The sequence below is a fragment of the Zingiber officinale genome, chromosome 2B (genome assembly GCF_018446385.1).
Source record: "Zingiber officinale cultivar Zhangliang chromosome 2B, Zo_v1.1, whole genome shotgun sequence".
NCBI lineage: Eukaryota > Viridiplantae > Streptophyta > Magnoliopsida > Zingiberales > Zingiberaceae > Zingiber > Zingiber officinale.
This window is the reverse complement of record NC_055989.1, coordinates 66,861,358-66,933,446: the sequence shown is the minus strand read 5'-3', so window position 1 is coordinate 66,933,446 and position 72,089 is coordinate 66,861,358. Positions and strand designations below refer to the sequence as shown.

General features: G+C 36.0%; 4 protein-coding genes and 1 long non-coding RNA gene across 10 annotated transcripts; 3 read left to right on the top strand and 2 right to left on the bottom strand.

Moving 5' to 3' along the window:
• Window positions 1-12,402: 12,402 nt before the first annotated feature.
• LOC122045767 (pentatricopeptide repeat-containing protein At5g15280, mitochondrial-like) lies at window positions 12,403-16,903 on the top strand. Of its 6 annotated transcripts, none has more exons than XM_042606135.1 (4): window positions 12,403-15,303; window positions 15,415-16,417; window positions 16,544-16,697; window positions 16,824-16,900. In XM_042606135.1, exons 1-2 carry the CDS (start codon window positions 12,414-12,416, stop codon window positions 16,230-16,232), a joined length of 3,708 nt encoding a protein of 1,235 aa, XP_042462069.1. In that variant the 5' UTR covers window positions 12,403-12,413; the 3' UTR covers window positions 16,233-16,417; window positions 16,544-16,697; window positions 16,824-16,900. The 6 variants fall into 6 exon arrangements, with proteins under 6 accessions (XP_042462069.1, XP_042462068.1, XP_042462066.1 ...); XM_042606134.1 differs by having other exon boundaries at window positions 16,544-16,743; XM_042606132.1 differs by having other exon boundaries at window positions 15,412-16,417; window positions 16,544-16,743.
• A 25,053-nt stretch (window positions 16,904-41,956) lies between these two features.
• On the bottom strand, window positions 41,957-44,046 carry LOC122048320 (zinc finger MYM-type protein 1-like). The gene is made up of 3 exons (XM_042609905.1): window positions 43,206-44,046; window positions 42,615-43,006; window positions 41,957-42,538 (listed from the first exon to the last, which is right to left on the bottom strand). Exons 1-3 carry the CDS (start codon window positions 44,044-44,046, stop codon window positions 41,957-41,959), a joined length of 1,815 nt encoding a protein of 604 aa, XP_042465839.1.
• A 1,716-nt stretch (window positions 44,047-45,762) lies between these two features.
• LOC122045765 (pentatricopeptide repeat-containing protein At5g15300-like) lies at window positions 45,763-49,861 on the bottom strand. Its single transcript, XM_042606128.1, has 2 exons — window positions 47,890-49,861; window positions 45,763-46,607 (listed from the first exon to the last, which is right to left on the bottom strand). The coding sequence occupies exon 1, from the start codon at window positions 49,791-49,793 to the stop codon at window positions 48,177-48,179; it is 1,617 nt and encodes a 538-aa protein (XP_042462062.1). The 5' UTR covers window positions 49,794-49,861; the 3' UTR covers window positions 45,763-46,607; window positions 47,890-48,176.
• LOC122048319 (2-hydroxy-palmitic acid dioxygenase MPO1-like) lies at window positions 46,039-46,547 on the top strand. Its single transcript, XM_042609904.1, has 2 exons — window positions 46,039-46,428; window positions 46,506-46,547. The coding sequence occupies exons 1-2, from the start codon at window positions 46,039-46,041 to the stop codon at window positions 46,545-46,547; spliced, it is 432 nt and encodes a 143-aa protein (XP_042465838.1).
• On the top strand, window positions 47,196-47,642 carry LOC122045766. The gene is made up of 3 exons (XR_006130109.1): window positions 47,196-47,260; window positions 47,360-47,431; window positions 47,507-47,642. It is a non-coding gene; the product is annotated as an uncharacterized LOC122045766 (long non-coding RNA).
• Window positions 49,862-72,089: the final 22,228 nt, after the last annotated feature.

Genomic DNA, 72,089 nt, shown 5'->3' with positions numbered 1-72,089 from the left:
GCAAAACTTTGAAGCTGCTAGATATCAAAATTCTGATACTAAACCTGGAAAGTGTCCTGCTATTTCTGAAGCTGAAACTGAGTGTTTAGTTTCTGAAATTTCCAGAAACTGAATCTAAATCCAAGGAGTTCAGTAATTCTAAGGAGCTGTGTATACAAAGGAATAATGGTTGTTCTCCATTATTATGCTAGAGCAAAACTGTTTCTGCATTTGTTGGAAGCACATCATTCTCAGTTGGTGTGGAGTAGAAATTTCTCTAAGTTGTTGATTTCAGATGTTGCTGGAAATATTTGTCCTCAGCAGGTTGTAATTCAAGGGATGCTGTTTGGCCAATTTCTAAATTCTTGGAAGCTAATTGATGCTGTTGATAATGAGTAGCTAAAATCTGTGATGAACATTGAATCTTCTTTTAGGCTGCTGTTGGTGATCAGAAAAGTGGAATTCAGAGATTCTGAAATTCCTGATACTGTAAAAGCTAGATTGAGGAGTTCACTTACTTCTACATCAATTAGAAATTGTGCACAAAATAGCTTATTAAATTTGATTTCAGAATTTGATATAGTGCAGTTATGCAATGGTGCTAACCTTTCAATCCATTTTCTGATCAGGAAGAAGAATATGAAATTAAGGTTCGGAAAACAGAATTCATTAAGGGCAGATTCAGTGCAATCTCTCATAAATCTCAGTGATTCTGATTTCTGCAATTTCGAAACCACAGGAAGCTGATTTATTGAAGCTTGATTTCGTTTTGATGCATATACAGCTAATGAATTCAGAACGGTTTTGTATCAATTGCTGAAGTTAATGCTGATCAGGAAGTTGCAAATCTCTGAAGTCATAACCTTTACTACTGAATTTCTTGAATCTGGTTATTACCTTGAGAAGCTGAATTCTGATTTTGACAGTAATGAAGCCATCATTACCATTCAGTATAAAAGATCAATCCTTTTATGATTAAAGATCAATCCTTGAGAAGTTACCTAGAATTCAGCTGTAAGATACAGAGAATGGAAGGTAGCTGCTGGAATGAATTCTCTAGAGTAAGATTTGAGTAAGATTTTCTTGGAATCCCTACAGCAGGTTTTGTATTGTCCGAGATGGCCAAATTTTAAGTGTGGGGGAGGGGATTCTTATTGATTAATCGTTGTGAGATGGTTTTAGCTTTGAAGTGATAGAATTGAAGTGGGAAAACAGTAAAAATAGTGAGAAAATTTTTGTTTTGGCACATCAAGAGAGTATCAAGATTCTTTGTTTGCCATCAAATTGAAGGAGAGGTTAGCTTGATACTTTGAATTGGTAACGACAAATAGTATTCATCTTTTTACACATCAAAATGGTCAACTCATCAAGTATATATTCCTCCAATACTCTTATCTTTTCATTTTCTTCATTAAATACTTTTCTTTTGCCATTTTCATTCACTTTCATTGTTCTTTTTGCTTCCATTTCAATTCTTGTTGATAAAATCCTTTTGATTCATGTATGCTATGTTTATAGTGGTGGAGAAATAGAAAATAAGCAAGCTTATGGTAGTGAAATGTTGTGAGTGACATTGAGTGAACTCCACTAATTGTATTTTTGAGTGTGAGGGCTAGAATAGGTGAATACTTTGTGAGATTGCAACTTGCTTAATTTTTCAATTGGATTGAAACCATCATACCTACTGATTATTGTTTGGAATGTATTCATGATTGTTTGTGATCTTTAAGATGACCTTAGTTAAATTCTTTTTACTATCTTTTAGGTATTGCTAGGGAATTTTCTATGGAGATGATTTTTAGTTTTCTTTACTTTCACGGGACATTCAAGAGTAAGTGTGGGGGTATTTGATAACCATGATTTTACTATACTATTCTCATTCATATAATCATGGTTTGATGTAGTTTTCATATATAGAACCCATATTTACATTACATTTTTATACATTGTATCAATTTTGGACTAAATTACAAATTATGTTATTATGACTTAATTTGATGCTAATATTTGATCCTTATTTTGTAGGCATCAAAAGGGTCATGGACCCGATCAGATCAGGCTGCATTTGGGCTCAAATCAAGGGCTAATCAAGTCGATCAAGCCTTGGAGCATTATAGGCCGTTCATCCAAGATTGAGCAGATCTGAGCCATCCGTTGAAGATATGGACGATCCAACTTAATGGGGAGCAGATCTGAGCTATTTATGAAGATCCAGAAGTTTTGATCCAGATCTGAGTTCATCCAGCCATTGATCCAGCCGGATTAATCTGGACCGTTCATTGAAGACTGGTCGGATCTGGACCATCCAGTGATGATCTGATTGATCCGACCTACAGGAGAGTAGATCCAGACCCTAGATCAACATCAGTACCTTCATATCATATTTTGGATGACTTTTCACCGTTGATTTAGCACGGAATCATCTCAGCCGTCCGATCAGATCCAGATCTGATTTAAATCTGAGAAGCTACAGTGCAGAAGATGGGCTCGGCTTCACGATTTCTTGCTACAGTGTCGTCTTCTTCGTGCGACGGCCGGCGCTCCCATTCCCTCATTCCAGATCCGTGAGCTAGCCTTTTTCACCGGCGACGATCTATGAGCTGACGGCGATCATCGACCGAGGTCACAGAAGCGGCAGGGGCGTTCTCCAGACCGCGCAGTTGGTTTCTGTCCATTTCACAATCCGGATGCAGGGGCGTTCTCCGATCCGCGATTTCCATCATCACCGGAGCTGTATGGGCGTTCTCTGAGGTTCCGATCACACTTGCGTTCTCCATTCCATCAGCAACTCCGGAATCGGTCTGATCAATTGATTGGAGTTTGCGCATCTTCAGATTCCGGCGCTGTTTCCTTGTGCCTTGTGAATTCCACTCGGGTGTGAGCCATATGGGCGTTCTCTGAGGCTGAGATCATCCGGTGGATTAGTTGGAAGCTCGAGATCTGCTGCCGATTGCCATATGGGCATTCTCTGAGGCAATTCTGTTGACAGCAGGATGATGATTATCATCCAGCACTGCCTGCTATCCCTGTCCAGCTGCTCATGTGTCCACATCATCACTGCCTATGCTACGTCCTGTGTCTCCTGGCATCTGGTGCCCGTCACCTCCTCTTTGTCTCTCAATCTCCCGTGTGTCCGTATGTCTCCTAGGACTCCAAGCTATCTCAATCCATCTCCTCCTGTGTCATGGCCAAGACCCCATGAAGTCACTTTGAGCAAGTGACCAGCTATTAACAGATTTGACGCGCCTCTACCGCGAGCCGTTTGATGCGGGCTAGATAGGTCTTTATGGTGGACCTATGCACCCTCTTGGGTTTTTTTGGCAAAGCCCCAGCCATAAATGGATTTGATGTTGTCCTTACCGCGAGTCGTTTGCTGCGGACTAGATAGGCCTTTCTGGTGGACCTATTCACCCTCTTGGGCTTTTTGGCAAAGCCCCAGCCATAAACGGATTTGACATGTTTTTACCGCTAGTCGGACTTAGAGCTCTTTCACAAAGGTAGATCCGCTACCTTAGCGGCCCCCCTACTGAGAGCTCTTTCATTGTGCAAAAAGGCGGGTCCCGCCACCCAGCGGCCCCCTAGGCCTGGCCCCACAGGGATCCTAGGAGGAGGTAAATCAGCGGTGAATGCTGGCCCGGGTAAAGCGTGGTGTCTCCGGAATTTAACACAGCCGGCCCAGATTATTCATCCAGTGCGCGTCCGTGGACCTTCGACCCTACGACTCATTGTGCAAGGATGCCACGCCTTAACCGGTTGATCCAGCCCGCGGGGGCATACTAAGAGCTCTTTCATGATTCTATGGGTGATGGTGCATGACCTTTAACAGGTTCAGTAAATGGTGGGTTCATTTACTTTGATCATTATTAACACATAAATGATCTCATCTTGACACAATTATCAAGACGACCTCAACTTATGGGTTTGTCTCTAATTTAAGCTACATAAGCTATTTCATAAGTAACGGTCTTACCCCTATTTGTACTTAACAAACAGAGATAATTGTCCATGTGAGTGGACCAATCTCCACCTGCCAACATGCTCACCAATATCTTATATGAATGTAACAAATACAACATATATACTGAATAAATTATGGCAGATGACACAATCAAATCATAAAGTCTGATTGTTATTTCAATATTGTTACATTCTACGAAGTCCCAAAGACTTTATATGTTATTTAAATGACTCTTTAGTCATTGTCTTAGTAAAATGATCTGCAAGCATAGCATGTGTAGGGACATACTCAAGAATTACTTTTCTTTTAGCCACAATATCCCTCACAAAATTATATTTAATTTCTATATGCTTGCCTTTGCTATGATATTTGGGATCCTTGGAAAAAGCTATTGCAGCTTGACTGTCACAGTAAACAGTTACTGGACTCCCACTATCCTTAGTAATTTTCAGATGCTTTAGGAACCTTTTCAACCATACTACTTCTTGCACAACCGCTGAACATGCCACATATTCAACTTCCATAGTCGACAAAGCTACACAAGGTTGTTTTTTGTTGTTCCAGGAGATGACGCCACCATTCAGCAAAAATACATAGCCTAATGTAGATTTTCTATCATCCAGGTCCCCAACCCAATTTGCATCTGAATAACCTTTCAGACTCATATATGATCCTTGAAAACAGAGACAATAATCTGTTGGCGCCTTCAGATATCTAAATATCCTTTTTACCGCCTTCCAGTGTCTCGGTCCTGAGTTTAACTGGAAGCGACTGACCAAGCCCACAACATAGCTGATATCGGGACGTGTACACAACATAGCGTACATCAAACTACCAATATCACTACCATATGATTTTTTATCGTCTTAGCTATTTCCTCTGAAGTTTTAGGACACATATTTTTGCTCAAAACAATATCTTTCACAATAGGTGTATGTTCTACGTTGCAATTTGACATGTTGAAATGATGTAACATCTTATTTATATAAGACTCTTGTGACAGGCCCAAAAGTCTTTTAGGACGATCTCTTATAATCTTCACTCCTAAGATGTATTCAACTTCTCCCATATCTGTTGTATCAAATTGGGATGATAACCACTGCTTGACTTCATTCACATATTCTATGTCATTTCCAACTATCAGTATATCATCAATATCTAATGATAAAATGACATACTTTCCTTTTTCCCTTTTCAAGAAAACACAATGATCCTCATTGATCATCTCGAAACCATAAGATAAAACGACTTCGTTAAATCTTATGTTCCATTGTCTTGATGCTTGCTTTAGCCCATATATAGACTTTCTAAGTCTATATACTTTCTGCTCTTGACCTTCATCAATGAAACCTTCTGGCTAAACCATATAGATTTCTTCGTCAAGATCACCGTTAAGGAAAGCGGTTTTTATATCCATTTGATGTAATTCCAAGTCATAATGTGCCATAAAGGCTAAAATAACTCATATTGACACAAATTTCACTACGGGAGAAAATATCTCTTCAAAGTCAATACCCTTCATTTAGGTATATCCTTTTGCAACTAAACGAGCTTTGTATCTGTTAATCGATCCATCAGCTTTCCTCTTTATTTTGAGAATCCACTTATTCCCAATAGCCCTTCGGTCCGGAGGAAGATCGACTAAGTCCCAAACATGATTCTGAATCATGGACTCCATCTCTTCAACCATTGTAGCTTTCCATTTTTCTCTAACTCTACATCCCAATGCTTCCTCAATGGATTGAGGTTCGTCGTCGTCAATTGGAAGTGTAATCAATGCCTCATTCTCAATATCAAACCTCTTCTTAGGTTTAATCTTACGAACACTTCGCCGTAAGTTGGGCTATTGAGAAGTCAACTCATGACTCGGCATATCACTCCCACTCGGTTGACTAGACTCATGCATCCCTTTTGACACCTCTCTTGTTGATAATATCTCATCCTCTTCAAATAGAGGAACATTTTTATCAACATCACCTCTGATTGGGAATTCTGTTTCAAGAAAAGTCGCATCTCTCGAGTCTATTTCGGAGATGGTTCCATCTAGTTGCTCACCTATGAAAACATAATCTTTGGAGGTCTCATGATATCTTATAAAGATACATTTCTTACCCTTAGACCCTAGTTTTCCATACTTGTGAGAACTATCATGAACATAAACAGCTAACCCCCAGAGTCTCAGATTACTTAAATCTGGTTTTCTGCCTGTCCAACGTTTATATGGGGTAGATGAAACTGACTTTGAAGGTACTTTGTTAAGTATATAGGCTGTAGTTAATAATGCATCTCCCCAATAGGAGATTGGCAAATTAGCTTGCGCTATCATAGACCTAACCATTTTAAGAAGAGTCCTATTTCTTCTTTCAGCAACCCCATTTTGCTATGGAGTTTCAGGGATTGTCAATTGCCTAATAATCTCTCTATCATCACATATTGTCTTGAACATATCAGACAAATACTCCCCTCCACAGTCAGTGCGTAAAGTCTTAACTTTACGTTCCGTTTGATTCCCAACTTCGTTCATATAATGAATGAAGCAATTCAATGCTTCAGATTTATGAGAAATCAAATACACATGACCGAACCTAGAGAAATCATCAATAAATGTAATGAAATAGGAAGCTCCATATCTAGCCATCACATTCATTGGACAAGGAATATCCGAATGAATTAACTGCAATGCTGATTCAGATCTAATAGTCTTACCAAATGGTTTCCTAGTTGCTTTTCCAGCAAGACAATGCTCACATATAGACAATTGAATCTTAGCCCGAGTGCCCAATAGACCCTCTCTAGCCAACCGATTCATACGTTCTTGTCCTATATGTCCTAATCTAGCATGTCAAACCTCATTAGTTATATCTGCATCACTAGTTAGAGTAATGTTTGAAAAATAACCATCAATAGCATAATTGACATCTGGTTCTATATCAAAAATCATAAAATCATTTGTTAAAAAATCATATCCGATTGACACTGAGTCAATCTTAAGTTCAACACATCGACTGTAAAAATTAATACAATACCCTAAATCAAGAAGACACGTAACGAAAACAAGATTTCGTCGAATTTCAGGAGCATACAGGACATCATGTAGAAATAAAACTCTACCACCACGGAGGTTGAGTTTATAAGTGCCAACTCCTTTGACTTCAACTATTGTATTGTTTTCCACATAGATCCACATGTTGCCAGCTGGTACCTGACAGTACTCTACAAATGTAACTCGCTCTCGAGCTACATGGTTAGTTGCTCCCGAATCTATAATCCACAAAGGATAAGAATCAGCTAACAACACTGAGCTAGCAACAAAATGCTCAGAAAAAGAAGACATACTGGAATTTACCTTTTTCGGCTCAATGTACTTCTGAGCGAAGTGACCCTTCTTGTCGCAATTAAAACAAGTCAACTTGTTTTTAGGTTTCTTTCCAGTCTTCTTTACTATCTTCTTAATTGGGCCCTGTCCCACAACAACAATTTCCCTCTTCTTTTCCTTCCCTTTCTTGAATCATTTCTTTTTCTTGGATCCAGATGATCCAGCAAAACCTGTAACCACATAGGCTTATCCAGAAATCCTTGCGAATTCAACTCTCTCCGCCTCCAATTCTACATGGCGTGAGATGTCAGTGAAAGTCTTGATACTCTCACTGTGAGTTAGGGTCTGCTTCATTGTTTCCTAAGAATCTGGAAGTGAACGAATAACTGCTTGAACCTGTTGTTCATCGGTCAACTCATGACCATCAGTTTTAAGCTCCCGAATCATGTTCGATATCTCCCTGAGGTGTTGAAGTATTGATATATTCGGACGCTTCTTATAGCTGTCAAACTTGATTATCAGCTGTCGAAGCTTGTTCAGACTTACTCCACTGTATTTTTTTTCTTTAAGGGCTACCCAGACTGCATGAGCTGAAAGATACAACTCATACTCAAAAGTTATATCATCTACCATTGAACTAATCAATATGCCCTTCGCAGTGGAGTCTTTTTTCTTCCATGCCTTAAAGACATCAAGATCTCATCTGTGTTGTGTAGTGGAACTATCTACAGGTTCTTCCATAACCTGATTTACAGCCTCTAGAACTTCTTGTTCCTCAAGTACATACTGTATCCTGAGGTGTCAGATCTTATAGTTATCTCCATTAAAATTTTCACCCTTATTGAGTTCAACTATTATGTTTTTGGTTGCCATAATCTATCATAAATAAACACATTATTTAGTATTTAGTGTAATACATATGCATGCAATTTATGATTGACTCAATATTAATTTGAGTTGGTTTACAAAATCAAGTGACAACCATGTTTTTACTTATCATTCGTATGACCAATCGAATCAATATTAATCAATTCTATTACATACATCCCAACAAATGAACTAATCACTTATAATATCATGAATTTTTTAATTAAATGGACTAATTATTTAATATATCATGATTTCTTTAATTAAATGAACTAATTATTTAATATATTATAAACTAATCATGCATCATATCAAACAAACAACATAAATAAATGAACATATCATTAATATAAAATTATGTTGCATATTGTTAACATATAACCGACTGACATGAATGAGATGGACTAAAATTGTTCACACATAATGAAAAATGACAATAACAGAACTCTAGTAAACTAGATAGGCTACTACCACTCCCACTAGGACAGAGACTAGTGCAGTGGCTAATATTATCCCTTTCAGCCGGGACTCATTTGGGGTAATCTCAAGCAGGACAGCTTCAAGATTCTCTATCGGATCCTCTTCTGCATCCTCCTTAATAATTTTCGGGTCCTCTTCGAACTCTTCCGGATCCTCTTCAGTCATATGGTGAAGCAATTCCTCACATAATACTGAATATGTGATGCGTCCTTGATGACACCCCCAAATATAGTCTGTTATCATCATAGGATTTTCTGGCAATGAACGTATCAAAGCCCAGATCCTATAGCTGTCAGGACTGGAAACTCTTCTCGCTCAAGTTTCCAAAATAGATCATCAAGTCATCCAATGTGTCCGTCGACTCCATAAATAGAGTTATACTCTATCTCCTGAATATCCTCCCTGAGCTGATTTCGTCGCACTTCGCGACGAGTCAATGTGGTAATAGTCTATGCCATCTGAAAAATTAAAATTAAATAAGTCAGTACAAAATCGACTAACTAGTACAAAACCGGCTTACTTCAATTTATACAGGCATAGTACCAACATAATAAATCAAGAAAAATAAATCTTCTCAATTTTCAGGAGTTTAAGTCGACAATTAGAACTAATCTAATTGGTCAGATCCATTGGATCGGTTGATTAGGGATCCAGATCTTAAGCTCGGTCCATTGTCCTTAATTAGAACTAATCTAATTGGACAGAGATTTTTACACCTATTTTCTGTTACCGCTTAATCTTAAGTCATTTTTCTATCAATTTCAGACTTATTGATCAAACTTAGATTTATTTGATCAAGTCGGTATCCATTGATTTAAGTCTGATTAATTAGAATAAATTTAATCATTTAATCAAATTTAATCCAATAAAATAAATCTAGTCATTTAATCATATTTAGTGAAGTCCAGTTAATTAACCCAAATTTAAACTCTTTTTACTTAGAACTAGGCCAATTAACAGAAGGACAAAGTTTCCTTTCTGTTCGTACACGTGAAGCTAAATGCTCACGTTTTACTTTTTCTTTTATATATAAAAAAAAAACTTTACATGCAAAGACAAAAAAATATTATTATTATTATTTTTTATTAAACCTACTGTTTTGCAAATAATTAAATATTTACATGCATGGAACGTGGAAACTTATCCGTTCACGTTTTTTTTCCCGCCGCTCGTTTCTCCACCACGAACCCACGCCGCACACTGCCTCACAGCGACGAACGTTGATGACCGCACATCGCCTCCCCTCTGTAGCCAATCTCACAACGACGAACGCCGTGCAGAAATTGCAAGAGGTCATCTCGAGCACGTCGCCGCCCAACATAAATGTTGTCGCCGACCATGGATCATTGCCACCAGTGTCCTCTAATGACGTAAGGCCTCTGCGGGAGGCGACCATGAATATAGTCACCGGTCAAAATCGGAGACAAATTCTATGGGTGTTCCTTGAGGCCTATGGTGTCGGCAATTGAAGCAGATTGCGACATGGACATGGTCTTGCCATCGTGTTGACGGCAGGCAACAAAATAAATCAGAGTGGCAGCAAATAAGAGGGCATCGATTTTAAACAGGAGATCGTACATGCATTTAGAATTAACACAGCTCTAATACCATTGTTGATTATTCTAAATGCATGGATACAAATTAACAAGATAAAGAGTAAATGTTTACATCGATCTCCCACATATCTGCAATTGACGTTGGCAAGACTCGTTGTTGGAAGAGTGATCACAGGATCGGAAAGCCCTCCGCAATTCCACGAACCAAATCTCATCGCCTCAGATGTTCTCCTTCCTCTCTCTACGTTGCACCCCCTGATGATTCTTAGACGTACTATTTATAAAGGAAGATGACCTAGAGGTATGATAGTCTTTTCCATCAAGAGTAGTGGGGAATGTAGACATGTTCCCACGTCCCCACTTACTCCATTTCCTACACAAATATCCTTCGCAGTCCATCTTCTAGTTATGTAAAAGGAGATAAATCAAGAGATCAACTTATAATTGATTATTAAATGGCTAGGAAGTGGAAGAAGTTTTTTTCCGAGGGTATGTGTCATTCGAAAAATAATCTCTACTCCATTAGTTGACTATCAAATCATTATAGCAAAAGATGATTACTTTCACTTCAAACACTCCTTATAGTCCGTCTCTAAATTATGTGAAGGAAAATAAATTATGATATCAGCTTATCGCAGACTGCCAATTGAGTAAAGGATGAGACCATCAAATCATAATTGTAGAGTTGAGCGATTGCTTAGCTATGATTTTATGATCAACTTGAGCACTTAGTTGTAATTCCATAGTAATTATCATTATCGTTTGAACAATTAAACATTTAACCCATAATTGCAACCACTTAATTGTAAAAGCGGAACTCTACCAAGCTATATCCTCCAATCAAATGAACTATATATACAAAAAAAGTAGACGTTTGTTCTATTCCTTTCCTAACTGAATCTTGGACTTGAACCATAGATAGCACCGTGAAGTAAATTATCACACCTACTATCTAACCAATTGAGAGATAATCAATAGATTTTGAAGCAGCTCATCCTTCCTGAATGACCTTGGTTGCCTATTCGAGCCAAGTTTTTTTTTTCCCAAATGTTTTGTATTTCTTTTTATAATATAAGTGTCTAGTTCTTCTAATCCTACTAATTGTGTAGCCGACGGATCTGACTTCACATAAATTCCCTATCGGCCATCAAAGGTAAATCATGGAAGCACTATAGTAAGTCACTAGTGACTAACCCTCACAGTCTTCGTCGTCCTTGTAAGAATGTCCCAATGTCGAATCAGTACTTCGCTTGTGAAGTCAAACTCACAGGTTTTTTCCACCTAGGGGTACTTCGGCCACCTAGGAGTACTTCGGCCCATGGTCGCCTAGTCTAAACTATTACGTCATACATGTAGGGCAAATGTCTTTGCTTTTTGGAGCAAAAAATGATATCGTTGATCCTAAACGATCCAATATCATAGACTCCATTATAAGATACAACCAGATAAATTATAAAAAATATTTTATCCTAATATAACTACTTTTTTTTACAAGAAAGATAACACCTAATAAGATATACATCCATCAGAAATTAATAAGAATCTATTGGATAAGTGGGAAATACCTTTTTGCACCTTACCCGTGTGATTAATTTCATATATTTCTATCTTAAAATTTTAATATAATAAAAAAAATATTTTAATTGAAAATGATATTTTGTATTTACAATTATAATATTTTTTTAATACACATATTAAGATAAAGTTAATTGACGTTGTTTTCTCTATATTTCATGTTTTATCATACGTACATTGTAAAGCAAATTTTCCTATTGACCTTAAACTTTTCAAATTGTTGTAATTTTACCTTACATTAATTTTATTTACTAATTAAATAAGGCAATTAAGTTAACGGTCGGGGATAAAGTTGTAAGAATTAAGAAATTAGCGGGCCAATTTGAATTTTTCCCTTGTGATTAATCAAAACTTGTGATTGTTGGTCCCACTAAGTCAATCATATGCGGTTCCAAACTAACACACGAAGTGTTGCCATCATGAGATATGATATTCGAATCTCGATAAAATCGAGATAAATATCTCCCTTATATACTAGTCATTATTTCAAAGATTAGTAGTTGTCTGTGATTTATCTCCTCCATGTTAGTCCTGGAACGAATTGACAGGGACACTAGAGACGATCGTATTCATCTTTTTTGTCATCATCATCTGCGGTTCGATCACCATGCGGGCCGGACCGGTGGCCCGGGTCACTGGTTCAACGTTAAAATCTGCGAATGTTCATCACGGACCATGGAAGATGCGGGGAAAGCCCTCGCGATCTCTCCTCCGCCGTTTACTCGAGCAGTCGTCTCTTCTTCTTCTTCCTCGCTCTCCCGCGTTCTTCCATTCACATGATCGTCTCAGATCTCATGGTTGTCGGCCACCGAGGAAGTGCCACCAGGTTTGGCTCTCGTACCCCTTCTCAACTTGTTGTGCTTCAAAGCCTAGATCGATTCCATCCCCAAATGCGGCGAACAGTGTTAGGAGTGGCAGTGGTGAGGTTGAATTGGGACCGATATTGCATATCGGTATCGGGAAATCTGTTCTCTCTAGGTGTTCTTTCCTGTGGGCGAAAAAAACTGACACCTTTGTGGAGGAATCGTCTTTGCAAGACATCCTCAAGGTATATGGAGATCTGGCCCCTGAGAGAACTCGCCGTTTCTGGAGAGCTTCGGAACTGAGACCTGCAGATTTCCTTGAAATTCTTCTGGGTTTTGGAGATGGCGATTTGAGTTTGAGACAGGTTGATTTTTTGTGGAAGTTGTTCAGATGGGCTGAGAGACAGACTCCAGGTTTTAATCACCTTCCCAGGTCTTATGAAGCCATGGTTTTGGTTCTTACGGGAGCTCACAAATATGAAGATGCAGAATCCTTACTTCTAGAAGCTGAATCAAACGAGATTTGGTTTAACTCTGTCCCACTGTTTAGCATCATAATTCAAGGCTATGCTGAATATGGAAAATCAGAGAAGTCATTGGCTCTGTTCGACAAAGTCAGAGAGAGGGGTATAATACCATCGCCATCCACTTATCAAGCTCTTTTAAGCCTTTTTACAAAACATAAGAAAATTGAGTTGGCTACAAAAGTGTATTGGGATATGGTTGAGGTTGGTTTAGCATCATATTCTGAAGACTGCATCCTGAATACCATTGTTGATGGACTGACAAATAGCAACAAAATCCTTGAGGCCTTAACCTTGCTCAGGAAGCTGAGGAGTTTGGGTATCACAGCGAGCAATTTCGCTCTTTCATCAGTTGCTTTAGGATTCTGCAAAAAGAAGGATTTTGAAGATATGATAACCTTTCTAGATGAGTGGAGGCATGCTCCTGAAATTTATATTTGCAACAAAATAATTTCTTCATTGTGCTTAGGTATGGGAGCACAACAATCATGGTCCTTCGTGCAAAGAATGGAACACTTTGGCTTCAAGCCAGATTCGACTACCTTTAGTATCCTTGCTTATCATAGTTGTAGGAACAGAAAACTGAAGGATGGATTTGTTTATCTCTCAGAATGCTTGTCCAGAGGTTTAGCACCGAATACCTACATTTATAATGCCCTTATTAGTGGGATCTTTAAGAAGGGATTGCATGGACATGCTAAAGATATCTTTGAGGACATGCTAGAAAGAGGTATAATGCCAAATCATATGACATTCAGAATTTTGTTGGCTGGCTATTGTAAATTTAGAAAATTTGACAAAGTTAAAGAGGTCCTCTCCGATATGAAGAATCGCTGCTTGATTTCTCTGGATCCCCTAGATGATACACTCTCTAAGGCCTTAATGTTTCTAGGACTTGATCGCTTGGATGTAAAAGTAAAGCGAGATAATAATGTTGGAATTTCTCGATCTGAATTCTTTGACTGTCTTGGCAATGGATTATATTTAGATACTGATATAGAGGATTATGAAACTTCCTTGGAAAGGATCCTTGATGACTCTATATTTCCTGATTTTGATTATTGTTTAATGCGGAAAAATGACAATGTTGATTTACAGATCGCACTTGGAGTAAAAGATGAATTAATCCAATGGGGACAGAACCTTTCATATTCTACCTATGCTAATTTATTAAGATGCCTTGCTGCTAGCCAAGACCACCTAAAACAAGCTGTTGGTCTGCTTCGTGATATGCCAGACTTATTTGAACAGCTTGATGGTGAAACTCTTAATTTGCTCCTGCAAATGCTCAGCAAAAATGGAATGGTAGACACTGCAATGTTTATTTTAAGGAGGATGTTTAACAGAGATGTGATGGTGGAGAGTCAATCTTTTATGATGCTCATTGTTGGAGTATGCAAAGAAAGGGACATTGATGGACTCAAAGAATGCTGCAACCTTATTCTAAAATGCTTGTGGTCACCAGAATCCAAGAGCATTAAGCCTCTTTTCAACTCTTTGTGCAAGTGGGGATTGATTGAAGAAGTTCTACAGCTTTTTGATAGGTTAATTGAGAACTATCCTGAAATGGTTTCATTTTTATCTATCAGGCTTCTGAAGGAATTATGCATGACAGGCTATACAAGTGTTGGTTGTGTGTTGATGGAGGAACTTTCTCAGAGAACTATACTCATGGATGTCACAGCCTATCAATATCTAGGTATGGGTTTCTTGAAGGAGAAGCATCTTTCTGAGTCACTAGGAATGTTGGACATATTACATAGCAAGAACATGGCCTTTTCTATAAATGTTTACCAGAACTTTGTACGAGTATTACTTAAGTTTGGCAGAATTGATGAAGGATTTGCTCTTAAGCAATCTTTGCTGACCAAGAAGCCTGACAGTGCTATTGTTACTTACAGCATTCTTCTGAGTGAGTTATGCAGAACAAAAAAACTGAATGTTGCTTCATCTCAATTGCAAGAGATGCTTCTGGGTGGAATATTTCCATATGATACTGCTTTCAATGCACTTTTACGAATGTATTGCTTGTCAAATAATTTACGGGAAGCACGTGGTATACTTGGTATCATGGTAAGAGTACATTGTAACCTATCTATTTTAGGATACCGGAGTCTTGTAAGGCAGATGCTCTTGAATGGTCTGATGTCTTGTGCTATCCGACTCAAGGATCTGATCCTGCATAAAGACAGATCTCTACAACTGTGCTTGTATAACATTTTGATATTTTATCTCTTTCAAACAGGTAAGAGTTCTTTTGTTGAAACACTATTAAGCGAGATGGATGACAAAGACATTTGTCCTGATAAAAATACTTATGATTTTCTTGTGCATGGTTTTCATAAATGTGGAGAAGGTCAGCTATCAGTTGAAGCACTTAATACAATGATTTACAAGGGGTGGAAGCCCAGCAATCGGAGCATGAGAATAGTCGTGTGTTATTTATGCAAGGATGGCAAACTTGGAAAAGCATTAGAATTGAGCAAAGTGATGGAACATAATAAATGGAAGCATGGTTCAGTAGTCCAGAACGCACTTGCTGGGTCCCTTCTTAGATGTGGTAGCCTTTCTGAAGCTGAACTTCTCTTGGACAGATTAGATAAAAAGGGTCTGATTCCCATGAAAATTGATTACAATTCTTTGGTTCTGCATTTTTGCTTGCACGGTAGAATAAAGAAAGCAGTTGAACTGCTGAATGTGATGCTTAAAAAGGGCAACGTTCCAAGTGACACAAGTTATAACTCAATAATTCTCAGATTTTGCCATTGTAAAACATTTGACCAAGCACTTGATTTCTTTGTTGAAATGCTGCATAAGAACATTCTGCCTAGTGAAGAGTCTCGTTATGCTCTAGTGAATGGTCTTTGTGAGAACGGAAGGACTGATGATGCACGGAATTTACTAAGAAGTATGCTTCAATTCAGTCTTCCTCCAACTTACAACATGTACAACTGCGTTCTTAATAGTTTCCGTCTTAGTGACAACCTAGACAAAGCATCAGAGCTTCTGAATGAAATGCAATTGGCTGGACACTCTCCTAATTTTGAGACTCATTGGTCCATTATAAGAAATTTGGATATAGAAAGTGACAATGATAATGTTAAGAATATTTTAGCTGGTATACTTTCTGGGAGTCAAGTTCCTGTAAAGAATTCCAAGAGAAAAGGTTTTTGATATTCTAGACTCTCTCGTCCAATTTAGAAAGTGTAGGAATCTTCTTCCATAAAATCCACTCCATTAATCTTCCTTGGGTATTGATTTTTTGTAATATATGATGCAAGCTATGATGATGTTTCTTTTTAAGTTGGCCAACTATCCTTTTCATTCACCATCGATGCTCCTGTTGGTAACATAAAAAGGTTTGTCATGGAATTACACATGCAAAACTATTTGTTTCTGCTTGTCCTTTGCTTATTGTTTTATTTTCAGTTATCGCCACTTGGCTGGAAGTCTGAATTACTTCATGAATGATTTTTTTTTTCTAGTGAATTAGGTTGGGTTAGAGAGATGAAACTGGAGCAACTAATGATGGTTATATATGTGGACTCGCTTTTCACTCCACCCGAAGAACCAAAAGTGCAAAATCTATTTTGGAATTCACAACCATTGCCATCTTTAGGTTAAAGGAGACAATCAGAAGTGAGTTTGCCTTCTTTATACTTGATCATTTCATCCAGCTGATAAGGTTTGTTGACATTTGACAAGCATCTCTGGCTTCCATATACTAATCTGGAATGACTAATTTCATTTGTTACATTTCTTTAGGGTATCAGATTTTGCGAATGATTGATACCGGTTCCAACAGAGCATCCATGGAGTCCCTTGCTTGTGGTAGAAGAAAAGGTGATCTCCTACACCTCTACGTCTTTCACACGCCATCTAATTTCTCCTTTGATTTGATAGTGTAAAATTACATGTTAGGGAATATACAATCGAAAGAGTGCGATGGGGGGTTGAATATCATTTTTTTAAAAACACTTCTTTTCTTTTTAAAATAAAGTAACGTTGCGAAAAATAGAGACTCGTTACGGTTACTTGGTTCGAAGCCTAAGTCGATTTCTATTCCAAGGTTCGTGATCCTTGATTGTACTGTTGGACAATCCATTAAAACTCTTCTTTCTGAAAATCTCGGAGAGAAGCAGATCGTACAATGAAATGTGTAAGATAGTAACAACCTACTATCTTACTTGAAATATAGTACAAAACAAGCTAGTTAAAAGTATATCGACACTAGATATAGGATGGAACTCGGTTGGTACGTCTTGAGTTGAGCAACAACTTGTTTGGTGATGAGTAGCAAACTTGTCGTACGAATAAGAGCTTTGCACAGCAATAAACACAGAACAGATGTACAGTCTGGACCTCGAGCTTCACTTTTATAAGAATTGTCAACGTTTGGTCGATCGATCCTTGGGTTTGGTCAATCGATTCCGCTCCCTTCATTCTTCGCTGAGATCTGATGTTGATTCAATCTTCGGACATTAATTACATTTAATGGTTTGGTTGACCGATTCCTTTGCTCGATCGATCGAATAGTGAACTTTCTTGTTCGTCGAGATTCACACTTAATGCGCCTTTAATATGATGATCGTTCGATCGACCGATCCTTGTATTCGGTCGACCAATCCTTGTATTCGGTCGATCGATTAGGTTGGCTTCCCATGCCTGTTTCTGATCGAATTGATCTTTGCCACATCATCAGTGTCGGTCGACCAATTCTTTAGTTCGGTCGACTGATCAGACCTTGATCGAATATTGCTTTGCTTTGGTCTGAATTTGTCTCTGATCTAAGTTAGTCTTGTTCGGTCGATCGATCAGGCCAGACCTGCAAAACAGTGTTATACAGAATATTCATGTAAAACAGAGATTAACACAGTAATATATGATGCATGAGAAGTATTAGACAGTAGAATTGTCTTGATCTCAACTTGAAAATCTTCTCGGTTTCTTCAATTGGATCAACGATCTTAGATTGTTCCTATCAGGAACACGACCTCACTGTCGTTCCTCCTGTTGCTTAGCTCAACCTACCTGCTAAACATGGTCCTTTAGACATGTTTGAATTTTATCGCTTAGCATTGGATCAACCACAAGGACTTTCCTATCAAACATGTCGACTCACTTGGTCTTTCCGTCTGGCTTCAACGATATGCTAAGTCTTTCCTGCCTAGCTTCCAACTGAGACTTTCTCAGTTGAGAAAACAACCTGCACGCTCACTACTTGTTAGATCATAATAAGATTTAACTTGAACCTTTGACAACATCAAAATTTATGTTTGATTTTGATACACCTTGCATTAACAATCTTTTCTTTTTTGATGTTTGACAACCAAGATTTACAGTTAAGTCAATATATACAACACATATAAGTAAACAAATATTTAATTTTCACTTAACTACTCCTGAGTTTAACAATTTCTCTTGAATTTACTATCTCTCCTTTTTTGACACACATCAAAAATAAAAATAAGAGAAATAACGTCAACAAGTTCTAAGTTTTTCGCCAAAGAAATACCTTTGATGAAATGCCTTTGAAAATATTCTCAAGGTATGTATTTAGGGTGAAATGAACATGATTCAAATATAATTTGAAAAATATGTGTTCATAATTTCCAAAATTCTTTTGCAATATCATTATATTTATTAAATATTTTCAAGAACCTCTGGAAAACAATTTTCAAAAATATATCAAAATTAATTTAAGATATTTTTCAAGGAATTTTCAAAGAATTTACTAAGTAAAATTTTTTATGAATATTTTTCAAAAAGACTTAAAATAATTTTTTGCAAAATCAAGATATAGAAGTATTAATGCTTGTAAAATTTTTAAAATTATTTTTAAAAATATTTATTAAGGAATAAGAGTTTCTTAAAAATATATATTTTTTTAAAAAATTTTGCAAAGAGTTTTTTTTTTTTGTTTAAACTATGATTTTTCAAAATATTTTTAGAAAGTATGAATTTGAAAAATGTTTTTAAAAGATAATTCTTGAACTATATTTAAAAGAGAGAACATTTTGAAGTTAAAACTTTTTAATTGAAGATAAAAATAATTTTTCAAAAAAATATTTTTCAATTTAGTTTCTTTCCCTTAATTAGACATTCTTTTAGATATCCTTATTACCTACAAGTAAATATCCTTATTACCTACAAGTAAGACAATCCTATATATATTTAAGGGTCATCGCTAACTTAAAAATCTAAATACTGGTGAATAATAATTTATATATAATATACTCAATGAATCATCAATAAAAATTTTAAAAATATATTTTAAAAAATATTTATAAGTTTTCAAAAATCTTTTATAAAAATATTGTTAATTGACTTTAGTATGTTACCCATTCTAAATTATCAAATATGGTAATTCTATAGTTGTGTGAGATGATATTATTAATTTTAAGTTGTAATTTGAATTGAGTTTAAATTGAGTTTGTATTTTAGTTGAGCTTGAATTATTTTAAGTTAATTTTGGATTATATTGGATTTAGTTGATATTAATGGTAACATTATTATTATTTTGTGAATTAATTGAATTTATAATTTTTTTGTTTAGTTTAGAAATTTTAAGATTAATTGTTAAAGATAATTAATTAATTAAGGGTTAATTAAGTTAATTGGGTTAAGAATTGATTTTAATAGTTATGGTTATAGGTTGATTTTTAGATTAATGATTAATTTAAACTTAATTTAAAAGTTAGTTTCAATAGATTAATTAATATTTTGAGTTTACTTTAGTATCATTATTTTATATGCTAATTTATTTTTAATTAATTAGGGATTAAAAATTTGATTTATAATTGTTAGATTAATTAGTACTTATCTTATTATTTTATTAAAAATTTCTCCCCTATATTAACTAACTTTGGTGAAGCCTAAAATGAATTTACGTTAATATCTTTTTTTCTATTCACACTAAAAATAATTTCAAGGTTTATTAGTAATTTCACAAGTGAAACAATCAGTGATCTAGAGTTCGAGACTCAGTTGTGACATATTATTATGAATTTTTCTAATCATTAATTTCCTCTAGTTGTTTTATATAAAAAAATATAGTTTTCTTTAGTCTACATTTTAGAATTGACAACACTATAATTAAAGAAGCTTCTATAAATATTTTAGGTTGACAATGTTAAAAAATATACTTTTCTTAATTTTTTTACTAAAATAAGTATAATATTAAATTAAATTAATTTTTTTCATAGGGAAGCCGTAAAGGTGACATTAGAAAATCCAAACAATTCGGATTTTTAAAAACCCAAATAATTTAGATTTTCAAACGTCAGGTACTTTACCTTAATGACTCTATTTTAGTATTTTAATGCTAAAATGTTTTAATTAATATAATTTCATTATAAAGGATCAATGTGATTTCAATGTATTATATTACACACGCGACGCGTGTGCACAATCACTAGTTTCAATTAAGGTTGAAAAGATTTAAAAATTAGTTTTATTTTATTTTATTTAAGGTTAAAGTACTTTATTTGTTGATTAAAATTAAGATTTCAAGTTGGAATTCATTAAGAATTAATTAAGTGTATTAAGTTAAATTATAAAATTAATAATTAATTTAATTAAGTTAAATTTATTGATTTAATATTGATTAAGGTTAAATTAATTTATTTATTGATTAAAGTCATTAAAGATTAATTATGTGCATTAAGTTAAATTAGTTAATAATTAATTTAATTTTAATTTAAGGTTGATTTAGTTTGGTTTTAAATTACATTTAAGTTCATTTTAGTTTAGTTTAATTAAATTAAGTTATTATATTAAGTAAAGTTCAATTTAGTTTAATTAAATTAAGTTATTTTATTTAAGTCTAAATTAATTTGAGTTTTAATAATGTTTAATTATATTTTAATTAAGTTTTTAAATAACTTCGTCCATGACGACCAGTCATGACTGGTTCTAAGCCCGGATAAAGGAGGAGGCTTGCGTTAGGTTGCCAGCCAGCGTCAAATTATGACAAATATTCAATGAATGAATCTATTAAACTATTGCGCTAATGCTAGGTTGTTCACCGGAAGGAACGCGTTGCAGGGTCCGATTGTAACGTCTTGGCAAGGACCGCTACATCTTCCGATAGAGGTATGAAAGTACTTAGGGAAACAAGGTATTAAATGACTTACAAAATTATTTAACATGATATCGAAAACGAAAAATATGCCTGATCAATGGAGGATAAGTACTCTAGTTCCCTTATATAAAAATAAGGGACATATATAAAATTATGCAAACATAGGAGTATTAAACTAATGAGTCTTACTATGAAACTTTGGAAAAAAGTAATAGAAAAAACAATTAAGAAAGGAGATCACAGTGATAGAAAATCAATTTGGGTTCATGGCTGGAAGGTCGACAATAGAAGCTATACATCTTCTTACACAATTAATTGAAAAATATCGGGAGCAAAAACAAGATCTACACATGATATTCATTGACTTAGAAAAAATTTAAGATATATTTTCAAGAGAAATTATATAAAGAATTTTAAAAAAGAGAGGTGTTAGCGTAACATATATTGGACTAATTAAAGATGTGTATGAGGATTAACGACTAGAGTAAAGACTTCAGGCGGAGTAACTAAAGCATTTCCAATAAAGATAGGATTACATCAAGGATCAGCTCTAAGTCCCCATATTTTTACACTAATTATAGACAAACTCATTGCGTATATTCAAGGCACAGTACCGTGATGCATGTTGTTTGCGGATGATATTATTTTGGTAGATGAGATACGTGAAGGAGTAAATGCTAAACTATAATCTTGGAAGGAAATACTAGAAGGGAAAGATTTTAAACTTAGTATATTAAAGACAGAATATATGAAATTTAAGTTTAGCAATATTAGAAGTAATGAAACAATTGTTAAGATAGGAGAGGACGATTTGTCTGGAACCGAGAGATTTAAATATTTAGAATCATTTTTGTAAAATAATGGAGGGATTGAGAGAGATGCCTTACATAAAATACAAGCAGGATGAGTGAAATGAAGGGGAGCGTCGAGTGTTTTATGTGATCGTAAAGTACCTCTTAAACTTAAAGGTAAATTCTATAAAATCGTAGTTAGACCTATTATGTTATATGGAGTTGAATGTTGGGCTATGACTCGAGCACATGAGTAGAAGATGAGAGTTGCAGAGATGAGGATGTTAAGGTGGATGTGTGGACATACGAGGATGGACAAAATAAGAAATGAGAGCATTAGAGAAAAAGTCGAAGTTGCATTGAAGAAAAACTCCGAGAGACACGTTTAATATGGTACAGACATGTACTTAGACGACCAATAAATGTGCCAGTTATGCGATGTGAAACTATGGTAAACATACATATCAAACGAGGAAGAGACATGTACTTTTTCCCACTTAGTGGGAAAAAGTTTGGTTGTTGTTGTAAGTTTTAAAATAATTTTAATTAAAATTTTAAAATATTTTTAATTAAATTTTAAAAATATTTTTAATTAAGTTTTAAAAATATTTTTAATTAAGTTTTCTAAAAATATTTTTAATTAAATTGAATAAGTATTTTGAAAAAAATGTTGTTGAATCTATGTTAGATTCAAATTTAGCTTTGGGTTAATCAAACAAACTTTCTTAGGATAAATTTTCAGTTCAGTGGCGAGGTATATGACCTTGTGTATCAACGGTGAACCACTTGTTGAATACTTTTCAAAATAATTTTGCCCAATAAATTTAATACTAAGTTTTGGTTTAACTAGCCCATGTTTGAGTGAGATAGCTTCAGCCAGATCCACTAAATCTAATGCATCAGGTAAAATACACAAGATTCAACCTAGACATGCATTCGACAAAGCTTTTTTGACGTATTATCATTCCAATCCCTTTTGGTGTTATGTTATTAGGATTTAGTAAACTTTTTTAATTAACTATTCTAAGCAGTAAATCTAATTCTAAGCATGCATAGTAGATCAAGTTGGTTGAACCGTTTTTCTATTTCCTCTCTCTTAGTTATAACTTAGATATGATTTATCTAAGTAGTAAATTTGATTTTTAGGAATCAAGTAAAGATTTGGTTTAATTGGTTTGATTAAATATTTTATTGAAACCCATGTTTGGACTTGACTTCTAATATTTTGACTGATTAAAGATAGATATGGTTTGTTTGTTTTATTTGGTTTATAGTCAAGTCTTGATTTATTGTACACGATTCCTTGCAACCCAAGTACTAAGACATTTGGATCTCAGTTTAAAATTTTCCAACGTGTTTTTGAATCGCTCGACTTGTCCTTTTAAGTTGAAATTTTCTACCTCAAGTTTTGTAACTTAAGTTGAAGTTCCAACTTGAACTTGATTAGTCGAGTCACTCAAGTTAACTTGCTCCTTAAGGTGGTCTATATCCTTACGTAGTAAATTATTTTGTTTTTTAAATTTTGTAATTTTTTAAACAAACATTTAACTATTTTAAGTAATTTGATTTGGAATAAAAAGTTACCATATTAGGACATTCAGAAGTGGATGAGGATCCGTGATTTTTCTCGGACTTGATGTCGATTTCGGACTTGGTGTCGGTCTCAGACTCGTGCTCTTCTTCGGACTCGGAACCTTCGTTTCTTGTCATAAGGACAAGATGGCTTGAATGTTTCGATTCTTTTACATCGGACTCTTCGGAAGATGACTCGTCCCATATTACTTTGAGGGTCTTCTTTCTTCTTGTTGATTTTAGATTTTCCTTCTTCCGGTTTGGACATTCCTTTTTGAGATGTCTCTTCTTGTTGCATTCATAATAAATCATTTCTGATTTGTTTAGTGTCCTATTGGTGCTCCTTTTGAACTTTTTCCTCGTTAGTAGTTTTCGGATCATGTTGACCAGCTCCTCTTCATGGATTGAGTCTGAGTCAGACTCATTTTCTGGTTCAATCTTGGTTCTGGTTTTGGTTTCTTTGCTTAATCCTGCATACAAAGCTTAATCCTGCATACAAAGCTATATCTTTCTCGATTTGACCCAGATTATATTGTTCATGTAATTCTAATTCGTAAAAGAGTTCATCTAACTTAAGAATGGAAAGATCCCTTGAGACTTTGTATACATTTACTATTAATGTCCACAAAGTATTTCTCGAGAAAGCATTTAGTGCGTACCTTATTGTGTCGCAGTTTTCTGGGTTATGCCTGATTAGATGCAGGCCGTTGAGCATGTCTTTTAGTCGAGCGTGTAGTTGTGTGATCGTTTCTCCAGGTAACATTTTAATATTAAATAAATTATTTAATAATAAATCTCTTTTATTTACCTTTGATTCGTTGGTTCCTTCATGCAATTTTACCAGATGATCCCAGAGTTTTTTTACATTTTCGTAGGGCCCGACTCGATTAAGTTCTTCCATCGTTAGGCCACATTGAATGATGTTGATTGCTTTGTAGTTCAATTGCGTCTTTTTGATCATCAGAGGAGTTCAGTCTTCTGATTCTATCGGCTTTCCATCTATTATCGGAGGAGTGTAACTTTTGAGTATCGTGAACCAGAGTTCAATGTCGGATTTGAAGTAGCATTTCATTATGTTCTTCCAGTAACTGAAATTCTCTCCGTTGAACAATGGAGGGCGGACAGTGTTGTACCTTTGGTACGAGTTTGACATCTTTTCTAATAAAGAAAAAGAAAGGAAGATTTCCAAGACTCGTCTTGAGATTAGTAGTGCGGGATAAAAAATTTAAAAAAATATTACTTAGGAATTAAGAGAAAATATTTAAAAAAAAGATTTTTTTTAAAATTTCTCGAAAAATGGTTAAGTAATTTCAGAACTACCAGACTCTGACACCAATTGTAGGATTGAAAGAGTACGATAGAGAGGGGTTAATATCGCTTTTTTAAAAACACTCATTTTCTTTTGAAAACAAAGTAACGTAGCGGAAAATATAGACTCGTTACGGTTACTCGGTTTGAAGCCTAGGTCGACTTCTACTTCAAGATCCACGATTCTTTATTGCACCGTTGGACAATCCACTAAAACTTTTCTTTCTGAAAATTTTAGAGAGAAGTAGTTCGTACAATGAAATATGTAAGATGCTAGCAACTTACTATCTTACTTGAAATAGAGTACAAAACAAGCTAATTTAAAGTATACCGACACTAGATGTAGGATGTAACTCGGTTGTACGTCTTGAGTTGAGCAACAACTTGTTTGGTGATGAGTAGCAGACCTGTTGTACGAATAGGAGCTTTGCACAACAATGAACACAGAACAGATGTATAGTCTCAGACCTCGAGTCTCACTTTTATAAGAATCGTCAACGTTCGGTCGATCGATGCTTGGGTTCGATCGATCGAACCGGCTCTAGTCGTTCTTCGTTGAGATCTGATGCTGATTCAATCTTCGGACATTAATTACATTTAATGGTTTGGTTGGCCGATTCCTTTGCTCGATCGGCCGAATAGTGAATTTTCCTGTTCACCGAGATTCACACTTGATGCGCCTTTAATGTGATGATCGTTCGATCGATCGATCCTTGTATTCGGTCGATCGATCAGGTTAGCTTCCCATGTCTGCTTCTGATCGAACTGATCTTTGCCACATCATCAGTGTTCGGTCGATCGATCAGACCTTGATCAGATGTTGTTCTACTTTGGTCTGAACTTACCTCTGATTTGAGTTAGCCTTATTAGGTTGACCGATCCTCCTGTTTGGTTGATCAATCCTCTTGTTCGGTTGACCGATCAGGGCAGACCTGCAAAACAGAGTTATACAAAATATTCTTATAAAACAGAGATTAACACAGTAATATATGATGTATAAGAAGTATTAGACAGTAGAACTGTCTTGATCTCAATTTGGAAACCTTCCCGGTTTCTTCAGTTGGATCAACGACCTTAAATTGTTTCTATCAGGAATACGACCTCACTGTCGCTCCTCTAGTTGCTTACCTTAACCTATCTGCTAAACATAGTCCTCCAGACATGTTTGGATTTTATTGCTTTGCATTGGATCGACCACCCAGGATTGTCTCTCGATCTACGGTCCTCCAAACATATCGAGCTTCTCTGTCAAGTGTCGAATCCTCTCGACACACTTGATTTTTTCGCTTGGCTTTCATGATCTGTTAAGTCTTTTCCTATTTAGCCTCTAATTAGGACTTTTTCGATTAAGTAAATAGTCTGCACACTCAATCAATTTGTTAGATCATAATAAGATTTAATTTGAATCTTTGATAATATCAAAATTTAGGTTTGATTCTGGTGCATTATGTACCAATAGAGAATTGTCTTATTTCACACATTCAAATGAGTTTTTATCGAAATCTGTTATCTTTGATCTTCTGAATGATGCTTTTGGCATATGATAACAACTTCAGGAGAATCAAGACTTCAGTGCTTGTCAACACATGTAGGAGGGCGAAGCAGTGATAACAACTTGAGGTGGGGGCATTGGCAGTGGTAAGGACAACTAGAAACATGAGGGCGAAGCAAACAGAGTGAATAAGGGGGGTCATGACTAGGGGGTGGTTCTTCTGAATTCAAAATTCTGGTTCATCCTAGACCACGTATCTCATATAAAACTCTCCCTCACGTGCAAAGCGCGTGCACGCACCAATGCACAAAAAAGCCCTAGCCTCTCGATTTCCAACTCCAGCGCTGCCTCCCTCCCGCTGCCTCCCTTCTCGCCTGCGGCCTCCCTCTAGCGCCATCTCCCTCTCGCGACCTCCCTCTAGCATTGTCGATTTCTAGTGCTGCCTCCCTCCCGCTGCCTTCCTCGTCGCCTATGGCCTCCCTCCAATGCTGCCTCCCTCGTCGTCTGCGACCTCCCTCCAGTGTTGTCTCCCTCCCGTGACCTCCCTCCAGCGCCGCCTCCCTCCCACTGCCTCCCTCGTTGCCTGCGGCTTGCCTCCAGCATCATCTCCCTCCCGCAACCTCCCTCCAACATTGCCGACTTCCAACGCCCTCCCTCCAGCATCGGGGACCTCTAGCGTCCTCCCTCCAGCATTGCCGACCTCCAGCGCTCTTCTTCCATCATCGGGGACCTCCAGCGACCTCCCTTCTGCGACCTTCAGCGACCTCTAGTGACCTCGAATTCGATTCTAGCGGCCTCCGTCCTTGGCACTGTGTGTAAGAAAGTAAAAACCTTTTTGATTGTTGCTGAAAATTTTCTTATTTTTTTTTTTGTGCTGCTGATCCTTCTCAGAAAGGTAATCGTTTGAACTATAATTTATTTGGTTCAAGGTATTACAGTTCATGATATATGCCCTTTGATTTGCTATTTTTTAGAAGTTGGACATGAAGAAATTTAGTTCAGAGGATGTTTTTGTAACGTTTGGTACATACCCTTTCACATTTAGCTCGTAAAAATTCTCATGCACTATAAATTCAATGTTGATACAGATACTCAAGAAAAAAGGAATTCTCAGCAGTCATCTCATACAAATATAAACATTATTTGAGATTGGAATTGCTCAGTGATCTTGTATACTTGTTGAATTAAAAAGTTCAAAAATGAGAATTTCTTGAGGATTTTTGATAGAAATGGTTAATTATCTTGCATCAGGATTTTTCATCAGTAAAGAGAGTTTTATCAAATGGTTTGAGTGATTATGAGTTATTGAGTTTAACACTTGAACTTGAAGGTCATTGTTAGTTTTTTTTTTGTCGAAAATTACATACCCTAATTTAATTTATGTCTTTTTTTGCATATTGGTATTGTTTAGGTACAAGAAAAAAAATCATGGCATCTGACTCTTCATCAACATTATCTTTCATTTGACGATTTATGAATGATGAGCAATGTGAAGCTCTCCACATATTATGTAATTGTGGGTTACGAGTCATTCTTCAAATATCATGGACAGAATCTAATCCAGGAAGGAGATTTTTTTTTATGTTCAAAATATAAAGTAAGTTTTTGTTATATCCACACGGTATTATGAGTTTTTTAATTATTGAGTTTTGATTAAGTTGATTTGAAATTCAACAAAGGAGATGTGACTTCTTTTTATGGTATGACCGAGAACCGTCAGAGAGAAATAAGACAATTATTAATGAGTTGAAGAAGAATAACAATAAATTAAAGTTGAAGATTAGTGAATTGAAGAAATGTACTAGTTACGAGGATGAAGTTGAATACAAAGATATTCTGGATGATGGGAACAACAATCATATAATAATGCAGTTGAGTGATGAAATATGTTCATTGAATAGAAAATTTAGAGTTGTTATCGTTGTAGTTGTATGTACTTGGATTGTGATGATGAGTATGTGGTTGATGTAACTTATTTTTTTGATATAATTTGATATTGTGATATAATTCTAAATGTTGTGACGCTTGTGACATTATATTAATGGCATTGACTTCATGGAATGACCAAAGTTTATGTTATATTGACATTATAACAGTTGGCTGTGTATCCTTGTCGAGTGCATAGAATTGTTGTGCTTACTACTGAGAGAAGTGGGAAAGGAGTCAGTTGGTTATGTTATCATTTCAATCAAACTGATCACTGGTTTTTGATTTATGCACACTATGCTGACTTTTTTTAATTGTGGAATTGCTTGTGGTTTAAAAAATAATCATAATTATTCTTGGGATTTCTTGCATTTCAAAGTTCTTGTGATTTTCTTCCTTTTTTTTTCTGCTGAGATTGTGAGGTTTTATAGTTGTGCCGTTCTAGCCAATTTTTATTCTCCCTGTAGATGTGAGGTTTATCCAAATTCAAATATGCCTTGAACTGTATAACTACATAATGTCTTTTGTCATGATCAACTGAATAATGGCGTCACAAGATGTCTGTAACTACAAATAAATGCTATCATGCAAGAAAGAATAATTTGAATTTGATGTTTTCTCATTTTTATCTAGACATGACATTTCATCCCCTGGTTTAATTGGAGCAGCTGGGCTGATTAAATCAAAGGATGATAGAAAAGGTAGCCTCCCAAAGAACCATTTGTTCTAGCAACAACACTTTATTTATTTAATCAAAATTCTGCAGGTTGTTTGTCCAACCAAGCAGCTCAAAACATTTCTTAGATGACAAAATCATAGGATAAAAAACTTTCATGTTCTTCTGCTAATCAAATTTCTCTTATGCAAAACATGGGATTTGCTAGCTGAGCAAATTAAACCATTCGTTGAGATATGAAAGAATATTTCTGTAGCTTCTCAGAAGTGGACAAATACATCAACTTTGGGTGACAAAAAAGTTACAAATATTAATATAATCCTCTAATTAATGTAAATACATCACCATATAGCAAAATCAACCGAATGCCATCAATACATCAAATCTCATCCACTTATCACTATAAAATAATATCATGATCAAATGCACATTCCACATCAATACATTCACACTAAAATCCTGACAACCAAATCAAATCTTTACAAACAAATCAACATGAACTTTAGTTTAACACTAAAGAAGTAAACTCAAGCTAGCGCCACCATGATTTTGATTCTTCATCCATAAGTTTTCACAAAATCCAGCCTATAAAAAAATCTGCAGCTTTCAAATTTTATAAAAACCTACAAAATGCACAATATTTAAAATTATAGCATTACGTACACATTTTAATTACCAAACCGAAGGAAAAAAGCCATCACACCTTTTGTTGTATTATTCTAGGTAATTTGTCGGAAAATAATCAAGATGAGATGGTTGATGCACCTATGACATAATAGTAAAACATTATCAAGTGTATACTTAACTATAAACTATTTAAAAAACCAAGCTAAATTACTAAATGGTGTAATTTGTACATAAAATAAATACCAGTATTAAATTAGGCCATCTAATGAAGATTGTGAACTTGTATTAAAAATAAATACCTGAGAAAGTTGTGATGCCAATAATGACGGAAATTTGAGGGGAATGCAGCTAACTATAGCATTAATGAAAGCAATTCAGGTAGTAATCAGTGCAGCAATCGAAAAAATGGAAGTAACAGTGCTGAATATTGAGGGTGCTAATGGTATTGCAGGACAGTGTGACCCAGAAAACAGAAACGGAAGTGGAAGCGACAATGGTAGTGGCATAGACCAAAACAGGTTTGCTCAAAGAGAGGTCATCTTGAAGAAGTTTCGTCTCAAAAGAAACTTAAGGAATTTCGGGAAGAAGGTACTTAACTTTTTCATTTTTAACTTTATCAAGTAATCAATGTGAAACATCTGAATTGAATGATACTTCAAATTAAAACTATCCAGAGCACACTGATTGGAACACAAATATCTTATACTAGTCAATTCTGCTTTCTAGGTAGCAAGCAGAAACAAAATAAATACTAACAGAAAGTGAATGATATAAAGAAGGGCCAAGGAAAGTGGTATGGTAGTAGGTTGAAATGCCATCTTATAATGAATGAACCTCACTGGTAGTATGTTCGATCAGTATTAAATTAGGCCATCTAATGAAGATCGTGAATTTATATTAAAAATAAATACCTGAGAAAGTTGTGATGCCAATAATGATGGGAATTAAGTTTCAGTCATACTAACACTATCAATGGAGCTACCAATTGTTGGCACGAAATTTATAGGCTAAAACAAAAAAAATAAAATACAGTTTTAGATAGTTTAACATAAATTTTCTTAGATTAACATAAGTAAAAAAATACCAACTTGTTCATTGATTCGGTTATATTGTACGATGGTCATGCTGAAAATAGTTTGATCTACACCCTGTGTTTATAAAAAAAAAGACTGATTTAAGTTGTTCAAATGTAACAATAAATAAAAATTTGGAAGTTATGGAGTAGAAACCATTACAATCGTTGAAGCTTGATTTGTTTTACTTGATGCTTTTCTTTTCCTTGAAATCTTCTCTAACCCACATTTCAACTTTTTACCTGAGACTGTTTTCTTCTTGGTTTTAATTCCTTTCACTCCAGTAGAGTTCCCTTCATCATAATCAAATTCCCAAGATTCTTGGCTCACTTTTGATTGTTGGATATTAGATTCATTAATTTGTAACTTATCATCCGTCATTTTACACAAGCTTAATATAACATTTTTAACAACCTTGTAAGTGTCATATCTTTTTGCTGTCTTGGTAACCAACTGAATATTCAATCCATACAAATCTTTGTATCGCATGGTTTGAAGTACTTTTGGATCCAAACTAGCATTGTTGGTCATTGAATCATTAACTTAAAAATATTCAATTTTTACTTTTCTTGTCCACCTTTTCAGTACATGCTGACTTGGGATCTTCATGATATTATTCCACATAAATATTTTCAGAATATGAGAATACAAAATTCTAACAAATTAATATTTTCTGCAACTACACTCAATTTTTTCAGACTTCTTATCAAGTGTAACTATATGATGGTTTCTCTTTTTGTGAGGAGTAACTTTATATTTTGTAAATGTATCAACATCCTCACAAATTTCAAGACTAGAATCATGAGATAAGCACCACTCATGTTGAAAACACTTGTATACCTCAGGAGTATAAATTTCACTAGCATGCTTTAAAATCTCAATTGGAAACATTAAATATGGAACAGTTGTACTTGATTTGAAATCAGCTTTTAATTCCTCATATCGACGATCATCAAGAAGTCTTTGGAAGTGATTGAAGAAGTCTAAAAGCTTGTGTTTATAAGTGACATATTTTTTTACAATACTATTCATGCTCTTCTTTGGGTTGTAGTCATATCTGAATAAAATATTTGTCGTCCATATACTAAAACCCATTTTTTCTTTATATTGTACATGCATCTCAACCAATCATTGTCTTCAAGTGCATACTTGGTCAACATCATGTTCCATGCTGAAATAAAATCTTTCACTTCATCAAAATCATATACACATGAGGCAAAATGTTTAGCAAAGTCTCTAAAATGAGAAAAAATTTCACTCAAATGTATGGCGACATTTTGATAAATGTGTCAAATGCACAAACAATGATATGTTTCAGGCCATCTAGAAGCTAATGCCTTTGCTATTGCTGCATCTTGATCTGTAAAAATAGTAGTTGGTTTTTTCTCACCCATAGCTTTAATTAATATATTAAACAACCACTCAAAAGTCAAACTAGTTTCATCATATAATAAAGCAGCATAAAAAAGTATCGATTATTTATGATGATTAAAACCCACAAACAACGCAATTGGCAAACTTTTATTGTTTTTTTTTGTAGGTTGTGTCAAAGCAAACAACATATTTAAAATTAGCATAATCAACTCTCATTTTAGCATCAGACCAAAAAAATATTAGTAATCAAATCATTTTCATCAACTTGAATAACATACAAAAAATTAGGATCATCAAACTGCATTTTTTTGTAAATACTCCAATACACCTCTTGTATCCTCAACTCTCATATTTATTGTTCTTTTGGATTGTAAGTAGTTTTTGTAATCCTTAAGAATAAATCCTGAATTCTCCCTCCCACCTACTTGTCTCACTATAAGATCATGAGATGCTTTTGGGGGGATTCTCACATTACTTGCAATTTCAATCTGTTTCGCTGCAGAAAAAGATATATTTCTATAACTTTTATAGAGGTGAGTTTTGTTTTGACTTGAGAGATAATGATTATGCTCTTTAACAAATTGCACCACTAAACTTGTTTTTTTTTCCGATTACTAATCTTCATTTTAGTCTCACAATCAAACCTAGTTTCATCATGACTTGCTTTGACATAAAGATATCGTTTGTCTTTTCCTCTTTTGTCTTGGACACAATAATAAAAAATTCTATCAAGTAATTTACCCAATTTATCATTGTGAATTTTACCTCTTCTTACACGAAATTCAACTTTTTTAGCATATGCCAAATAAAATTGATATGCATCTTCTTCTGTATCAAATTCCAACCCCATTTGTGGTATATCCAAATATATTTCAATGTTTAAGCCTATAAAATCAAACAAACAAAGAAAAATGTATAAAAAGTAAAATTCGATATATTGAAACTCCATACATTCTCAATATGAATCTTATTATCTTCATCAATAACATCAAAGTCACCTTCTCGACTAGCTTCATTTTCTTCAAAATTCAAATGACGATAACTTGTAGATTCACCCTCCATGATAATTACTTTGATCTGGCTGAAAAAAATAATGAATTTTGGTCTAAAAAACAGCTACAAAAGAAACATCTAAAAATAACAAATTTATGTACAATTTTTGTATGTCTATCTTGGACTGTCAAGAAAGAAAAATATATATAACATCAAAGAAAAGGTATGGAAGCACATCTCTAAGCTTGGGAACTTGTCGACAAAGTTCAAAATCACTAGTAACTACAACAATTACACTTGTGAAAATCGAGAAGTAGCACTATTAGGCAAGCCAATTGTCAATTTTGGACAATAACTTGAAAACCCCATTCTATTAGTGGCATTAAAGACATCTTAATTTTGTTGGAAGAAAGTAAGAAATACACAAACTGTAAGTAACAATACTCAAATTGTATATACAAAATCAAATTTTAATTATAAAAAATTTAGGTAAATTAGAATTGTCGCCGCACTACTAAATAATGTTCCAAGCAAACAAAATTTGGTTTGCAACTAACTGATTGACAGACAAAGATTAAATCATCTAACATGAACTGTAATATCTTTAACTAAATCAACTATAGTTCAAAGAATATGTTTTATGAGAAAGATCATTGCCACAAAAAAAGATGAAATCATCTAATATGACTAGGAGGAAACATAAATCGAGAGGTTGAATGAAAAAGGGAATCGAAATTGCAGCAATAAACTATAGTTCAAAGGATTAGCTTTCTGAGAAGGATCAGTAGCACAAAAAAATATGAGAAGTTTTTCAACAATGATTACCTAATTACATTGGCGAAATGACAGAAGCAACAATCGAAAAGGTTCTTGCTTTGTTCCACACGATGCTAAGGATGGAGGTCGCTGGAATCCTTCTAGGTCACGGAAGCGAGGGAATTCGGGGCCGCTAGTGGCTGCTCGAGGTGGAGGACGAGGTAGGTTGCTGGAGGTCCCCGATGCTGGAGGGAGGCGGCGCTGGAGGTCGGCGATGTTGGAGGGAGGTCGCGGGAGGGAGACGGCACTGGAGGGAGGTGTTGGTGCAACATCCCTCAGGTCAAGGTTGACCTGGTTGACCAAGCTGAGTCTTGGTTTGAGTTTAGATGTTTGACAATAAGAAATTGATTGAAGAAGAGTCAAGTAGGTCAAGGTTGACCGGATACTTGACTGGGAAGTCCTAACTGGGATGTTAGGTAGAATGGAAGTCCTGGTGAGTGAAGCCAGGCAGAAGGAAAGTCCTAGTGAGTAAAGCTAGGCAGATTGAAAACCCTAGTGAGTGAAGCTAGGCAGATGGAAAACCCTAGTGAGTGAAGCTAGGTGAAAGTCCTGGTGAGTGAAGCCAGGCAGAAGGAAAGTCCTAGTGAGTGAAGCTAGGCAGATTGAAAATCCTAGTGAGTGAAGCTAGGTGAAAGTCCTAGTGAGTGAAGCCAGGTGAAAGCCCTAGTGAGTGAAGCTAGGCAGATGGAAAACCCTAGTGAGTGAAGCTAGGTGAAAGTCCTGGTGAGTGAAGCTAGGCAAGGGAAAATCCAGATGGATCAAGGATGATCGGACATCTGGTCCAAGTAGGTCAAAGGATTGATTGGATACTTGGCATGAATAGAAAAGTCCAAGTGGGTCAAAGGGATTGACCAGACACTTGGTGGGAAGTCCTAGCAGGTCAAAGGAGTGACCAGATGCTAGGCATGGTGTACCAACAGGTCAAGGTTGACCGGGTGTTGGTTTGGTAGGCTTGGGACTTGGTTTTGGGCAAAAACTAAGTACTGGATCGATCAGTGGATCGATCCAAACCTTTCCTAGCGAACAGAGAGCCTCTGGATCGATCCGTGGATCGATCCAGATGTCATAATCGATCAGTGGATCGATTGGGATGCGGCTGCTTCGCGCGATAAGCGCTGGATCGATCCATGGATCGATCCAAGCGTTTTTCCTAGAGCACAGAGGCGCTCTGGATCGATCCGTGGATCGATCCAAAGCTTCCCCGATCGATTGGGAACATTCGAATCGATCGGGATCCGACCGTTGGCGTCGATAAAGACCGCAGGCGCACGATTCCTTCGGTATCTCTTCTCCGATTCACTCCAGATCTCTCGCCAACTCCTCCACAGCGCTCTCAAAGATCAGATCGCCAGTTCTTGAAGGATCTTGGAAGCTTTCCAAGTCAAGAGGCGGATCAAAGGCAAGAAGAGAAGCTAGGGTTAGGGTTTTCTGTACTCATTGTAAGCTTTGCGCTTGTATTTCGTTTCCCTTTCCTTTCTTCTTGTACTGAGAGTCTTGTAGGGCTTCTCCGCCCTCGGTAGTTACCGAAAAGGAGTATTTTCATAGTGGAGGGTGCGTGCGTGGTGTGGATCCTTGGATTAGTCACCTCTTGTGAGGTGGATACCAAGTAAACCAATCTTGTTAGCGTTGTGTGATTGTTTCTGTTATTTTCCGCTGCATATCCTTGAAGAAACAAGCAACGCCAAGCGACGAGCACGCGACGAGCTATTCACCCCCCTCTAGCTACTTTTGGTCCTAACAAGTGGTATCAGAGAGAGGCCGCTCTTCACCGGAATCATCGCCGGAATGGTCAAGCATATCAAGAAAAGCTAGAGGGTGAAGAAGTTGGAGCAAATTCATCAAAGTCAAAGAAATCAAAAGGCTCAACTTCAAGATGCAATTCCAAGATGGACTTGGATTTGACACAAGGGTGGCTCCACCATACACTTCCACGAGCTTCGATTCTTGGAAATCAAGGATCGAAAACTTTCTTATGATGGAGATAGAGCAATGATTTGCTCTGATGGAAGGATTTGAAGCTCCAACAAACTCCAAGGGCAAGCTTCTCAAGAAAAGCAAATGGAGCTCGGAGCAAGTCCAAAGGTGCGATGCAAATGACAAAGTGACCAAGCTTTTGGTCAATTTATTGCCAAGCACCATCCTTTGCAAAATTGGAGAATTTGAAGATGCAAAGGAATTATGGAGCAAATTGGCCAAGCTTCATGAAGAGATCCCCTCCACTGTACAAGAGCAAGAAGTAACCAGAGAGGGTGACTCTTTGGAGCAAGACCAAGAGGAGGACTCCGAGGTTGAGAGATGCTCAACCTCCGAAGAAGAGGAAATCCAAGAAGCTTCATCCTCAAGGGAATGCAACGAAGGGAACATGGAGGGAGCATACTCCTTGTTTCATATTCAAGATGATGAAGCCTCCACCTCTAGGATTGAGGGGGAGCAATCCTTGGTGACGCCGGATCAAGAAGAAGGAGAAGCTTCTATATCCGGGTCAAGAGACAAAGAGGAGGAAGAAGATTCTACCTCCACAAGTCAAGAAAAATCAAATGGAGGAGAATCAAGGTCCGATCAAGAGGAAGCTTCTACCTCCGGATCCAAAGAAAATGCCACCCCTACAAACAAAGGTATAAATATTTCAATTAATAATAAAAATCATATTATATGTTTTGAGTGTAGGGAACATGGACACTACAAAAGCAAGTGCCCTAAATTGGCCAAGAAGAAGGGCAAAGTGACACCTAAGGGCAAGGTGAAGCCCAAGGAGATCATCCCCAACACAAAGAAGAGCAAGGAGCATATTATATGCTTCTCTTGCAATCAAAAGGGGCATTACAAGTCAATGTCCCAAGGGGAAGAAGGTGGTCAAGGCTCAAGGAGGCACTAGTCAAGGGGGAGCCTCCAAGGTAAAGAAGAAGGTATCTATTATTGAGCCTACCCCTTTACATTATGATAAAAAGCATGATAGTTCTAATTTTTATCATTTTAATGCAATTTACCATAAGAATAGAAAGCATGAGGGCTTTAAGGAAAAGCATGTGGCCCTACATGCCAAAACTACCCAACCTAAGGTTAGGAAGGTAGATAGACACTTGGGCGAGAACACTAAGGATAATAGATACGTGTCCAAGAACAAAAATGCTCATGGATCAAATGAAAAATCAAATACTAAGGACTTAGTGAGAGAAAATCAAGTCTTGAGATCAAGACTTGATAAAATTGAAAAGACCCTAAAAAGGATGGAAAATATCCTATTAGGGCAAAATGAGCATAGCCTAGGTTTAGGGGTGCAAAAGTCATTCAATGGCCATAGAGGTTTGGGATACAAACCCAAAACTAAAAAGGATGTGCCAAGTTATCATAGGGTTCCATATAGCTATGGAACAAACCCTAAGTCTAGAGGTCAAGTCAAAGATACAAGGGAAGATATCCCTAGAAGTATTTTTGCAACCAAAGTGACTAAGACTTCTAAGAAGTCTAAGAAAGTCACTAACAAGGTCACAAGGGAGGCTATCCCTAGAGTTGACCTAGAAAATGTGACCAAGACTTCTAAGAAGCCCAACAAGGTCACTAGGAAGGTATCTAGGGAAGTTATCCCTAGTGAGTACCTAGAGCATCCAAGGAGCACCAATAGGTGTTGGGTTCCTAGGAGCATCTTCTCTATCCCATAGATGGGTTGGAGAGTGTCAACTCCGATTAGAAGGGTAGTTAACCCAACTTTAAGGAAATTGACACTCAAGGAGCATTTTCAAGGTTTTTGTTAACCTTTGAAAATGAAATGGAATTATTATTTACTCCTTGAAAGAGTAAAATGTGCCTAATGGTGGAAGAATTGATTTTAATCTTAAATGACACATATTGGGAAATTCATAAGAACTACCAAGTTGGGAGTTTGGTATGTTCTTAGGAAATTTAAGGCAATCCGGGCCTTAATTTAAAAGTGCTACTCTGGTGAAAAATGAAATATGTCAACATTTGAGGATATGCTTAATTTCAACTGGCATAAATTAATCAAGGGAATTAGAAATGCCAATTTAGGCTTTGGCATTTTCATGAAGCACTTTAGGGCAATCTAGGTTTAAGTTGTAAGTTTAGCTAAGTTTTTAAGGATACTTAGATAGTTGATCTAGGTATATTTTATTTATGTTAAATCTTGCCATGATTGTTTGCCCATCATATGCCATGACATCATGTTTATTTTTGCATTCATGTTTTATTATGCAAAATCCAAAAATACCATGTCATGACTTTCATACATCATGTAGTTATAGGAATCTTTCTTTTGAAAGTTATTTTATTTTGATGTATGCCCTAACATTATCATGCATTAGTTTAATTCCTTGTAATTAAGGACAAATGGCATTTTAGCAACACTTATTAACAAGTGACATCCTAGGTGGATGTCTAATATCTTTAAAATGCCTAGATAGATATGCATGATCCCTAGATTAGGGCAAAACCAAAATCTACATCTCACAAAGACCTATAAGATGACTTGTATGTGTTTCAGTGCACATTAGATACAAGTGAGATGTTAGGATGATGAACAAAACTCAAGATGTTGATTTAGTGCATTCTTTTGAGTTTTAAGTTCATCAAAACACATCAAAACACATAGTTATGTGTTTCCCATCATTGGAAAGTTAATGTACAAGTCATGTGCATTAAGCCCAAGGAACATGGTGGGATATTGGTTTTTAAAATGTTTTTAAAATAAGTTTGGAAAACCTTGGTGAAGGTTATCTTTTGATAGTAATCACCATTGAATAGTTAGACACAAACTTGAAGAAAACACTAAAGTTTTTTTGCAAGTTCTTAAGTTTGTGTCAATCTTTGAAAATATGATGTATTTTCATAGAAATCTATTTTTCCATGATTAAGTATGCCCTAAATAATGTCTACACGAAATTTCATGATTTTTGGATTTTTGTAGAATTTTCTAGGGGTTTCTGAAGTTGACTGAAATGGAATTTCAGCAACTATCAGAGCTCCGATCGATCCGTGGATCGATTGGAGTGCCTGAATCGATCCGTGGATCGATTCGGAAGGCAAGTCTCCCGCGAGCAGAAGCTCGCTGGATCGATCAGCCGATCGATCCAGGGAGTCTGAATCGATCAGTGGATCGATTCAGAAAGGTTCAATCGATTGGATCCCAACTCCAATCGATCCAAGTTGCTGATTTTGGCTGGGAAGGCCTGATTTCAGCATCTTTGAACCCCTTTGAGTCTAGGAAACTATTCCAAACCCCTGAAATACATTTGTATACATACAAAGGGTGTTTTCATGTGAAAACAAGGATGGATTGGTTAAGAAAGGCTTCATTGAAGTTTAGGTTGAGGTTTGTTTCAAATTTTGAGTATTTGAACCTCAAAACTTCTAAATTTGGGTTTCCTAAAGGTTTAGGGATTCCAAGTCATTGTTGGTGCAATGACAGAAGTTACCACCATGTCTTTAGGGGGAGGGACTCTTTAAAGACATGAAAAAATTATTTTTCATGAACCTTGGAAGGTGGTTAACCTTCTGTAAAGAAAATGCTCATGTATGAGCTTTTGAACTTGAAATGGGGAGTGGATATCCTCATTATATCAAGTGGGAACTCACGTGGTTAGAAAATGCTCAAGGTTGAGTATTTGTCTACATTGAGGGAGAAGTTAGGGATAAATGAAGGTATGTGACCTTCATTATCGTGTTGATCACAACGAGTGATGTTGTGAACAACGATGAGCAACTCTTCAGGGGGAGAGTCGTTAACAAATGGATTTGTTGATGTGTACTCAAAATTGGGGCATGGGTTGATGTGTGCCCAAAGATGGGTTGATGTGTGCCAATAGGGGGAGAATGAAAGGACCTGTGAATGAGTGTAAGTTAGGCTTTCATTACCTAGAGGGAGTGTGCCCTCTTAGGGGGAGAATGAAGAGCTTAATTTATGTGTTCATTGCCTAGTGGCATGAAGATTGAGGCTATAGGATTAGCCTAACTTACATGGGATATTGTAAGTGTTATTGTGGTATTGTCAAACATCAAAAAGGGGGAGATTGTTGGTGCAACATCCCTCAGGTCAAGGTTGACCTGGTTGACCAAGCTGAGTCTTGGTTTGAGTTTAGATGTTTGACAATAAGAAATTGATTGAAGAAGAGTCAAGTAGGTCAAGGTTGACCGGATACTTGACTGAGAAGTCCTAACTGGGATGTTAGGTAGAATGGAAGTCCTGGTGAGTGAAGCCAGGCAGAAGGAAAGTCCTAGTGAGTAAAGCTAGGCAGATTGAAAACCCTAGTGAGTGAAGCTAGACAGATGGAAAACTCTAGTGAGTGAAGCTAGGTGAAAGTCCTGGTGAGTGAAGCCAGGCAGAAGGAAAGTCCTAGTGAGTGAAGCTAGGCAGATTGAAAATCCTAGTGAGTGAAGCTAGGTGAAAGTCCTGGTGAGTGAAGCCAGGTGAAAGCCCTAGTGAGTGAAGCTAGGCAGATGGAAAACCCTAGTGAGTGAAGCTAGGTGAAAGTCCTGGTGAGTGAAGCCAGGCAAGGGAAAATCCAGATGGATCAAGGATGATCGGACATCTGGTCCAAGTAGGTCAAAGGATTGACTGGATACTTGGCATGAATAGAAAAGTCCAAGTGGGTCAAAGGGATTGACCAGACACTTGGTGGGAAGTCCTAGCAGGTCAAAGGAGTGACCAGATGCTAGGCATGGTGTACCAACAGGTCAAGGTTGACCGGGTGTTGGTTTGGTAGGCTTGGGACTTGGTTTTGGGCAAAAATCAAGTACTGGATCGATCCAGGAGCTGGATCGATCAATGGATCGATCCAAGCCTTTCCTAGCGAACAGAGAGCCTCTGGATCGATCCGTGGATCGATCCAGATGTCCTAATCGATCAGTGGATCGATTGGGACGCGGCTGCTTCGCGCGATAAGCGCTGGATCGATCCATGGATCGATCCAAGCGTTTTTCCCAGAGCACAGAGGCGCTCTGGATCGATCCGTGGATCGATCCAAAGCTTCCCCGATCGATTGGGAACATTCGAATCGATCGGGATCCGACCGTTGGCGTCGATAAAGCCCGCAGGCGCACGATTCCTTCGGTATCTCTTCTCCGATTCACTCCAGATCTCTCGCCAACTCCTCCACAGCGCTCTCAAAGATCAGATCGCCAGTTCTTGAAGGATCTTGGAAGCTTTCCAAGTCAAGAGGCGGATCAAAGGCAAGAAGAGAAGCTAGGGTTAGGGTTTTCTGTACTCATTGTAAGCTTTGCGCTTGTATTTCGTTTCCCTTTCCTTTCTTCTTGTACTGAGAGTCTTGTAGGGCTTCTCCGCCCTCGGTAGTTACCGAAAAGGAGTGTTTTCATAGTGGAGGGTGCGTGCGTGGTGTGGATCCTTGGATTAGTCACCTCTTGTGAGGTGGATACCAAGTAAACCAACCTTGTTAGCGTTGTGTGATTGTTTCTGTTATTTTCCGCTGCATATCCTTGAAGAAACAAGCAACGCCAAGCGACGAGCACGCGACGAGCTATTCACCCCCCCTCTAGCTACTTTTGGTCCTAACAGGAGGCAGCAGGAGGGAGGCGACGCTGGAGTTGGAAATCGAGAGGCTAGGGCTTTTTTGTGATTGGGCGCGTGCACGCGCTTTGCACGCGAGAGAGAGTTTTATATGAGATATGTGGTCCAGGGGGGATCAAGAATTTTGGGTCTAGAAGATTCGCCCCCATCATGACTATGGGGTAGAGGTAGGCCGAGCTGACTGACATAATGACCATGAAGGTGACGGAGACAAGTTGGTGATGGAACTTGGAAGTGGGGGGTTTGCGCAGGAGTAGAGCCGATGGTAGGGAAACAACTTTCACCTCATAGAAGCTTTCATTTGTCATTCACTATGATTTTTTCATTAAGCGAAAAGATTTTTAAAGTTATGGCCAAAGAGCAAGCTCCCACAACTCCCTTTCTTAGCTATTGAACTATGGTTGTCTTGAAAACAAATCTTGAAAGATTGGAAAATATAAAATTGTCATGAACAATATAAATGTTCTTTCTAACTACCATCAAATGCAATAGCCGCAGTGGCGGATCCAGAGAAAAATTTAGAAGGGTGCTTAAAGAAAGACTAAAATTTTTTTTTACTATCAAATAAATATATTCAAAGATAACAGTACTAAATACAAATATAAAAATATGTGCATACCAATAAAGTAATTATTTTTTAATACTTGAACCATCAGCATCAGATCTAGACATACAAACAAGAGGAGACAGCTGGATCCTACGAGTGCTCATCTGTTGAAAATGTTGTAAAATTTGTTCATTTTCAATTGTAGCAAAAATGTCCTTCTCGATGTATACTACCAAACTGTCATTCATCCATTCATCCCCCATCCTATTACGCAAATCAGTCTTGATAATTTTCATCGCAGAAAAAACTCTTTCAACAGAAGCAGTTGCAACTGGTAAAACTAATGCTAACTCGATCAAACGATATACCAATGGAAAAATTGTATTCTTCCCCGTTTCAACCATCTTTTTAGCAAGACTTCCCAAATCTTCAATCATAGAAAATTCACCTCGTACATTTTGAATGTAAGTCTCAAGTTGGTCCTCAAGTATTGCACGATCAGTTAATGAAAAGTCCTCCGGATAAAGTTCAGCAAGGTGGAGTAGCTTACCAATATCAAATTGAGAAAAAGAGTCCTTTGGATCTAAACAAGCAATGCAAGTAAGTACCTCCGTACTTGATTCTGAAAACCGATTACTCATCTCTTGAACCATCATATCAAGAACCTAATATTGTAACAGTAAAAAATGAATAAAAAACATTATTAGAAATTAAATTCAATAAAATATTTAAAAATAATACCTGATAAAAAATTTCAACACGATAGTGATGAAAATTAGTAATCATTTGTCCATTACGTCTGCTGCGACCACGAGTTCTCATATTTTCTTCCATATTCGGTACTGGGATCATATGGTTACTATAAAATTTGTTGACGACGTCCAAAAAATTCTCCCATCCTTCCTCTCTCAATTTTTGTAATCGAACTTTCATTGTCTTGATCAAACTGACAGCTAGTACAATGTTTTGATCCTTTTGTTGTAAGGCAAGTGACAATTCATTTGTGATTCCCAATAAAGATTTCATCAAATGCATCACAAACACAAATTCATAACTCTCCATCTTATCAATTAAACTGGTGGCGATACCACTATTATCATCATTAGTACCATCATCATACACATTTTCAAGCACTTGTAAAACAGAAGTCCACGTAGACATCAAACGGATAATAGTCATGTAATGTGAACCCCAACGAGTATCCCCTGGTCGTTTTAAACTGATTTCCTGATTTTTTTCCTTTGCCACTAACAATATCTCCTTTCTCCAAACATTCTACAAGTCTATCATGTTCAAGTTGTCTAAACTTATCTTTTCTTTTGCATGAAGCACCAGTAATATTCACAATCATAGTAACATATTGGAAGAAATCACTCACAATTCGATTACTTTTAGCAACTGCAACAACAACTAGTTGAAGTTGGTGAGCAAAACAATGGACATACCTTGCATATGAATTTTCCTTCAATATAAGAGCCTTCAATCCATTATACTCACCTCGCATATTTGAAGCTCCATCGTATCCTTGACCTCTCAATCTTGATAATGACAACTTATGTTTTGCAAACAATTCATCAATAGCCTTCTTTAAAGAAATAGCAGAAGTGTCAGACACATGTACAATAGCAAGAAATCTTTCAATAACACATCCATATTTGTTCACGTATCTTAAAACAACTCCCATTTGTTCTTTGACTGAAATATCTCGACACTCATCAACCATAAGAGAAAATATATTATCTTTTATATCATTAAGAATGACATTTGTGACTTCAGCAGCACAAGCCTGTGTTAAATCCTTTTGAACTGTTGGAGACTTCATTTGATTGTTTCCAGGGGCATTTTCATTCATGGTCTTGGCAACCTCATCATTTCTTTGGGTATACCACTCAATCAATTCAAGAAAGTTACCTTTATTTGAAGAATTCAATGACTCGTCATGTCCACGGAAAGGCAAACCTTGTTTCAAAAGAAAGCGTGTAACATCTAAAGTTACCGTTAATCGAGTGCGATATGCAACCTCCATTTCACGCCCCTGTGCTTGTAGCAAATGTGACACACTTTGTCGTTGATTTTTAAAAGCCTCAAGTTGTGTTCTCGCATCATTGTGAGCACTAGCTACACCACCAACATGCGTATTAAATACTTCCATTGCTTTTCTCCAATTAGTCATCCCTGAATTAGTAAATGCCTCATCTCCAACTCGACATCCTCTATGAGAATTTTTAAAGAGATAACACCAAAAACAAAAAGCTGCATCTTTTGATATGCTATACTCTAACCATGAAAATTTTTTAAACCAAGCAACTTGGAAACTTCTATGCTCTTTACCAAATTGTCTTTGGGGATAACTATGACCAAATGGTTGACAAGGTCCTCTAATCAAATATTCTCTTCGAATCTGATCTCTAATAGAAATATCAAATTCATTAATTGGTTTGCGTAGCCCTGGGTCACTAACAACATCATCCGGGTTGAATTCAACACGAGAATATTTTTTCTTACTATTTTCTTCCATAGAATTCTTAGAAGACTCAATACTTCGTTTTAAAAATTTCTCCATAACCTATGTCAATTTCTCAAAATTATTAATCTATACAATCAACATAACAATTAATGTACTACCAAATATAAATCATGAAATTAGAAATTAGATGAAATAAGGAACAAAATTCACCTAAAATTGAAGAGATTTTGCTTGTTGTGGAGAATCACCAGCGGAGCACAATGGCAGCAGCGTCGATAGTGGCAGGCTGGCAGCGACGTCGACGGAACAGGCTAATCGTGAACAGTAGTGGTGTCACTGGCGTGAAGCGTCGACGAAGTGAAGAGACGATAAAGATGAGGGCAACGGTTTAGGGAGACTGGAGAGGGGGAAATAATGAGATCTCTTAATGCGATTAAGGTTTTTGATTTAAAGAAGAAATTAGAAAGGATTAGATTGGAAAAAAAGGGTTCGGCGGCTGATGAAAAAGAAAACGAAACTTGGCTGTGGCAGAAAAAAGATTTTACTGTGGCAGAAAAAGGATCGAAACAAGAAAGGGAAAAAGGTGTTTTTAATGGCACTTTTGTGAAAAAGTCCAATAATTTTAAACAATTATAATTATGCCCTCAATTTTTTAATCATAATTATTTTTTTTTCTTCAAAAGGAAGGGGGTGCTTCCGCACCCCCTCGCGCCCCCCTGCTTCCGCCAGTGAATAGCAGAGTTGGATATTGAATACAAACTAAAAAGAATTTGCATGTCTCACAGTGTAGTGAAGACGGTGGACGCATAATATTTTTGGCATAATAGTCAGGAATCGATTATCAGGGATTGATGACATGAGGTTTATCGTACCGTGTATCTATGATCTGTGTATCTACATTTACCTTCCTTCATATCCGTGAGGCCGACACTAGGGCCCGCTAAGATTGCGGATTTATTTTTTTTTTTTAAGAATTTGTAAGATTAATTCATAAATGACCTTTTATAATAATTAGGGGATAAACAGATGGTCTGGAAAAAAATTTTAATGATATTTTTTTCTTGATAAATTTAAACTATTATTCATTTTTTTTTCAAAAAAAGGTTGTTTCATCTTTAGTTTTTTTAAAATTTATATTTGAAAAAAATAAAAAAAATAAAAATTTATCATAACCTTCACCTCTAATAAATTTTGTTAAAAAAATTAACACTAAATATTTATTATATATGTATGTATATATAGGAAATCCAGATGTACAGAAGGGAGTTGGGAGGAAGGCAATTACTTCCTGCCGAATCAGGGAGGAAAAAAAACTATTAAAATAAAAAAATTCCGCAAATAGATTCCTAAATTCATTTGTCCATTAGATAAACAGATGAATGGAAAGCATTCACCTTATTTTTTTTTTATGAAGTAAGCAGAGGAACCGTGAATTTGTCTACAATTTTCATTTCAATCCTCCCAAGTAAACAGGGCTTAAGTGAAAACAGTGTGCAGAAAATAATAAAGCCAACGGATTCAATGCATCGTCTACCTACCCACAGACATCAGAGAGCAGGGTCATATCCCGAAATTTTCCATTTTAATCTTCCTTCTCATCATCTACGACTACAAAAGGGATAAAAAACTGTAATTTTAGCATACTGTAGAGTTCAGCAGATCTTCTCCTCTCGAGAAGTTGTGTGTGTTTCTTCAGTAATGGCCACAATGTCTCAATGCCAAAGGCAGAGGCTGCCTTGTTTCTCACTGGTGGCAAAAGATCTGTTGGATTTGGAGAAGCATTTTGAATTCTATGGAGCATACCACAGCAACCCCGCAAATGTTGTAATCCACAGCCTCTTCGTCTGGCCGATCTTCTACACCTCTCTTATCCTCTTCCATTTCACCACTCCAATCTTCTTCCTCCCTGCCTGGCTTGGAGGGGAGGTCCTGGCTCTCGACCTTGGGTTTGTCTTTGTGGTGATGCTTGGACTTTTCTATGTGTCGATGGACCGGAAAGCTGGATCCCTTGCTGCTGTTCTTTGCATCCTCTGCTGGATTGGTAGCGGCTGCCTTGCGAGCCAGCTTGGTTTTTCTCTTGCCTGGAAGGTATGATGACTTTGCGTAGTCAGTCAATGCATGATTTCTTCAATATTACTTCTCAATATCTTTGGCATTGCTTCTAGGAAGTTTCATATTCATATGCTCGCATGCTCGATCGCATTTGAATGGTATTTATAAGTTACTCGCAACAGCAACAGCAACAGCTGATCAAACATTCCTCTTCCCTGCAATTAAAACAATAGCAATCTGTCAGATTCGAGAACCAACCTGACTCTTTGAACTTCATAAATATGGACCAGGTAACTCGATATGAAATACCATAAAATCATAAGGTCGAAGAAAACAAGATCCAAAATTCCATAGGACTTTTACAATATCATATATCTTGTTCCTAGCACATGAGTTTACTCGTTCACTTTCCCCAGAGCATGTCAATGATAAAGTAATAACATCAATTCTAATGAAAGGTAAGTAACTAACTTGTTTTGACTAGGGCATTCAAGAGCTTTGTTTCTACAAAATGATTTGAAACTCATTTTTTAGCGAACTAACTTGCACAGCAAATTGTAAGGGCGCTGCACAAAACCTTCACAATTTCAGAATCATTTGTGTTTGATATATAAAACAGGTTTAGTACATGTTATTTAGTATTTAATAAAGCATAACAACAGATCATAATATAGAAGATTAGGTCTTTGATGCTTTATGTTTTGTCATCCTAATGAACAAGATTACACATCGAATTAGAAGCTAATGTATGCTTGAGTTTTCAAGTCTAGCTGAAACATAATGATCATGGGATTCTCCCATACAGGTTGTTCTGGCGGCTCAGCTACTTTGCTGGACGGCGCAAATTTTAGGTCACCTACTCTTTGAGGTACTCCCTCGTAACTTCATCTCCATTTTTTTTTATTTTTTTGCAACAAGACAATTGTTAATTAGAAACAACTGACCTATATTTTTTTGTGTCTGGCAGAAAAGAGCTCCAGCTCTCCTTGACAACCTTGTGGAGACCTTGCTGACAGCTCCATTCTTCGTTTTACTAGAGGTAATTACCAAAATTCTATATTTTTTTTTGCAACTATGTTGCATGGAAACAACTAACACAGGTTCATAAGTCCAGGTTCTGAAAAATATATGTGGATACGAACCATATCCTGGTTTTCATGCTAGTGTCAAAGTAAAAATTGAGGATGCCTGAAGGGATTGATCGATAAACAAGGGGAGAACACCTTTATCCCGTCTGCTTGCATACTTAGATAAACACAATGTTGATATAGATTTGTTTTTTCTCTTCATCCTTGCAAATGTTATATTAATCAGCTTAACATTGAGATATTGCACTAGAAAAGTAAATAACAATATTGTCTACTTTGAACACTTTGAAAACAATTGAAACTTGAAACTTCTAATGCTGCAAATCTGAGAAATAGGCACAACATCTACCTGTACTCTTTCCTATTTATTCGCTTAGTTGCAAAAAATTTAAGGAAAATGAGAGCTTACCTCTTGTTTTCTTAAGAGTTCCATTGTGGTAGATCCCATGATCATCCATATTGCAAGTAAAGACTGTCATCGATATTGCGTAAGTTGTTTATCCTCCCAGTACAACAAGACAACATTGCAGTCTATTTGCCAATTTGGAAAATTTCAAAAACAGATTTTAATCCATAGTAACACTTCAAGAAAGTTGCTTGCGGACAGCAAAGACAACATTTCTGATCCTTTATATGGAATCTCTCAGACTAAGAGAACCAGTATTCCGAAACATACCAGGTCAAAGTGAATATCGACTAAGCAGCCACATTGATCCTTAAACCAGGCTTCCTCTTTGGCATGAAATTAAAATTTTTGCCATCAGTATCTAACAGAGTAGAACCAATCTCCTTGATAACACCTCTATCATCCATTAACTTTCTCACTTGCTCTGCTCGACACCACTCTCCTCTTGAAGCATAAACATTGGATAGCAACACATAGTCACCACTAGCATGATTCCTCATCCTCAGCAATTCTTCATTAGCTCTCTCAGCCAACCTGACATTGCCATGAATCCTGCAAGATCCAAGCAGTGCCCTCCATATTATTCGGTTCGGCTCAATTTTCATATGATCTATAAATTCAAATGCTTCTTCCAGTAACCCTGCACGCCCAAGTAGGTCTACCATGCAACCGTAATGCTTAACATTTGGCTCGATCCCATACTTATTCTGCATAAGATAGAAGTATCTTTTTCCCTCTTCGACCATCCCACCATGACTACAAGCAACCAAGACACCCACAAAAGTGATCTCATCTGGTCTCCATTTCATTCCAATCATGTTCTCAAATATATTGATTGAATCTCGAAAATGTCCATGCACAGCTAGTCCTCCGATGATCGAGTTCCAAGTGGACAGATCCTTTTCCCTCATGCCGACGAATATCTCTATGGCTCTTTCAATGCTCCCGCACTTTGCATACAGGTCTATCAGAGCATTGCTGAGGCGTATCGAAAACCCGCCTCTGGAACACATTTCCATCAGGGAACCATGTATCCTCCTACCGACATCCATAACACCAGCATCAGCACAGGAAGACAGCAAGCTCAGCATGGTAACCTCATCAGGCTGCTCTCCAGCAAGATGCATTTGTTCAAACACCTCCAGAGCTCGCCTGTGCTCGCTGCAGTGCACGTAGCCGGCAATCATCGCATTCCACGACACAACATCCTTCACAGGAACTTGATCGAACAACTGCCGGGCCATAGCCATCTCCCCCTGTTTAGCATACGCAGTGATCATAATATTGCAGGAGATCAAATCCTTGGAGGGCATCTCCTCAAACAACTGCCTTGCAACGCTCAGCTCACCTCTTCTCGCGTATCCCGCGATCATCGCGGACCATGCGACGACGTCGTGTCGCGCAGGTCCATCGAAGAGCGCAGACGCTGCCGCCAAGTCGCCGCAACTGGCGTGCATGTTGATCAGGGCGTTCCTGACGAAGGAATCAGACTCGAGACCGGATTTTGTGATCTTGGCATGAAATTGGGAGCCCAGGAAGCTCTCGGAGAGCTTGGTGCAGGCGCGGAGTAGGAAAGGGAAAGTGATATTATCGGGCCTCACGCCGGCCCTCTCCATGCGGGAGAAGAGGGATATGGCGGCCGAGGGCGTCCAGTGGGAAGCGCCGCGTATGACGGTGTTCCACATGAAGAGGTCCGGGTGGGGGATCTGGTCGAACAACTGGAGGGCGTAGGTCACGGCGCCCGCGACGGACACAGACGATGAGAAGAGCAGCTCGCGGAGGGAGGAGGCATCTGAGAGGAAGCCGCGGACGACCATAAGGGCGTGCATTTGCTTCAGGGAGCGGAGAGTGCGGCATCGCCGCCATACCGCCGGCTGTCGCCGCTTGTCGCCGGATTTCCGTATCATGACGAGGACGAGCGAGGAGACCGTCGTTCCTATTTTCTTAACCCTTGATGACTAAAATAGTTTAACGCCGCCCCAGTACGGTTGATGTGAACGGTTGATTTTCACATTGGCCGCTTTGGAATTCACAAAATCACTCGTGATGCGCCTTCCGATTCACTTTCCTTGCTAGCTGTACGGTACCTGACTAAAAAAACAGAGCCCATATTCTCTCTGATCTGCGATTCTTGAGTTTTTTTTTTCTGCTCTCTTTGGTAATTTACATATTGAATCGCAGTTGAAATTCTATTAAAATTGATTATAATTTCTCTAAGGTTCATCTTCCTAAGATTAGATCAAAAGGCATTGTAATCGTAAATTTCTTGAAGAGATTTTTACTTTACCATATCATTATCATATCAAAAATTAAAAACTCCACTCATTTTAAAAACCTCTTTTCACTATTATAAACTTTCCAATAACTTTTTATAACCCCACTATCAATGTATTTATTTTTATTTTTACTTTTCACTTATTTGTATTTATAATTTCATTTACTCTATATATAATAATAATTAATATTTTAATTTAATTTATAATTTTATTAGTATTTTAAATTTTTTACATTTATTTATGTAAAAATAATAATTTGCTAAAAATAAATAAATAAATTTATTGATCACATAATAAAGAGAAGTGGTGCAAGATTAAGAGTTGCATGAAGTATTACAATATATTGTATAAAATAAAATATTATTAGATAATTAAGTGCTTCAAAATTAATAAATTACTCTTTATTCATCGCAGCCATAGTGTGTCTATATGTGCTCAACTAAGTCGGCTCGAAGTTGATGATGCACTTGATTATCACGTAGCTCACAATTTTTCCTTATGTACTCTCGGAATTCTTCTGTCTAACTTTGATTTATCTGTGCAGGAGGATCATTACCATCTTTATCTGACCAATTTCCGACTGCATCCCCCTCGTCCTCAATTATTATGTTATACAAAATTATACACGTATTGTGTAGGACGAACAGTGGAATTTTGAGAAGATGATCTTCCTTCAATATTTGAAGAATTAAAATAATTCATAAAAGAGTTATTATAATTTTCATCCATTTTAGATAAAAATTAAGATGATAGGATCAAAATAAAAGCAGAGGTGGATTACTATTGTTGATGGGAAAAAATAAAACATTGCAAGATAATTTATGGGTAAAAAAATAGTCGTTATTCTAAAAATAACTGTTATTTCAAAAATAGCCGGTGTAAAAAATGAATTTTAAAAAATAATTAGACGCTAAGATTGACATGCAATTTTTTTATTTTTTTTTAGAACATCTGCAGTGGAGGTTTATAACATGCAATTTATGCTATAAATCTTTCAATATAAACTCATCCCCCACTACATAAGTGAGGTTTATAGTTTTTTTTTATAAATCTATATCAAAATCTTGGGACCAGATTTATAAAAAAAACAGTAGAGAGAGGATAGAGAGAGAATTTTAAAAGAAGTGAAGTTTTTAAAAGAGAGAGGTTTTATGATAATAAAGAATGATTTTTAAAAGAAGTAAGATTTTAAACTTTTGATGTGACAATGATGTGGCAGAGCATAAATCTCTTTAAGTGGTTTATGACTACGGATGCCCTAAGGTATAAACCGGTCCCAAGATTTTGGGATCGGTTTATAAAAAATACTATAAACCCCACTCATGTAGTGGGGGTGGAGTTTATAATGAAAGGTGTATAAAGACATCCGTAGTCGTAAACCTCTTAAAGAGCTTTATGCTCTGTCACATCAAAAATTAAAAACCTTACTTCTTTTAAAAATCATTCTTTATTATCATAAAACCTCTCTCTTTTAAAAATTTCATTTTTTTTAAAATAATCTCTTTATTCTCTCTCTACTATTTTTTTTTATAAACCCGGTCCCAAGATTTTGATACAGGTTTATAAAAAAAACTATAAACCCCACCTATGTAGTGAGGGAGGGGTTTATATTGAGAGATTTATAGTATAAATTACATGCTATAAACCTCCCACTACAAATGCCCTAATATAAATCTTATGCTATAAACTCTCTATTACAGATGTCCTTATAGTCTATGATCCCTTTGGGATCCCTTTCTTAATTTACATATCGAATCATAGATAAATTTTATGATTCACTTTCCTTAGGAGCTAGTACTTGAATAAAAAAATAGAGCTTAGATCCTTTGGTATGTAATCTCTAATTTTTTTTTTGTCCATTCCATAATTTGTACATTTGATTACAATTGGAATTTCATCAAAATTGGTTGCGATCTCTCTTGGGTTCACTTTCTAGAGACCAGATCCTCTGGTCCGTAATCTCTGATCCCTTTTATAATTTGTACGTCGGATTATTGTCGGAATCACACCGACCGTGATTGAATGTGCAAATTACGGAAGAGACCAGGGATTGCGACACACCGTTGGCGGCTTCTGACTACTTGCTTCGACTCAAAACTATAACTTAGATAAAAAGATAAACTGAGAAAAGATTATAACTAATTTTAGCCGGATTTTAACTGTGATCCGACATATAAATTGTAGAAGGGACTACGAAGAAATCAGAGATTACGGAATTGGTTTTAAAAAAATGATATTCAAATAGTGCAATGACTTGGATATCTAATTTAAAAAATAGGTACGCCTAAAATAGAACTAAGCTATGTGCTTAATCAGATGTTATTTGATTACTTAATTTTTTATATTTTTAAACGATTAAGAATTCTATATGGTCAATTTATTTATTTATTTTAATAAATTATTTACTAATTGATTTTATGTTAGAGAAATGATATTTTACCGCGCACACAGTGAGATGCCATTTTATTTTATAACTTAACTCTTAAATTCTCCTAAATAACAAATTAAAAAACCAGAAAATACATATTGTCCGCGCGCATATATAGATATATAGAGACACATTGCTATGCTGAGGGTGGGACGCTACATGTCTGTGCACATCTCATCGATCTAGGCATCTGGATTAGAGATGCAGACGCCTAGATTCAATCCAGACGCCTACATTCCTTTTTGTTATGTTTTTAATCAACATCTACTTAAAAAAAATTTATACTACATGAGTATATAAAATTTTAAATTTTAAACACTATAAATTAAAAGGAAAATCTGAACTTTACCCTCTGTTTGGGAGGAGGTGAGTAAAGGGGAGGGAAAGGTAAACATGGGTAAAAAGAATTTTTACACTTGTTTGGGAGAGAGTGAGTCATGAAAGGGAAGGGGAGAGAAGGGTAAAGCTTCCCCTTGCATGCTCGGGAATCAGCAAAATTCCTTACACCCCAAATTGGAGTGTAAGGAAGGGTAAGGAGAAATTATTCCAATTTTATCCTTATTTATATTTTCACATGCAGATTTAATAAAAAAATAAGAGGATATTTTTGTAAATTTATATATTTAACCTTCATTTCCATCCCTTTCCTCTCAAATGAACGTCCCCTCTCTTCCAAACAAGGGTAAGATAAATATATTACTTTTCCTTCCTTCCCCTCCCTTCCCCTTCCATCCCCTTCTATTAATGAACCTTGCCTCACCCCATCCAAACAGAGGGTTAGAGTAAAAATCTTATAGGCCAGGAGTCCCTTAATGATAGATTGGACCACAGGCCTTGCATTGGAGTCACAAGGATAATATAGTGTTGAACCCTTGAAGGATAGCATACTTGTTGAAAAATTGAGAATCCTAGGTTAAGAGGGTTTTGAAATATCTTACCCATCAAAGGGTAACATTTTGATGAGCCTAATAAGGGATCGAACAAATGACTTAAAATAAGTGCTTCTTGGGAGGCGACCTAAGTTTTTTCTTGTTTTCATTTTAGTACTTCCTTTCCTTTCTTTTTCATTACCCTAATCCCTCTTCTTAATATTTCTTGTTTTTTTTTGTAGGATTCAGAAATTAGGAAGAGTGCGATTACCTGATGGAGAAGTTAATAACTTTGGCGTTAGTTTTTTGTCATATTTTCTTTTTGTATAATAAAATTTTCTAGTTATATCATTCATCACATTATAATTGTTTATTCCTTATTGTAAAAATTCTAGCACGTTTATTCTTCACTTATGTTTTCAATCCTTAGTGTTAGTATGCTTAATGAATAATTTTTCTCTATCTTTAATAGCATGAAGTGAACATTACTTTTATTGGAAATATTTTAATGTTAGCCTAATTTTAGGATTTCTCTCCACTTAGCCAAGTTTGAACAGTAGGTAACTTTGTAAAGAGTCATGATTCATAAAACTTGCTAGTGCTCGTGTCCTAAGGTGATCTCCTAAACTATATTATGGTTACTCGATATGACTTAGATCAATTAAATTCATTTGAAAAAAATCGTATCCTAACATTTGCATGTATATACACTTGCATTTGTGTTAGTGCTACACTATTAAAGCACTATAAAAAATAGAAATTATATATATAAAAAAATTGAATTGAATAAGCGATTACAAATAGTTGTCGTGAGTGGAATCTAATAATTTACCCCTTTGAGACCGAGTTAAGTTACTGGAAAAATAAATGCTAAGATTCTATTGATTTTGAGCATACCTTTGATACCTTAGGTAGTTTGAGAAAGATAAACTAAGCATGTGGCAGGTAAGTGCCTATCACCGAGATTACAAGGAAATTAGTTAGATGATGACTTGACTGACATACAATTTGAAAGTTGAAAAGCTTTGGCCACTCATTGTATCGAGCAAGGATAACTACTTCTTAGGTCATACTCAAATTATTTTGATATCATGCTCACCAATGATACTATTTGATAGAGTTAGATTAAGTCACTAGGGATTATGATGCATTACATTGATACATGGATTTAGATTACAGATTTTTACTTGAGAGCAAGCAAAGATTTAAGTCTGGGGTGTGATCTGTATGTTATATATGCATTTAGACCATTATTAATGCATATTCACTTGCATTTCTTATATTTAATTTATGTTATCACACTTCTTTTCATCATTTTTTTTAGCATTATTGCTCGTTTGCCTAGAGATTTGCTCTTTCTGTGCTTTTATTAATAAGGAGTGAAAAAGAGTGAAATCAGATGAAGAATGTAGGGAAAAGCTCTTCCGGAAACCAGCAATGGGCAAGCCATGCCCCTCATTTCAGAGATTCACATGGCTTGGCCGTGCGAGGAGGCATGACCATGCCAGGAAGCACGACCGTACCAGGAGGCACGACCATGCCTCCTTAATAAGAGGCCACATGGGCAGGCTATGCCAAATGGCATGGCCGTGTCGGACATTCCAAAAGAGCACACGGGCAGGCTGTACCAAATGAAATGATTGTGCCTCTCTATTCTAGAAGTGCACACGACCCAGCCATGCCCACCAGGCACGGCTGTGTGGGCTCTTACGTGGTGTGCACAGCCCGACCGTGCCAAAAGGCATGGCCATGTGAGTTCGATGGCCAAGGCACACGGCCCCGCCCCTATATAAGAGGATTTTCTCCCCTCTTGACACATCTTTGATTTGGGCCTCCACCCCTTTTCTTGGGAAAGAGTTTTCCCCTCTAGGCGAAACCCTAGAGCTTTCGTTTTTGTCAATCCGCACATTTGTCCGCCTTCGGGGCAAGGAAGCATCTCGAAGACACCGACAAACTCTGTGATAAACATTTCTTCTCCTTTATCTTCCATTTAGAGTTGTATAGAATGTTTTATTTTGTATTCTTGGTTTGTTATTTCTTTGCAATGAAGTAGATCTTCTTTGTTCTAGAACTAGAGAGTAGTTGTGATGTGAATTGATGTAAAACGTTATGGATATGCCTGCCTTTTATTTCTATGACATGTTTGTGCTTGGTTCTTGTTCGATTGAATGCTTGTGTGAATCCTTATTGTTAATGAAAGCTATGGTCAAGAATATCAAATCTCAAAATTAGTTTCTTGCGATTCTAATAATCTCTACTTCATAGGATCGTGAATATTCTACGTATTTAATATGAATAATTAATCACAACACACAAAGAATTAGATATTACCCTTGAAGCGTGCTTTAACAATTCTTTTCTACACTAGATCTACACGTTATACCTCCAAGCCTTCTCTGGTGTTTTCTCAAACTCAAACGTAGGATTATTATGTGAGTGTGGTCACAACTTTCTACTGGACTATGTTATTTATAAAGTAGTCTAGAAAGATTAGATAATTCCAAACTAAGATATGTAATTATCGCTTTTCCATAAATTAATGGATTATCAAATAATATCATATCTTATTATATCAAGAAGATTCTGATATAAACTTTCCATATATAATGATCATAGTTTGTAGAATCACGATTCTACGTGGAATCAATTTATGGTCAGGATCGGATCGGTTAGGATCGGATCGTAGAATCGTACGATCCTACCAAAAACCCTTAAAATCTTATCATACATGATTAATAATTAAAAAAATACCTAAAAAACTTATTTACATATAAATAAATAACTAATTTTGTATATATATATGCAATCATTTACACTCAACACCTCAAATTACATTACTACATATACAAATTTAAATTAACTTGTAATTCAACTATCATTCTCGCATAGTAATAATATTTATATTTTCATATCATAAAATGAAAGAATATAAAATTTCTATTAACACAATAATAATAACACATTCAATGTCAAAAATATTTCCTTGGTTTATAAGATAATTCAATTTAAAGGCCAACAAAGCACCTAACATATATAACAGAAGTTATTGAATCATTTGATTCAAATATGAATGTCGGAAATAATTTTCGAAACATTAGTTGATGCCACACAATACTAGACACTAGGCATCTAAAAACTCATTATTTTGGAAAAAGAAATGACAGAATATTATTGATAAAAACTAACTCAAAAATAATTAAACATATGTTTAAATAATTTAAAACCCTAATAAGATGAAAAAAAGATAATAAAAAAAAAGATAAAATCTTCTAGATATCTAAAAAGGATTTAAATGATATTAAATAGGGTGGTTAAGAATAAACTTTGAAATTTATTAAAGATCTCTGAACGAGTTTTGATTTGATATATTATAGGCCCCGTGGTTCAATCCGAGTCAAAAGTTATGACCTCTTAAAGCTTCCACCGATCCTGCTCCGATTCTGCTCCGATTATGTTTCGATCCTACCGATCCTGTTGCGATTTTACTGCAAAAAGTGATTCTGCACGATCCTGGATATATTTTGGATTTTCGGATCGTAGGATCGTACAATCCTACAATCCGGATCGCGATTTTGCAAACTATGATAATGATACAATTATCCAATTAATTTATTCCTACAAATTTCATAAATTATGACTCATATAATTTATCTGAGTTTATATTCGAGCCACCAAAGTGACCTGATCAGACCTAATTAAATTAAGCTCCAATAAATTAATTTGATATAATCAACTCATGATTAATTAAGATAATTTATTAATCTTATTCTACTCTACTAAAAGAATAATATTGCACCCTCAATTTAATTGAAATCCCTGAATCCTAAAATCAATAATCATATCCTCTGATTGATCGACCCAATATATCACCCTCGTCGATCAATTAAAACATCGAAAATAGGGTACCATTTCCATATTGCCCCTAATTAGATATTCATAACTCAGCCTTCATCTTCTCTTTTGATAGTCCCATGTGATTGCATCATAGAATAAATTCAATAAGAATGTTGAATTACTAAGCTCAAATTTTACTATCGTTTAGAAGAACTCATGAGTTCATGATCATATCTATTGTCAAGGTGATAGATTCCATATTATGAATATATATTCTTTGTTATTTCACTTTAATTCCCAAAATATCGAGATATTGACCAATAGTCTGATCTCACCCATTGATGTCTCAAAGAACTTCAAGTTAGTAATCAAAGTTCATTATCCGCTCAAGATTGATGTGGTATATATGACAATCAAGTGAATTTGAATTAGTATAGTCGAATCAAATTCAAATCTCACGTGGTTCAATCCAATACAACCAAATGTATCCCTAATTTTATTACCAAGCCAAAGATAGACTTTAATAAAATTGAGACGATCTTGTCAAAATAATTTGCCCTTATTTATTTACCGATCGTGGATAATAAAATTTTTTTGAACTGAATTACAAATTGAATCTTTCCGTGTTTAACGACTTAAACACTCAATTTATAATAATACAACAATCCAATGGACATATGCAATGCTCAAAATAAATTTATTTAAATAAATAAACAAAAATTATTTTAATTTCAAAATGTCATAACAAAAGTACTCGATGAGCACTATACTATCGAATATTATTCTCCCACTTGCCCTAGAGTAAATGAGACATATCTAGTACACCCATATTTTGAATATGTTCTTCTAAAGCTCTAGAAGTTAAGATTTTAGTGAAAGGATCAGCAAGATCTTTAACAGATGCTATCTTGCACACTGTCACGTCTCCTCGTTGAACAATATCCCTCACTCAGCAGATGCTATCTTGCACACTATCACGTCTCCTCGTTGAACAACATTCCTTACTGGGTGATACTTTCGTTCAATGTGCTTTCCACGTTGATGATTTTTGAGCTTTTTTGCATTTGTGACTGCACCACTATTATCATAGTACAAAGTAATGACCTTTGATGTAGAAGGAACAACCTCAAGACTCTGCAAAAACTTTTTTAGCCAAATGACTTCTTTCGCTGCTTCACAAGCCACCACATACTCCGCTTCCATTGTAGAATCAACAATGCAAGATTGCATGATACTTCTCCAAACAATGGCACTACCAGCCAATGTGAACACATTTCCTAATGTCGACTTATGAGAGTCTCTATCAGCTTGAAAATCAGAATCAATATAACCCATAGGTGCCAACTTTGAAGTTGAATAAACCAACATGCATCCTCTAGTTCTGCAAAGATACTTGAGAATATGCTTTACAGTTATCCAGTGCTCTGGTCCTAGGTTTGACTGATATCTACTAACAATCCCAACAACATAATAAATATCTGGTCAAGTGCATATCATATCATACATGAGACTTCCTACAGTCGAAGTATAGGGAACTCTTCATGTATTTCACTTCACTTGGATTCTTGGGATTATGCTCTCGTAGCAAGTGAATTCCGTTCTTAAAAGGTGTTTGGCATTTCTTGAAATTTTGCATTGCATACCTCACCAATATTTATCAATAGATGAAGATTGAGATAAAGCAATTTGCTTGTTCTTTCTATCCCAAAGAATTTGGGTACCTAGAACATAATTTGCTTTTCTCAAGTTCTTCATGTCAGATTGTTAAGCTAACCATTTTTTAGTAGGTGTCATCATCCCTACGTTATGTTGGATCGTGAGCACATGAGAAGGAAGGGGGGGGGGGGGGGGGGGGGGAATCACGTAATATTTTGAAAATCGAGTAATTTTAAATTTTAAAATAAAATTATAGCGGAAAGATTAAACTGAAAAGAACACACAAGAAAAATTCAGTCGGTTTTACATGATTCAGAGCTTTTGGTGACTCCTACTTCAAGACCTAGGTCCCACGGATCTATCGATGGGTAATTCACTAAACACCTCTTCCAGAACTGTCGGAAGAGATAATCGAATACAAAGATAGGGACCAGGGCCAGACTGACAGGGGGGCTAAGGGGGACTTTAGCCCCCCTCCCTTCCCTTCCTTCTTCCCCAAGTTCGTTGAAACCACCTAGTATGGCAGTTCTTGACTATGGGGGCTGCTTTTGCAGCCCCCCAATCTTCTTCTCCTGCAAACTTTTATGCAGGAGGTGATGAAGTAGATGATGTTGATGCAGAAATAGAGTCAACCTAAGCTCCAAGACTTCCACCTCCTGTCCCCTCCCCATCCTTCTTCCCACCTAAAAGGACACGTTGAAGTGCGTCTGTGCATGCGATCAACGGCGGTAGTGATGGATGGCTTGTGTAGTGTGGATTCAACCCCCCTTAAAAAAATTTTCTAGTTCCGTCCCTGATAGGGACAATATAACAACCTACACTTTCCTTTTAAAGTAGTAGTATGAAAAATGTAATACAATTAAACATTACCAACAATTTAAAGCGTGCTCGTGTGTTGTTGTAGGTCTGCCAGAGATGATCGGATGACTTGGAAAAATAGCTCAGTGGTAGAAGGATTTCTTTGAAGCAATAGTAGAAAGTTGGAGCAATTGAAACTTCAAACGGACACGCAGTAGATCGTAGAAGTGATGTGTGAGAAGCCTTGGTCGAGAAGCTCTTTTATTTAGCATGGAAGACGTCTTCAATACATAAAATCTGATTCCAAACAGTTCGGCTCTTATTGTCGATGAAGTCTGATTTTATCCAATGAAAAGCACCTTCCATACCTTCCAAGGTGTCTTCCATCTCTTGGAAGGCGCCTTGGGTACTGTTTACTCGAGGCACTTTGTGCTCCATTTGCCCTACAAAATGCATTAGTCCAACACTAAAATATCTAACATATAAAACAAAGTTAGCACAAATATAATAGGCAGTAATAATTAGTTCCTGTCCTTTCAGAATCAGGAACTAGTCAATATCTCAGTTTAGAGATCTAAAATGAACCTAAACTGGACTGACGTCTACTGCCCCCTCAACCGGGATGCATACTCACTGAGTCACTCTCCTCCAGTGACGTACCTTCACTTACCAATTTACAGTTTATTAACTAGCCTCTCGACCCACCAGGTATTCTCACCAGTTGTCAGGTCCACAGATCCAACTGGACTTCGACCAATCGTTAGATATCAGATGAGCCCTTTGACCTATCTGAGTTTCGAACTAATTATCAAGTCCTCAGAGCTAGTTGGGTTTCATCCCAATGTCAGGTCCCCTAGACCCGTCAATCTTTGCACACTTGGTAAATGCATTAGATCATAAAAACACCTAACTTAATTCACTTGTCATTCATCAAAACTTGAGTTCAATCATTAGTGTAAATTGCACCAATAATCTCTCACTTTTTGATGTAATGACAACGTAAGTTAAAGTTAAGAAAATATATGCAAAAATGAAATAGTAATACTATGATTCAAGAAAACTTAAAATTAAGTAATTTCAATTTTCATTTTATTCTTTTGATCATTTTAGGGTTAAGATTTTCAAGATTGAGTTTGTCTTTTTCTTACTTAACCCTTACCCTCCCCCTTTGACATTCATAAAAAAAATACAGATAAATGTAGCAAATTATAAAAATTGTAATAAAATTTTAGTAAGTATAAAACTTTCAACATAATTATAAAAAAATCTATAGGTTTATTGGAGGGAGGAGTTAAAAAAAAATTCTAAAGTATTTTGAAAGAAATTTTCAAACTTTTCAAAAGATTTTCAATATTTTGAGATTTGATTTTGCAAAAAAAAAAACCATTTGAAAAACTAAATTTTGCAAGAATTTTAGAAATTATTTTCCAAGAAAGATTTCAAAACACTTGTTTTTTTTAAAAATAATTTGTTGTAAAGTAATTTCAATTGTTCAAGGCAATTTTTGAAAGATTTTACAAATTATCTTTCCAAAAATATTTTTGAAAGTAGTTTCAAAGAATTTGTCCAAACAAAATAATTTTGTAAAATAGTTTTCAAAAAAAATTTAAAAAAAGTTTTTCAAAGTAAAAAGATAACCTTTGTATAAAACTTTTTAAAAACTTTCCAAAGTGTTTTTCGAAAGTATCTTTCAAAATTTTTTTCAAAGTATGTTTAAATAATTTTTCAATATAATTTTCAAAACACTTGTATTTTATTTGTCAAAACCGATATTTTGAAAAAGTAAAAGAATTTTTGCAAAGCATGTTTTGAAAGGTATTTTTGAAAGTATTTGTAAAATAGTTTTTACAAACGTTAAGTAAAATACTATTAGTGCTAAAATATTTCAAAAAAAAATTGATTAAGTTTCAAAAATCCTCCTCCTGAACCTTATATATATATATATATATATATATATATATATATATATATATATATATATATATATATATATATATATAATTCATCTAAAAATTATCCTTTAGAAGATAACAGTGTTCACTTGGTTAGTCAAATTAAGTAAATGTATCAAGTTAGTGTTTGACTACGATGATTATTTAACCTGATTACTGTAATCTTATTATTTTTTACCTAGACTTATGTTGATGAGCTGATATTAGCATTTGAAGTCCAAGCGTAGGCCTACGCATGTCACGCCATTCTAAATTTTTAAATACTCAATCAAGGTATATCTAGTGTGTTTGTGAGATGCACGTTATCTAGATTTATTGGATCATGCTCTATGGGTGCGATCTAGTCTAAGGCCAAAAACACATTTTGAAATACTAAAGAAATGATAATTTGTAGAAAACATAATGAATTCTCTTAGAATTTGCAAACCATTTGAAGACTATTTTAAGGAAAAACATATCCTACTCTAAAATGGAATTTCCTAGATTATCCAAATAAAGTGATCAAAAAGTAGCTGAATATATAGATCAACTCAAGAAGATACACAATATATATAAGTGCACTGAATACAATTAAGTCTGGTCATCATCGACATGTGGAGGTGGAGACTAATCGGTCACTCGTAAAGCTTAAAGGATAGGTGGAGACTAATCGGTCACTTGTAAAGCTTAAAGGATTGACTACATCTGTATGTCTAGCTGCCAAAATCTAGCGGTCATCTCCTCCCGAAGAGAGGTAAATCTGGTGGTCATCTCCCCTCGGAGAGAGGTGAACCCTCCAAGACTAACTGGTGGATTTGCGTGAAAGACTTCTCAAGTCTAGCAAGTCGGTCCTCTATAGATAGCGAAGTCGAAGGTTGGGTCGAGGTTGAGGGCTGGGTCAGAAGAGGTCCAAAGAGCTCCTCAACCGTAAATGTTGGCATCTCCTCTCCCTCGGGCAAAATGATAGGTGGAATATCCTTCTCGGCCTCGCCTGGAATGTTTGGCTGAGGGCCTACTCTCCAAGCCAGTTCCCCCTGAGCAGTAACATCTATATGCACTAATGCAAGCTGACGCTGACCAATCTCATCATATACGGTAAGGGAAGTAGACGTACCTTGGGTCTTATCTACCCCTATGGTAAAAAATACGGAAGTCAAGACGTGACAGTAGGGCATATGAACCTGTCGCCTAGTGATGAGACTGGATGCATGAATAACATTCTGAAACATGTGTAATGCAATGTCGATATCTAGGCGTTGGCATAGTGCATAAAGGAAGAAAGAGTGGGAAGGACACATCATCGCAACATCGCAAAATGTAATGGGCTAAATGTAGTTGGTCAGAACTCAATACAGGACATAGTCCTTAACCCTCAGAGAGAGAGAGATCTGAAGTCAGTCACAATGGGTACTCTCTCCTACTTAAAGAAATACATATGGATAGTATCTAATGTAATATGGGAGTAGGACAGAAAAGGACATGCAAACCTCCTAAATCCTAAACTGTCATACAAAAGAGTGGATGAGAATCTAAAGTCCTTACCACCTACTCTGATGGAGTATGTCAAGTCATTGATCTTAACTATGTTGTTATAAAATTGGGCACATATGCCTATGTTTACTAAATGACTACAGTAAACTAACATATCTAACTGATAATAGTCTATGACTTCTATAATAGGGGTGCAATATCAGGTAAAGAACAATCAACTTAGAAACCTATATTTTAATGCAATGTACGAACACTCTAGGAAATCAAGCCTAAGCCGCTCAATAGGAAACCTAGCATCTGTAGAGGGGATACTTTTCAAACTAGGTTGGGAAGGAATAACATTCTGTCATTTCCTAAAGTAGTTTATACATGCAAACATTCAAGAAAAGGCATACAAGTAAAGAAAATAACTAGATAGGTTGAGTTAGAGGGTACCTAGGAGGCATAGTTGGGGTTTTGAGGGAGAAAAGTGGAAAAAGAAGTGTAAATGACCGCTGGAAGGCACCTTCCCATGAGAAGAATGAGAATAGAGCAAAGGCTCTGTCCGCTGATAAAATTTAGGTTGAAGGTGCCTTTAAGTCAATGGAAGGCATTAGCCTATTCGTACAACTCTAATTCATAGAACAATTCATCTAATTTTAATTTAGATAAATTTCTCAAAATTTTGTAGGCATCCACGATGGATGCCCACAGTGCATTTGAAGGAAATACGTTTAGAACACAAGCTATTAGATCTCGGTTCTCCATCTGGTGGCCAATTATGTGGAGCTTGTTGAAGATGTCCTTGATCCTCGTACAACTAACTTGCAGGCTCTCCTTCTTGCATTTTGATGTTAAATAACTTATTTAAAAATAAATCTCTTTTAGTTACCTTTGCGTCACTGGTCCCTTCGTGTAGTCTATGAGCTTGTCCCATGGCTCATTTGTATTATTGTGTGGTCAGACGTGGTTCAACTCCTCCTTCGTGAGACCACATTGAATTATAGTGAGGGCCTTGAAGTCGATCTGCACTTTTTTCTTCATCTCCGGATTCTAATTCTCTGGATCAATTAGATTTTTGGTGTTGTGGTCGACTAGCACCTTATATCCTTTGGTGACGTTGAACCATTGGTCGAAGTCGATCTTCAGGTATACTTCCATTCAGTTCTTCTAGTAGGGAAAGTCGTCTCCTTTGAATAGCGAGGGAAGAACGGTGCTAGATCCTTCAGCTTAAGTCATGAATTTACTAAAAAAGAAAACTTAAAATGGATACTAAGACTAGGTCTTAGGTAAGTAGTGTAGGAAAAATGTATAGTTATTGCAATTATAATTAAGCGATAGAAATCAAAAAAATCAGAAAAGCAATGATCCCCTTGTTCGATCGATGGTTGCACCAAGTCAGAGCTAACTAGGCTCTGATACCACTTATTGGATCGTGAGCATATGGGGGGGGGGTGAATCACGTATTTTTTTTGAAAATAGAGTAATTTTAAAATTTAAAATAAAATTATAGTGGAAAGATTAAACTGAAAACAACGTACAAGAAAAACTCAGTTGGTTTTACTTGGTTTGGAGCCTTCGACAACTCCTACTCTAAGACCCAGGTCCTGCGGACCTATCGATGGGTAATTCACTAAGCGCTTCTTCTGGAACCACCGAATGAGATAATCAAATATAAGGATAGGGATAGTGTAACAACCTACACTTCCCTTTTAAAGCAATAGTATGAAAAATGTAATACAATTAAAAGTTACCAATTTTGAATGCGCTCGTGTGTTGCTATCGGTCTGCCAGAGATGATCAGATGACTCAGAAAAGTAGCTCGGTGGTAGAAGAACTTCTTTGAAGTAGCAGCAGAAAGCCGGAGCAATCAAAACTTCAAACGAACGCACAGTAGATTGTAAAGGTGATATGTGAGAAGCCTGAACTGAGATGCTCTTTTATTGAGCTTGGAAGGCGCCTTCAGTCGGATAACGTAGAAAACTTCAACGATGATAAGAAGATGAAGTTGTGGGATAATTTTTTGGGGTTGAAGGCGCCTTTAGTGCTATGGAAGGCACCTTCAACATTCAATAAAAGAGCATCTTGACCAACCTTTAATACACACTTCAATTACAAGATTCTACACGTCCGTTTGACGTTATGACTGCTCTAGCTTCGTGCTACTGCTCTGCAACGATGCTGCTATACCCAACTATTGCTGAGGAGCTGTCTAAACACCAAGCTTGATCCAATCATCTTTGAAGGTGTTGGGTAGCAAACATTTATTATTGTACTTAATTTTTGCATAAAGGAAAGTGTAGCATGTTACACTTGTCCAGACTTTTTGATTGTACTTGTTTCCCTCTTTCAGAAGTTTTGGAAGAGGATATTAGTGGATTACCCATCGATAGGTCTGCAGGACTTGGGTCTTGGAGTAGAAGTCGCCGAAGGCTCTGAACCAAGTAAAACCGACCGAATTTTTATTTTTGTACTTAGTTTTTTCGCTGCATGTTTGTCTTTATAAAATCGAAAATAAGAAGTTTTTAAAACCGCATGATTCACTCTCCCTCTCATGTGTGTCTTGATCCAACAAGTGGTATCAGAGCTAGGTTCTGCTCTGAATTGGTGCAACCACCAATTAAGCTAGGGGAATCATTTTATTTCTTTTCGGATTTCAATTTTTCGTATATTATTTGAATTGGTAAAGTTTACCTCTTTAAATAATTATTTCTCATTGATTTTTACTCGAAGTTGGTGCAACACCACTTGAGTCATCGATAATTTTTTCTTCAAATGCTGCTAATCCAACCTAATCTTGGGATATTTTCTCTCTCTTTCTTTTGCAAGACAATTCAAATGACCCAACTCAAAGGATACAGTACCGCTCACCCTCCCCTCTTCAACGGAAAGAATTTTTTGTATTGGAAGAAGAGAATGGAGGTCTACCTGAAGGTTGACATCGAGCAGTGGTTCACCATCCAATGAGCATACAGGGCGTCGGTAGATGAATCAACTAAAGTACCCCTCAACCTAGAAAGATAAAATCCAGAAGATAAGAAGAAGACCCAGATCAACATGAAGGTGGAACATGATCCAGCAAGGACTCATGAAAGAAGAATTCAACCGTGTCGGCCAACACGAGAACACAAAGGAGCTATGGGACAAGCTCATCGAATTATACGAAGGAACCAATGATGCTAAGATAACTAAATGAGAGCTGCTTCTAAATAGGTTGTTTAACAGTACAATGTTGGAAGGAAAAACAGTAAGCCAGCTACACGCGAGGATCAAGGACATTTTCAACTGGCTCCACTTAATCGACCACCAAATGGAAAATCGAGATATAATCAGGTATGCCTTAAATTCCTTTCCTCGAAATGAATTGTGGGAATCTATAGTTGATGCCTACAAGGTTTCAAAGAATTTATTTAAATTAAAATTAGATGAACTCTTTTATGAACTCGAACTCTATGAGAAAACTAACTCCAAAAGGTCTGAGAAAGATGTTGCACTTCTTACAAGTCCCTCAAAAGAAGTCAATAATAAGAACAAACTTGAGCCAGAATCCGAGTCTGCCCCAAACTCAGATAAAGAAGAACAATTGGTAAACATGGTAAGAAAGATGTTTACTAGAAGAAAGGACTTCAGCAAAAAGGATATTCAGAAGATGATCAAGTTAAATAAATCAAGCGTCACCTGCTATCTGTGCAACAAAAAGGGGCACTACAATTACGAGTATTCGAAGCTGAAAGAAGACAAACCCATGACTACCAGAAGAAAGCATTAAAAGCAATTTGGGACGAATTATCCTCTGAAGAATCGGACGCTGAAGAACCAAAGCAACAAAACTATCTCGCGCTGATGGCGTCCAGACCAGAATCAAAAAGCGAAGTTGATGAAGATGACGAGTCAGAATACAAGTCAAGACACGAGTCCGTACTCATTTTTGAAGGTCAATGAGGTAAATTCTAACCTAACTGCCAGCTTTTTCAAAATCATTGCATGCTTGAATAAAAAGTTAGGAAAATCATAAACTCAAATTAATCAACTTCTTAAAGAAAATCAAAATCTAAAAGAATAACTTAAAACAAATCCAATAATTGAACCAGCTCAATCTAAAATTTCAACTCAAGTCCTAAAACTTGAAGATGAAAATTTCAAATTAAAAAATGAACTAATTGAGCTAAAAGAAATTTTAGAAAAATTCATAACAAGATCCAAGAACTTGACATAATACTTGGATCACAACGAACTGTGTACAATAAATTCGGATTTGGATATAAGTCCAACTCAACAAATAAAACATTTTTATTACTTATAAGCCAAAATAAGAAATAACCCAAAGCTTAGGTTCCAAAAGCTTGTCTGACCAAGTAAGTAGGACTCAATCAATACTATGTACCTAAAAATACAATACACTACCTAAACCAAATCAAAATAAACCAAATCAAAATAAACCAAATAACTCAACCTTAATCTCAAAAATTAAACCTTCTAAGCTAAATTCAAACCTAAAAATTCAAATCAAATAAATCAAAAACTAAATTTAAATTGAATAAATATAAAACTAATCTAAACTTAAACTATAATCAAGTTTATTATAACTATAAAACAAAATGAAACAAACCTAAAACTTAAACCCAAGTTTAATAATTTAGGGAGACTCCAAATTAATTGGCACCTCCAAAATATTAGTTTACTAGGTTCGGTATTTAGTACTAGAATAATTAGGGATAAAATTTAACTTGACAAATAGTACTAAAGAAGTTTTGGATGATAGTAGATTAAGAAAACTTTGTCTATGCATGTCTAGGAAGATATGACTTCGACCTGATGTATTTGGCTTAGTGGAACTAATTGAAGTTATCCCTTACTAATCCTGGCTGGTTAGACTAAAGTTTTATATTAAGTTCAGCGGGCAAGATTATTTGAAAATTTTTGAAGCATGTGGTTACACTAATAATGTCCAAGTGACTCACCACAACCTAGACGTTTATCCAAAGAATGCTTGCTTGTTGGACCCAAAGTTAAACTTGAATTTAACATAAGTTAAAATAAATTCTGAAATTTAACTTAACTCATTTCATCTCATCTCATAACTCTATAGGATTCTCTAATTGAAAATATAGATCGGGTGAGATGAATAAGAATTAAAATTAAATTAAATTAAAATCAAATTAAATTGAAATCAAATTAAATTGAAATTAAATTAAAATTAAAGTAAATTAAATTAAATCAAATCAAATTAAATCAAATATTAAATTAAATCAAATTAAATTAAATTAAATTTACTTAAATTAAACTAAAGTCAATTATAATTAATTCTACTTAATCAATCTAAAAATCAATAATAACTTAATTAATTAATAATTGATTCATTTGAAATGACTTTTAACTAAATTAATGCCAATTAAATTTAATTAAAAATCTAGAATTAAATAATAATTTATTTCGTAATACTAATGAATGCAAAAGAGTGACTCTAACTTAGTAATCAATTATTATCTCAATAATTAATTCCTTTAAACTTATTAATCTATCAAATTTGTAAATTTAGTAAAAGAATTATAAGTATGTTTGTTTCTTCTTGAAAACTAAGGCCTTAGTTTAAGAGGGAGGATATCTTTTCAAATAAATTTTCAAGTGACTTACAAATTCTAGGAAAATTCATTACTTATGTCTTTTAAAAATTCTCATTTTCCCAGTATTTCAAAATTTATTTTGGCCTTAGTCTAGAACAAATTCCTAGAAAGCATGATCTTATAGATCTAGGTAATGAGCATCTCAAAAATATACTAGGTCTACCTTGATTGTGTATTCAAAAAACTTAGAATGACATAAGATGCATAGGCATTTTGCTTGGACTTCAGATGATTATATCAGTGCATCAACATAAATCTAGACAAAAAATATAGCAGTACATTGATTAAGTTAAGTAGTCCATTTTCAACAAATTTCTAACTGGACATTAGTACTTAACTTTTACAAACTTTCTTTTAAAACTTGCTTTGAAAAATACTCTTCTACTTTTCAAATGACTGTTTTGACAAATGAAATGAAAAGTGTTTTGAAAATTGTTTTACTTTGAAAATTACGTTTAAAATATTGTGAAAAGTTATTCTGTTTGAAAATTACGTTTAAAATATTGTGAAAAGTTATTCTGTTTGAAAATTACTTTAAAAATATTTTAGAAAGATAATTTACAAAAATTTTCAAAAGTTACCTTGAACAACTGAATCTTTAAAAATTACTTTACAACAAATTATTTTTGAAATCTATCTTGAAAAATAGTTTGTAAAATTTTTACAAAATTTTGCTTTGCAAAATGGTTTGTTTTTGCAAATTCAATTTTCAAAATTTTGAATTTCTTGAAAATTTCCTTTAAAATACTTTAAAAATTTTTCTTAACTCCTCCCTAAAATAGACATGCAAGTGTTTATGCAAACAATTTTTTTTCCTTTGAATAGTTTATCACTTGATATGCTTACTTAGTTAAATATTTCATACTTTGGCACACTTATTTGCACTTTTTTTAATGCATGTCAAAGGGCAAGGGTAGGGGTTAAATAAGAAAAAGTAAGAAAACTAAAGACAAATTTTGAAAATTTTAACCCTAAAATGATCAAGAGAATAAAATAAAAATTAAAATTACTCAATTTTTTTTCTCTTGAATCATGTTATTGCTATTTCCTTTTTTACATTTTTTCTTCTTCTAATTTTAACCCTAGGTTGTCATTGCACTAAAAAGGAGAAGATTGTTGGTGCAGTTGGCACCAATGATCAAACATGAGTTTTAATGAATGATAAGTGGATTAAAGTTAGATGCTTTATTGATCTAATCTTATTATCGAGTGAACATGGTTGACTACTTTGACGGGTCAAGAGGACCAGACACCAAGCAGGAAGTCTAGATGTGAGATTTTGACGGGAGGTCATGATGTTCGATCTCCGATGGGTTGAAGTCTACATGTGCAATTCCGACAGCAGGTCAGGATGTTCGATACCCGATTGGCGAAGTCTGGATGCGTGATTCTAGCAGGAAGACCTGGTGACTCAGATTGGATGTCAAGGAGGTAACTTGACATTTAGTAAGTTAATATAAGTTACTGGAGGAGAGTGACTCAGTGAGGATGCGCCCCGTTTGAGGGGACAGTAGGCGCATATCCAGTTTAGGTCTATTTTATATCCTTAAACTAAGACCTTAACTAGTTCCTAGTCTTGGAAGGATAGGAACTAATTATTACTGCTATTTTATTAATGTGCTAATTTTATTTTACAGGTTAGATATTTTGTGTTGGACTAACACATTTTACAGAGCAAAAGGAGCACAAGATGTCTCAGATGAATTGTACCTGAGGCGCCTTCCAAGCAACAGAAGGTTCCTTGAGCAAGGCTATGGAAGGGGCCTTGAGCAGGGCTATAGAAGGTGCCTTCAAGAACTTGGAAGGTGCCTTCAGTCAGATAACACAAAAGACTTCAATGACGATAAGAAGCTACAGTTATGGGATAATTTTTTGGGGTTGAAGGAGACTTTGGTGCTATAGAAGACACCTTCAACACTCAATAAAAGAGCATCTCGACTAGCCTTCAATACACACTTCAATTACAAGCTTCTATGCGTCCGTTTGCCGTTTTGACTGCTCTGGCTTTATGCTACTGCTCTGCTACGATGTTGCTATGCCTGACTACTGCCGAGGAATCGTCCAAACACCAACCCTAATCCAATCATCTTCAAAGGTGTTGGGTAATGAACATTTATTATTGTACTTAATTTATGTATAAAGAAAAGTATAGTGTGTTACACTTGTCCTAAATTTTTTATTGTACTCATTTTCCTCTTATGACAGTTTTGGAAGAGGATATTAGTAGATTACTCATCAATAGGTCTGTGGGACCTGGGTCTTGGAGTAGGAGTCACGGAAGGCTCTGAATCAAGTAAAACTGATCGAGTTTCTATTTTCATACTTAGTTTTTCCACTGCATACTTGTCTTTATAAAACTGAAAAGAAGAAGTTTTTAAAATCACATGATTCACTCCCCTTTCATGTGCGTCTCGATCTAATAGTAATATCCTCTTGTTCGCTTAGGATATCCAACAAACATGCATAATCTTGACCTAGATTATATTTTATCTATCTTTCTCTTCAACACATATACAGGGCATCCCCATACCTGAATATGTCTTTGATTAGGCACAAGCCCATTCCACAATTCTAGAGGTGTCTTAGAGACATACTTAGAAGGAATCATGTTCAATAAGTATATTACAGTTTGAATAGCATATCCCCAAAAGGATGTACTTGTTGGATCGTGAAACGTCGATAGAGGGGGGGGGTGAATATCGATTTGAAAAATAACGAGTATAAACGCAGCAGAATAAAAATTGGACACAATGAATTTTACTTCGTTCGGAGCCTGTGACGACTCCTACTGGAAGGCCCGTACTCCGTGAGTACTTTCGTTGGGCAATCACTAGCAGTTCGAAAATGATTACAATTTAAGGTACAGTAATGCTAGCAAAATAAAGAAGATACCGACAAGAATTAAAGAACAGGAAAGGAGTATATCGTCGGATCTTCGTTAGCGTCGCAGGAGCGCAGAGCAGTAGAGCAAGCAGTATGAGAGTTCTGAGTTGATTCTGATCTCTGCCTCCGCTCCATCTTTTATATGAAGCTCGGGGCGCCCTGGATCCCTTCCAGGCGCCCTGGTGAGACGTGGCAAGTCCAACCAGTGAACTCCAAGTGGCGACGCGCGGTCAGGATAATTTTTGCCTCCAGGGCGCCCGGACCTCCGGGCGCCCGGATCCCCTCCGGGCGCCCGGACCAAAACAAGGTTAGTCCGAGACAAATAGATCCTGCAAAATAAAGTGTTAGCACAGTTTATGAGTTCAGTATAAGAAGTATGACTTAGATTCCGTCTTTCCGAGACCGGAATCTAGTCACGATCTCGACTTAGATAT

Excerpts from the sequence above, each read along its gene's own strand:
- LOC122048319 (XM_042609904.1), top strand. The coding sequence starts at position 46,039 with ATGGCCACAATGTCTCAATGCCAAAGGCAGAGGCTGCCTTGTTTCTCA. Across the intron at positions 46,429-46,505 it reads GTTTTTCTCTTGCCTGGAAG|GAAGTTTCATATTCATATGC; the intron begins GTATGATGACTT and ends CATTGCTTCTAG.
- LOC122045767 (XM_042606131.1), top strand. The coding sequence starts at position 12,414 with ATGCGGGGAAAGCCCTCGCGATCTCTCCTCCGCCGTTTACTCGAGCAG.
- LOC122048320 (XM_042609905.1), bottom strand. The coding sequence starts at position 44,046 with ATGACTAATTGGAGAAAAGCAATGGAAGTATTTAATACGCATGTTGGT. Across the intron at positions 43,007-43,205 it reads TATGATTGTGAATATTACTG|TGCTTGAAAATGTGTATGAT; the intron begins GTGCTTCATGCA and ends CTGTTTTACAAG. Across the intron at positions 42,539-42,614 it reads GTGTTGAAATTTTTTATCAG|GTTCTTGATATGATGGTTCA; the intron begins GTATTATTTTTA and ends TTACAATATTAG.
- LOC122045765 (XM_042606128.1), bottom strand. The coding sequence starts at position 49,793 with ATGATACGGAAATCCGGCGACAAGCGGCGACAGCCGGCGGTATGGCGG.